The sequence below is a fragment of the Xylocopa sonorina genome, unplaced genomic scaffold, assembly GCF_050948175.1.
Source record: "Xylocopa sonorina isolate GNS202 unplaced genomic scaffold, iyXylSono1_principal scaffold0080, whole genome shotgun sequence".
NCBI lineage: Eukaryota > Metazoa > Arthropoda > Insecta > Hymenoptera > Apidae > Xylocopa > Xylocopa sonorina.
Genome location: NW_027490151.1, coordinates 235,860 through 307,948, shown reverse-complemented (window position 1 = coordinate 307,948; position 72,089 = coordinate 235,860). Strand labels below are relative to the sequence as shown.

General features: G+C 37.6%; 2 protein-coding genes and 1 pseudogene across 2 annotated transcripts; 2 read left to right on the top strand and 1 right to left on the bottom strand.

The window, feature by feature from the left end:
- Positions 1 to 11,245: 11,245 nt before the first annotated feature.
- Positions 11,246 to 12,015, bottom strand: LOC143432368 (histone-lysine N-methyltransferase SETMAR-like). Its single transcript, XM_076909058.1, has 5 exons — positions 11,983 to 12,015; positions 11,914 to 11,935; positions 11,813 to 11,856; positions 11,508 to 11,757; positions 11,246 to 11,448 (listed from the first exon to the last, which is right to left on the bottom strand). Exons 1-5 carry the CDS (start codon positions 12,013 to 12,015, stop codon positions 11,246 to 11,248), a joined length of 552 nt encoding a protein of 183 aa, XP_076765173.1.
- A 24,850-nt stretch (positions 12,016 to 36,865) lies between these two features.
- On the top strand, positions 36,866 to 36,984 carry LOC143432369 (5S ribosomal RNA; annotated as a pseudogene).
- A 6,002-nt stretch (positions 36,985 to 42,986) lies between these two features.
- LOC143432367 (uncharacterized) lies at positions 42,987 to 43,707 on the top strand. The gene is made up of 3 exons (XM_076909057.1): positions 42,987 to 42,993; positions 43,076 to 43,312; positions 43,418 to 43,707. The coding sequence occupies exons 1-3, from the start codon at positions 42,987 to 42,989 to the stop codon at positions 43,705 to 43,707; spliced, it is 534 nt and encodes a 177-aa protein (XP_076765172.1).
- The last annotated feature ends 28,382 nt before the right edge of the window (positions 43,708 to 72,089 follow it).

Below are 72,089 nucleotides of genomic sequence, written 5' to 3'. Positions count from 1 at the left end.
ACAACGATTAAAACTGTTTATAATTTAACGTAAGATGGAGTATTTTTCAGTCATAATGTATATTGTTACCTATCATTTTCTTAAAAAGAAGTATTAAAAGTGTATGACACCATGATAAATTGGTTGAGTGATTAGACAGAATAAAATTATATTTCTAAAGAATTCTAATGGAAATGGTTGATAAAAATGAACAGTTTTTCACACTTTACAATCTTAAAAATTTGAAAATGGATATGAATTTAATATAAAAAATGTAAAGGCTTACTAAATAATATAAAATATAATGTTGTATTGTCATAAAGCAGGGTTTTCTTCTTTCTTCTGGAAACTTTCAATTCAATTCAATTCGGGAAACTTTTTCACATAGTTTCTAATCTCTCTTCCAAATTATTTCCGGCTTGTCTATTTCTTTGCCTTCCTTGTTCTTCTCTAATCTATAATTCTATCTTTCTAGCTCTTTCTTTCCTATATTAATATTAATTAAATACATTTTCTAATCTGTTTGCAAAGATTTGGAATAGATTTACAATCCATTAATTGATTTCTTATCATTTTATCATTTGATCTCTTCATAATTTTACAATTACTTTTTAATCTTTATTATGATCCTCTCTCTCTGCAGTGTTTCATAGGTTTTTAAATGATTGGCAACGTAAAAAGTTAGTAGAGATAATTTTTTATTTTCTCAGCTTCATGTATAGTTTTTTAAAATTCAATATTGACAAATATTATTGATAGTGCCCAATGATTAAGTCGGCTCTAATAGCTAGGATTTTTACCTTATATGAGTAGGCATGTATGTTATAAATATTAATTTCACTGAAACAATTTGAAAGACTGAAGAATAATTAGTAACTTAACATGCTTCATATGTTTGTAATATATGGAGGTTACATGGTTCAAATCAACACAATTTATACAAAGGCAGAAATTATACTCAATAGTAGATACTGCACTATCCTCTGTTTTTCTAAATTCGTGTTAACAAAATTCGATTAAAGCATGTCATTAGTTTAACCTAATACTGTTTGTACCTTTTTAAAGAAAATATAAAGATGTATCAATTCATGAGAAAAAGCAGTTATGTTAGAAGAACTAAGATGATTTTAGTTTTGTATTAAATAGAGACTGTTTGTATTGTAATTCTTTTATATGTAATTTGTTAATATATGGTTATTAACTAACTCTATGTTTGGTAAAAACATTTTTATCAGTTTATCGAAAACGCATGCAAATGAAAAATTGAAACGACTGTTGAGTATGTGACATTTAGAGGTGAAGGATAAAAATATTTACATTTGTTTGAAATTTTTTAAAAATATATTTTGGAAATCAATTATATGTTACATGTACAATGCCTAAATTTAAATCATAGCATAAATTGATGTTGGCAAGGGATATTTCAGAATCTGACTCATCTACTATTAAATATTGTTTTATGTTTCATAAATTATGTTTCCTATTTTTTCAATATATGTGCATTTATTTATAATGGAATATTGTTATTATTGCCTTAAAATTTTTCAGCTATAGCATATCTTATGCATTTAATTTTCATGCTTTGCTTTCAAGGCGTCTTCTGATGACTTTCATACGAGTACTATTGCATTTGATATATGTAATATCTGTTGAATGATGTTTCGCGTTAGTCGATACGCGAAGCTCGTGATTCAACAGCGGCCAGAGAACTGGCCAGCAGAGGTTGTAAGGCTCTGCTCGGTGCCTCCGACTGTTGAGACCGATGTGTAAATAAGCGATTGGATGAAAATTCTAGCCGGTCCACTGCAAGCGGTGCTCTTTGGCGCGGCTGAGGGGCTCAGGTCGTTGGTGGTGAAGGCAGGGCTTCCGACCGTACTTGCCACACGTCTCGTGAGGAGTAACTCCTGCTCTCACGGCATGGCGATAATGTCAGACGGCCGTATTCGAGAGACTAACGCTGACCCAGAGATTGTCCGCTGTGGGGATCAATTCTGGTTTTGGGGTGGGTTTTCAGGGATTGTGTGCTGTAGCAAGACAATCAAGCTGAAAGAGCCCGACTCCTGGATAGTGCTTTCCTCCTCGACTAGGTTTTCTGCCGATCGCTAATGATAAGTTGGTGGATGGTTCGTTTGAAGGAAGGTTCGGTTCGAAGATGAACGTTCAGGCGCGATGCTGAAGTTCAACTGGTTTCATTTGGAAAATCTCGCAAACTTCCAATCTTGGAGAGGGAAGATCTTTCTTCTAATTGGACTATGTGAGTCCTGTTAGGGGGTGGCTATTGCGGACAGTAACCTATAAGGAATGTCCGTGGTCTTTTGGGAGGTGTGCTCCAAGACGGAGAAAGTGGCCATGAAATCTACGTCCTGTCAGGCATGTGTCGACAAAATGACATTGTCAAGGGGCGCAGTCTGGTTTCTTCGGAGTTTGGAGTTTCTGTTTACAGTCCGAATGCGGACTAAGTGGGCCTTCGTCTATTGCGGCCATAAATTCAAAGTCAGACAATGAATGTTAGCATAAACGAACTGCCTTTCGAAGGTAGTCATTGAGGTTCGTAGATGCCAGAACGCTAGCTGGATATTTCCAGATGGGGACTGAGGTCCCTGCCGAACTCTTGGGTAGAATTTATGCCCGTGGTTGACAATGGCAGATTGGAAACATGCATGACAGACGGAACTGATGGGCCAGAGAAGAGGGGTCTGGAAAATAGCCTAAGACCCGTGGGTGTGCCACGGAACATCCTCCCCCCGTTGAGAGGACTCCGATCAATTAAGTTATAGATATCAGACGTATGTGGTACGTCAAGCTTGATTATCTTGGTGTCCAGTATGAGTTAGGTAGTGATGATAGAAATGGTGCTGAGTACTCACCGAACGGCGTTCTTTGAGATACATTAAATGGTCAAGATTAACAGGCTTCCCTGGTGGAGACTGATGTCGCCAGGTCATCCTCCTCGCCTGGTTGATATAATAGAGGTGCGAGTCCCTTCACACTCCGATTGAGCACACTCGTGGCAGTTTTGACCGTCACAACGCGAACAACACCGTCGGAACCGGGATGAGCCTTGAGCACCCTGCCCAAGATCCACTGCATCGGAGGAACGTTATCTTCCCTGAGGAGCACGATAGTACCCTCCTTGATTGAGTGGGTCCCGTTCTTCCATTTGCTTCGTTTGGTTAGCTCGTTTAGGTACTCGAGGTGCCAGCGTTTCCAAAAATGTTGTTTCAATTTTTGTATATGTTGCCACGCTGACAAACGATTCGTGGGAACATCCACGAAATTTCGCTCTCGTAAGCTCGTAAGTGATTCGCCAATGAGGAAATGTCCAGGAGTTAAAACGATCAGATCATTAGGGTCTGATGAGATAGGTGTTAGTGGGCGGGAATTGAGAACCGCCTCAATTTCTATTATTAATGTGTTAAAGTTTTCGAATGTGAACGGCTCAGTACCCGCGACGCGTGTTAAATGGTGCTTGAACGATTTCACTGCAGCTTCCCATAAGCCTCCGAAATGCGGAGTGCGTGGAGGAATAAAGTTCCATTTGATTGCTCTATTTTCTAGAAAATTTCCCAGCTGCTGGTTGTAATCGTTGGATTTGATAAGTTCTTGCAACTCGTTATCTGCCCCGACGAAATTCCTTCCGTTGTTGTAGTGCCCCCTCTAGAGTTGGAGCTCCGGTTAATGCGTCGTCTACATAGAAATCTCGGAGTAGGGCTGTGGCCGCGAGAGGAAAGCGATGCCCTTCGTCTTGCGCGAGTTGAGTGAGGCAGCGGATTGCTAGGTATGGTGCGGCGGATAGCCTAAACGTCACTGTTTGTAATTCATATGTTTGGACTCGACCGGTATCATCACGCCACAAAATGCGTTGGTATTTTCTATCTTCCTTGCGGATGAGGAACTGTCGATACATCTTTTCGATGTCGCCGGTTATTACGTACTGATGGATGCGGAATCGGAGTAAAATGTATAATAGATCGTCTTGAATCTTCGGTCCGGTGTGAAGAGCGTCATTTAATGAAACGCCGGTGCTTGTTTCTGCGGAGCCATCGAATACCACTCGAAGCTTCGTAGTCTCGCTCGTGACTTTGGTCACCCCATGATGCGGCAGGTAATACCCATTGTGTTCTTCTTCATTCTGTGAGATTTGGGTCATGTGTCCAAGTTGGAGATACTCCTGTATGACTGCGTGGTATTCTTGTTTTAACGTGGGATTGCGTTGCAATTTTCGTTCAAGCGATTCTAGTCGTCGTAGAGCCCTTACCTTTGATTCTCCTAAACGTGCTTGTTTGTCATTAAAAGGGAGTGCGACGATGTATCGGCCTTCAGCGTTGCGTGTGACGTGTTCTTTGAAGTGCGTTTCGCATAAATGGTCGGAATTCGAAAGGTGTCGAACTTGAGGACCTTCTTCGACTTCCCAAAATCGTGTCAGGTCGAACTGGAGCGCGTTAGTTGTGTGGCATGAAATGTCGTGTATCGGTGATGTGGTTGGCGCGCTCCCCCCGATGACCCATCCGAACATCGTTTTTTGCAAGTATAGGTTGGGTTCGGTGGGAGTGGACAGATTGATTTGTCCGACGGTGATGAGTGACAAGGTGGTTCCAGATCCTAGTAATATGTCGATCGGTGCTGGTCGATGGAATTCTGGGTCTGCTAATTTGATGTTCCTTGGAATATTTATTAATGATCGGTCGATGGGTTGGTCCGGAATTAATGATGATATTTTAGGTATTGTCAAAAATGTTAACGTCCGTTCGTAGCTATTGAATTTGGATCGGATGGTCGCTGTAGCGGTGTGTCTGGCCACCGTAGACAATTGGTTGAGAGCCCCCACTGGCACGTGGCAACCCTTCGTTGGGATGCCTAGCCGTTTTACTAGGTCCTCTGTTATGAAGTTGGTGGTGGCACCTGTGTTGACTAAGGTCCGGCAATTGACGGGTTGAAGATCCTTGTCGAGAATGTGGACCTGTGCTGTTACAAGGAGTTCATTTTTAATTGAGTCGACCACAAATGCGTTGACCCGACTCTGGTAATTGGGGGCTCCAGGTATTGATTGTCATTTGTCATTTTCCACTTGCGGGGCTGGTGAAATTCTGGGTCGTTTCGCTGCAGAAGTGGTTGCCCGATCATGAACCTGTTTTTCTTGATGTAATAGTGTGTGATGGTGCCGATTGCATCTGCGGCATGTTCCTCTATTGCACGTATCTGACTGGTGACCGGGCCCCAGACAATTCGTGCACAATGCGGCCCCTTTTATTGCCTTCACGCGACCTTCCACTGACAGGGTACGAAACCTTTGACATTGCCATATTCCGTGTAGATTACGGCAGAATGGACACCTTGAAGTCGTGGGTGTTCCGCTTCCCCTGATTTGTTCGCGGGAAGTATGTGTTTCCTCGGGATGGGTCGAGGTTACGAATGCATGGCCTTGTAGACCGCGCTTGTTGTTGTTAACCCTTCCTGATGTGCCGCGGCTGGAGTGTCCTATTGGCTGAACAGGTGGTTTATGGCTCGCAGGTCCGCAGTTTGCCCTTTTTTCTAAAAAGTCGAGCAAATGGGAGTACGCCGGCATTTGCTTGTCCTTTAAAGAAAGCTCCCAATGCCACGCTGTGTCGGTACTGATCTTTGCCAATATGAGAGAGATGATCATGCTGTCCCATGACGAAATGTCGACCCCCAGATTCTTCAGTGAACGTAGGTGTTGACGCACGGTGTCGACGAGGTTGCCTAAGGCTTCTGGCGTATCCCGTGCCAGAGGAGCTATGTTATGGATCGCATGACAATGTTTTAGCAGAATTTTGCGTCTGCAATAGAACTTTTCCTTGAGCAGTTCTATTGCATCCGCGTAGCCTGACTCGGTAATGCTTAATGATTCGATACAGGCGGCTGCCCGGCCGGTGAGTGTGGACCGTAGATATTGAAATTTCTGTACTGGTGATAAGTCATCGTTTTCGTCAATCATCGATGAGAAGGCTTCGAAGTATGATGTCCAGTTTTCGATTGTTCCGTCGAAAGTCGGTAAACGCATCTCGGGGAGTTTGATAGCCATCGGCGCAGCGGTGGTGGCCGTGGAGGAGTTCGAAGGATGGTGCCGTAGCGGAGCTCTTGGACGGTCTCCCTCGATGAATGCGTTCGCTCGTGCGACCACCGTCATGTAATCTCCGTGAATCTCGAAGCGACGCGGTTCCTCGCCACTATCGGCTTCTTCGATTTCAAGTTGGATCGCGTCGAAGCGATCCCAGATTTGGTGTAGGCTATCTAAGTGTGCCCGAATTAGACCTAGATCGCGGCGATCGGACTGTTTCGCGTTGTCTAATAATTTCGAGAACGCGGTGATGTGCCCTACTATGTTGCCGCGTTTACGTCGCAAGGTACTGAGGCTGGTGCCGTGTGGAGCGGAATGGCTGGAGGAGCCTTCGGATGATTTTGCCATTGTGATATTGGCTGATCGAGAAGTGGACTTGGCGAACACAAAACGAGCTTACCTTGGTGGACGTATTCTCGTGGTGGTGAATTATCGTATGCTGCTCTCTATCCTTGGCGTGCTGCTTTAGTCTTGATGTGATGCTGAATCACGGATGCGGCTGTCACACACAAGTTTAATCCAGATTGCACTGTAAATCCGAATGCACATGCACCTTCACTCGATATTTCGCACTGTACTTAACCCGTAGGTCGCTGAGAATCCGGCTCGAAGGACCAAAAATGTTTCGCGTTAGTCGATACGCGAAGCTCGTGATTCAACAGCGGCCAGAGAACTGGCCAGCAGAGGTTGTAAGGCTCTGCTCGGTGCCTCCGACTGTTTTGTCACGGGCGCTCCTACGTCTTTTTACGGAGATAGGAGTGTTATGAGGGTTTCAGGCCTGAACCTGATGATGGATAGATGGTAGTAACTGGTGTTTTATTGAGGTTCAACAGCGACCAGGTAAACTGGCCAACAGAGGTTGTAAGGCTCTGCTCGGTGCCTCCGACTGTTGAGACCGATGTGTAAATAAGCGATTGGATGAAAATTCTAGCCGGTCCACTGCAAGCGGTGCTCTTTGGCGCGGCTGAGGGGCTCAGGTCGTTGGTGGTGAAGGCAGGGCTTCCGACCGTACTTGCCACACGTCTCGTGAGGAGTAACTCCTGCTCTCACGGCATGGCGATAATGTCAGACGGCCGTATTCGAGAGACTAACGCTGACCCAGAGATTGTCCGCTGTGGGGATCAATTCTGGTTTTGGGGTGGGTTTTCAGGGATTGTGTGCTGTAGCAAGACAATCAAGCTGAAAGAGCCCGACTCCTGGATAGTGCTTTCCTCCTCGACTAGGTTTTCTGCCGATCGCTAATGATAAGTTGGTGGATGGTTCGTTTGAAGGAAGGTTCGGTTCGAAGATGAACGTTCAGGCGCGATGCTGAAGTTCAACTGGTTTCATTTGGAAAATCTCGCAAGCTTCCAATCTTGGAGAGGGAAGATCTTTCTTCTAATTGGACTATGTGAGTCCTGTTAGGGGGTGGCTATTGCGGACAGTAACCTATAAGGAATGTCCGTGGTCTTTTGGGAGGTGTGCTCCAAGACGGAGAAAGTGGCCATGAAATCTACGTCCTGTCAGGCATGTGTCGACAAAATGACATTGTCAAGGGGCGCAGTCTGGTTTCTTCGGAGTTTGGAGTTTCTGTTTACAGTCCGAATGCGGACTAAGTGGGCCTTCGTCTATTGCGGCCATAAATTCAAAGTCAGACAATGAATGTTAGCATAAATGAACTGCCTTTCGAAGGTAGTCATTGAGGTTCGTAGATGCCAGAACGCTAGCTGGATATTTCCAGATGGGGACTGAGGTCCCTGCCGAACTCTTGGGTAGAATTTATGCCCGTGGTTGACAATGGCAGATTGGAAACATGCATGACAGACGGAACTGATGGGCCAGAGAAGAGGGGTCTGGAAAATAGCCTAAGACCCGTGGGTGTGCCACGGAACAAATGAAATAATAATTTCTGCAAGATTGCCGATCTGTTGTATGTCAACTATATAACAATGAATATAACAATCTTATTTTATTAATTTTTGTAAACTCTATTATATTAATTTTGTGTTCATGTTAAATAACTTCTAAAACGGTAGCCAAACTAAAGATCAGTTTATCCTACTTTAAGCAAATCCTACTTTAAGTATATTAATTAATAGTCACATTTTTTTAATTGCTTTTAAATTCGTTTTGTTAAAGATTTATTTATTATGATTATCTTCCCTTACTTGTCATGTTTTAAAGAGCAAACCACTTGTGATATATTGTCAATTGTTAAAGCATTGAATCAGAGGTGGATAGACGACAATTGAAATTTATATTGTTGGATAGACGATACTTTGAATCTTATACTGTTGGATTCCGCGTGAATGGAATTACAATTACTGAATCTCGGTTTATATATGGTTATTTAGAATAAAGAATACCTTGCGGAGGGCTGTTCTATTAACATGTTCCCATGTAGACCGTTTTTTTAAGGACTTTCCATTTAGGCAGCGTGGGGTGTATGCACTCCATGCTTTACAGTTGTATTGTTTTGTTTCTGGCATATGCCTTACAAGGATTAAAATAATGCAAAAATCATAACTATCAAGGAAAGAGTGTATAGTTTAAGATGCATAACATAACAAATCAATAAATTTATTTTTCTAGGAATTATTTGAACAAATACCTGGCTGAACGTTACTCTACTAAGCGAGTTGCATCCTGACACATAATTTTTTTGTATCATGTCTATATTAGTTTAAAATAAAACATTTTAATTGAAATCAAATTCGTATAGAATTACAAAGGATGTTACGGTGAACTTTGTTAAAACATATAACCGTATTATCAGCTAACCAATTTAATATCCCAAGCAGATCGATGAATGTTCAATTTTTAGTTATTCAAAAGTTTTATTTCCAACATTATTTTAATATTATTAAATTAAGAATAATATTTAGAAGCATTAGAAATTCAATTACATAATTTTTCTGCATGAAAAAAAACAACACTCTTCTACCTTTTTAAGATTGCTTTTTGAAATATTAATTTTTGTAATTTGCTATTCCAACAAGAATGATACAACAAATTTCTCTAATACGCGTTTATACATATATTAAATTAAATACATACTTTTAGAATGGAGAAGGGCTTATGATGTCGTAAAGCATATGAAAATATAATTGTATGAAAAAAAGAAAACAGTTGCAAAATTTGAACATAATAGTTCGAAGTTTATCTTTTACGTTAACTGAAATAAATAACCAGCAATATTTTTTCTGAGAACAATCATTTTCTAAATTCTTAACTTGTGACGTTAACGCGTTGCAACGTACTATAAAAAAAAGAGAATAACGGTTGAAAGGAAAATTTATAAATGTAAAATAGTTAATAATTTCCCATCGTTTCTGTTACTATTTTTCTACGCTTTGTTATATCCCGTTAATGCTTAATATATGCGCATGCGGAGATATAATTTTATTAAAAAAATCATTGCGACGTTTGGGCATAATTGTTCAAAGTTTATCTGTTGCACTAAATGAAATAAATAACCAAGCAATATTTTTATGAGAACACTTGCTCTCAATATTTTTAACGAATATTTCCTCTAATTTTTTAATGTAATCACAAAACTAACTGCTTGCCATATTTAAAATTCCAAATATTATTGCCTTCTTGATTTTCATCAGTTAGGAAGGAACAATTACAATTTAAAGTAATCTTGTTTTTATTTATAAATTGTATACACAATTTGTATACTAAATTTTTTTTTTTTAAATAACCGTGTACATATTCGAATGCATTTGATTCTGGCAGATCCATTGCACGATAATCATGCTTCCAAATGTTTAAAATTGGACGATGCTACGGATTCTGTGAACTCTGTAGAATTTAACGCGTCGACAACATTTAATATCTCGTCAAGATCAGTTGTACAATTCTGCGCTTCCGAATGTTCCATAAATTTCATACTAAAAAATTGATTAAAACGCGCATAAATTGTATAGGTATTGGATTAGCGCAATTATTGTTTTATTGTTGGATAGATCCAAAGAAATTCTTGGCGCAATCTTGATTTAAAAAATATTTTTAAAATGTTTATACTACTTTATCGTAACCTAAACAAATCCTCGGCCGAAATCCGATTTTAGCGGAATGTTATCTCGCGGATCAGACGGAAAGACAGACAAAACAGGCTTGGCGCTTAACGTTTTATAATCATATCTATTTCTTTACAATGCATTAAGTAAATAATATGTTTCAATATTATTAATAACAATAAATTAAAATAGATAACAATACCAAGAGTGGAACGTAATAAATAACAAAACTAAGAGTGGAATAATATATAATAAATGACACATTGTACTGTTCACAGTGATACTTAGATTCGCGTCTCACCACCAACCGTACATACAACGCACCTTCGCTTTCGATTTTTCTTCCCCGACCGGTATATCGAAGGAAAATGTCTCCCTGTGAGCCTAGTGACATAATTATTTCCTGACCTGCTGCACCGATGATATTCTTAATTTTTGTGGTATTCTTGTAATATTTCCCTAATCAATTGAAGGTGAAATTTCGCCATTGTGATTTGTTTTTTTGTGGTATCTTTATATAGGCAGAATGCGTTCCAGACGCAAACATCTATCAAGTGGAAAAAGTATTTGTGATACCACTTCAAACTTGTGCGAGTTGTATTGATAATATTGGATTGCCTGGAAAGTTCGTGCCGATTTTTTAGGAAAATTAAAACGCAGCTAATTTAAATATAGGTATACATTTATTAAATTATACAGGCACCATTCTGTTCCACAACTTTTCTCCATCTTTCATGCAATTTGAGGATTCCGTCCTTCCAGAATCTCTCAGGTTTTTCGGCAAAAAATTTGTCTAAATGAGTTTTTATCTCAACCAAAGAGTTGAAATTTTTTCCATTAAGGGAATTTTGTAATGATCGGAAAAGGTGGAAATCCGAAGGCGCAAGGTCTGGCAAATACGGTGAATGGGGTAAAACATCCCAATCAAACTCCAACAATTTTTGCCGAGTTGTCAAAGACACACGAGGTCGGGCATTGTCCTGATGGAATACGACGCCTTTTCGATTCGCAATTTCTGGACGTTTTTGTTCGATTGATGTCTTCAGTTTATCTAATTGAGAGCAATACTTTGCAGAATCTATTGTTTCATTATTTGGTAAAAGCTCATAATAAAGGATTCCTTTCCAATCCCACCAGATACAGAGCATTACCTTCTTCGAATGAAGACTGGCTTTTGGGATGACTAAAGATGGTTCATCGCGTTTTTCAACGACCTTTTAGGCTGAGCGTTTTTATAAATTATCCATTTTTCATTCCCCGTCACTAATTGCTTCAGAAATGGTGTCTGCTCTTGTAAAGCAAGTCGCAAATGGAGATGCGGGCCGACAGATTTTTCTCCGTTAATTAGTGTGGAACCCATACATCGAGACGGTTTACATAGCCAAGCTTCACAGTATGATCGTAGATGGTTGATTTTGGATTATTTAGCATTCTTGCTAATTGACGTAATGTTGAGCACGGGTTATTCTCGATTTCTGTTTTAATCATATCTTCGTCTGTGGTGGACGGCCTACCTGGGCGTTCTTGATCTTCAAGGTCGAAATTTCCAGCTTTAAACCGAGGAAACCACTTCCGCATAGTTCTTTCAGCTACAGCATCTTCGCCATAAACAGCGCATATCTTGTTTGCCGCCTGTGTAGCATTTTTACCCTTTCGGAAAAAGAAAAGCATTATGCCAATAATGCATTCTATTTGCTACCATAATCTATGACGTATAAAACTGATAAAAATTAACGAATCGCAACTAAACCTTTTTCCAAGTATGGCGGAGGTTATCATCTTTTGGAATATGTACTATTAATATGTACTATTATACATTTGAATTTTAGATTAAATTCATTTTTTCTCGACTTTTTCGGTACTTTTGCAAATTCTGCGGTATAGATAGTGGAAAGCATATAAAATTCATTTCAATCAGACCATTTCATTGACAATAATATTCGGTTTCTTCATCAGAATCACTTTTTGAACCAATGATTTCCTTTATCCATTGCTCTCCTTTCAAACGTTTTACACTCATCCTGAAGGGAACTAAATTGAAATTGTACATTATACATTTCAAAAATTAAGCAAACATACGATATGAGCAAACATACCAATTTGTTTTTCGTAGCTTATATAGTAAAGTAATGCGCACTATTGAGAGTAATCATACCCACATAACTTTCCGTGGGTGCCGTTAAGGGTCAGCAGTAGTACCCACGTAACTTTTTAAGAATGCCGCCAATAAGCGGCGGTAGGATCCAGAGAACGTTTTGTGGATAACGTCAATGAGCGGCGGTAGGACCCAGAGAACGGTTCGTGAATGCCGCCATTGAGCGGCGGTAGGACCCAGAAAATGTTTCGTGGATGCCACTATTAGGCGGCGGTAGTACTGAAAGGGTTAATTTTGAGCCTCCAAGTAAGGAGGTATTCTTGGATTTTGGCGAAGGTATCTTAGAGTTGCGATTGTTTTTTCGGATTCGCCTGGGTTATGTTTTTGGTCGCATTTAACGTATCTATATTCCAAGTTAGTGATGTATGATATTTTATACTACGATTGCCAAAATGCATGCCTGGTTTTTTAGAATAATTATCACAATACTATCTTGTTTAATGACTTTTGCCAGGTTTATTTCTTTGAGAGCAGATGTTGCAATCCTTCTATTCTTATCTGCCAGCAGTTAAAGCATTTCACTCGAACGTGTTTATTATTACTACTAATTACTTTTATACTGTTTAAACGTAGCAATGATTTATGCAAAAAATCTGTCTGGTTTTTACTTCCAACAAAGACTTTACACCATGTTCTTTAGAACTAGTTCTGGTTGGCGAACTTAAAATATGAAATAATTTATCAAAATGATCAATGAATTCTACCGTTCCGTCGACCTCATTTGGAAGTAAACGGGTAAGCAGTAGTGTGTAGATACCCGCAGCTGCATGGTTACCAAATGCTTGTACAGCGTATTTGACTTCAATTTTGAGAAAGTTATTCATTGTTTACTATCTTGGTTATAAAATTCAACAATATGCGAGCACGAAGCGCTTTTATCATTAATTTAAAAATTATGTTTGAATCAATTGTTTCGTGTAGCTTTTATTAAGTGTAGCGTGTCAAACATATAAGCCACATTTTATTGATTAACCGAAAACGTGGAATTTTTAATGGATATTCCTAAATTACGGAACAACTGTACAAAATTAGAGACGCCATGCACTGTAATTAGTGCATGCACCATATAATGAACTGAGAAGCGCCATCGCGTTGCATAAAGTACTAGAACTCAATTACTTCGACACGTTGACACTTAGAAGCGCCATCCTGTTGCATCGATCTCTAGAAATTACATATTTTTTAGTATAGAAGCTGCTAAGCAGTATTCCGCTGTATAGAAATTTACAATGTATTTGCTTTGAAACATTGAACTGAGAAGCGTCAACGTATTGTATACAACTTTAGAACACAATTACTTTGACACGTAGACACTTAGAAGCGTCATTCTGCATCATAAGCACCGTAACCGTTCAATTTAATTATTATATCAAATATAAGATTCTTTAATATGTTACTAGGGTATGCAGACTCCACGAAACAAAAGTAAATTGGTATTTTTCAATTACCTGCAATACTACGTGTCATTATAATTAAAGTACTCTTTGCAGTTTTGGATGTCTGGTAACCTCTATAATTTTCGAAGCCAATTATTTCATCGTGTGATATATTATAGAATAAGAGAGCCTTGAAACTCATTTCATGTGCTCATAATAAGTAGTGATGCTCTGTAAGTGGCAACGTTTATATTTTTAATTCAAAAGCGCGAAACAATTTGTTATTAATTATGATCTCCACATGGAAGTTACTCAACGATTTCATGGGACAGACGACTATAACAGCAATAAAATTGTATCTCTTTGAACAAGAATTGCGCACGTTGCGCAAAATCTTAACATACAATTTACAATATTGAAGCTCTAAAGATGGAACAATACAAATTGTTGACGCTTTAGGGATTAAGCATTCACGTTAGTTCTTTTTGGACCGTTGGCTCGGTTCAATATTCTTATTGCTCGCACTCGTGCTGTGGAAGTGTTTGGATGTCGGGTCCTCTTCTTCCAAGATCTTCTGGGTGTTCTTAATGGGCTGAACTGTGCGTTTCGATATTGGTCAGTAGCTAGTTCTCTCATGAGGCGATTGACGACACTTAAATCTTCCTGAAACATGCGGTTGTCGCATTGTCACTGGCCACCTAAAGAATCTCCTCGTTATGTCAGTCTTCGTCAAGGACTGTCCTTCTGCATTCTGTGGCCTAGTCTTGACGTTGCTAAAGTCATTGGGATTGTGTTGATTGGTCTCTGTAGGTCGTCAATCATCCGAGCTTCTGGTGTTTCTCTTTCAAAGTTTCCTTGTCGTTGTGCAGTGCTTACCTCCTGGAGGTCTTCCTGTAGAAAGGATGGTGCGTCCTCCTTGCTTCCTCTCTTTTCAATGATTTTTCTTTGATCATCTCCAGGTCGTTGCAGACCTCTTTAAGAGTATCTTCTCAAGCCGTTCTCATTTGTACTTTGTTTTGGATCTTGTTTCTTGTCGCGTTTTGATATAGAATTAGGGCTAGGAAAGATGTTAGCATTAAGAGGTGAATCCCCTCCAGTGTTCAGTTGTCTGAATCTAAGTTAAATACTGTCATGTGGAATGGTGTAGATAAGATGCCATTAGATCTGAGTATTTTTCCAGCTCTTAGTGTTTCTCTATGAGGACCTGGATCTGCATTGTCAGGCAGAGCTCTGATATCAAAGTTAGGTCAAGGTGTATCTTGTTGAAGTGTTCAGTTTTATCTTCTTCAGTTGGGCTGTCCCATAGTTGCGTGCGTCCTTAATTTAGATCAAGGCTACTACATCCAACACTACCGTTACTACATTATCTCCTTCCTTTACAACCAAAGAATTTCTTCTTAGGCCTCGATAGCACCCCCAACACCATAGCTCATCTGAATCCGTTTAGGCAAGGTCCCAGAGAGATTGCAAGGAAATATACGTGGCCCTTTGCAACAGCTCATGTTACAGTGTTACACAATATTTTTTACAAATATCTTAGCAGAATATTATTGTTTACAATAAAGAAGATACATAACAATAAGAGGTAAGTTTTTTTTTGGTGCCTGGTGTTTCTCGTATAACTGACCTCTGTGTCTCTTCTTCATGGGCAAGGTTTAAGAAAAAAATACTTTTGTCTCATCCAGGAGTTCTTCAACTTTAACTTAATTTTTGATTTCAAGACATATGAGAATGTGAAAGCTTTCAATAAATAACAGTCTTAAAAAATAGAATACAGTAATAATAATAATTTTTGGCCACACCCTGGTGTGGATCCCGTGACCCATAGTTTAAGAAACTCAGGTCTAATCCATGGACAATCTTTGAGTGTGGTTTTTTGTCCGCCATCGTTAAATTCCAACAGGTTTTCAAGTGTTTTGTTAGGTGGTATATTGCCTGAGCCTAATTAATTGAGTTTTGAGCTATATTGAGGTTCAACCGACTCTTGTTCTCCTAATTTATATAAACATAAACATGAGCGATATGAATTAAATCTTGGAAATTATATTTGAAAGTTTTCTGTAATTTTTTAATTTGTTTCTCGATGTAGTAGTACATTTTCTGTTTGAACTGGATGTTCTTCTAAAAACTGAAATTGATTTTAAGATATACAGTATGCGCCATGATATGTGTATCATTTGGATGCAATCATTGAAGTAATGCTTTGCACTCGGCTCCCTTTCGGACATTCACAATAGAAACTATATGTAATATTTTGATAGGAAATTAGAAAATAGAAGATATTCCTAAAATTAGAAAATTGAAACTAGAATTCGAAGACAGAAACTATTGCAATATTTTTTAAATTAGCAATATTTTAACAATAGCTTCTATTTATTCTAAAATAGCAATATTTTAGGAATAGCTTCCATTTTTTAATTTTCTATTACTGGGAGATGTGGGTCATAAAAACTAATGCTAAAATAGTAATATTTTAATAACAGGAAATTAGAAAATACAAAATTAGGAAATAGAAGCTGTTGCTAAAAGTAGAAAATAGAGACTATTGCTGAATTATTGTTATTATATATAAGATAGCAATATTTGAATTAAAAAAAAATAGGTTTATCTAATGTTTCTTCTTTTAAACAAATTCTTATATTTTTTAACTGATTTGCTTTATTGAAAAAAGTGAAAGACTAACTCAGATCGCTAGAATTTAATATTGTAGTAATACGTCTACGTTTTTGTGGACCTAATTACATCTTTATTACCATTACAATCGAAACTCTTCATTTTTATCGAAACTTTTTGCCTTTACCTAGAGAAATACCTCAAAAAATTTCGCACAAATATGAACTTACGATGCAAACGAATTAACAAAATTTCAGGAACGGAAATTGGTATTTTACATTTACATAGTGGTTCCTAAGTACCGCGATTGTCTAACACCAGGGTTTCTTAAAATTTTTAGTATGAGTAGACCATAATATTTAGGAAAATTTGTTCTAGGACCCCATAGACATTGCTGGCAAATATTTTTTCCACTTTTGACCGTAAGACAATGTGAAAATTTGCAATAACAATCATTTTTAGCTACCCCAATTGGGCTCGCGACCCATAGTTTAAGAAACTCTGATCTAACGATTATAAAATGAACGCTTGATCGGAAAAATAATTATTTGCAAATAACGAAAATCGTTTTACATAAAAATAACCTAGAATTTTAATAACTGCTGTTATTAAAAGACTCAAAATAACCAACAATAATTTACTAAAAATAATATAGGAATAAATGCAAATAATAAGTAAATAACTTCGAAATCCAAAATTTATTCAAATTTGATCAATATAACGATCCCAAGTAACAGACAAGAGTTCTATAGGAATATTTGTTCTATGATGGTTTGATAGTTTTACATCCATTTCCATAATCTTTGGTTTCAAATCCCATAGAAAACTTGTAGGATAAATTAGATAAATTCAAATAAATTTCAAAATTGAATTACAAACAAAACGAAAAGAATACTACTGCTTCATTTTCACAACTTCAAATCAAATGAAGACTATGACTTCAGCAATATTTCTTCAAAACACTAAAACAAACTATTCTTAATACGCCTGAACAATATAAGATCATTAAATATATATAAATATACAAATAGGCAATAATGCATACGTGTATACAAATGTATGTAGTTTCCTTCCTAGCTGATAAATAGCTTTTAATGTATCCTATAGCAATGTAGAAATGTAAGGTCTTCTCAAAATCATCTTTTCTTTGTCTGTTACATAGTTTTCTTCGTGGAAAAATAATTTCATTCCTTCATACTGTAAGGAGCTAACGGAGCAGCTATGAGCAAAGTTTAGTTTTGCCATGCATTACAATTGTATTAGGGACCGTCAGTGATAAAGACTTCATATTTCTATTCTTACATATGCAAAATTTCAGATAAAAATATTTATTGGTTATTTTTATATGATTTTTGCAATATTGTTATGCTACTATCCTTATTGCTAAAAAATTTATGTCAGATTTCATAAGAAATTAGAAGACATTTAAATACAATCTCATTGGGTTAAAGGATGCACGAAATAGATTCACGATAAAATATTAAGATCACAATTTTTCATAAACTTTATGTACAAAATATTTACTTTTCATAAAATGTTTGTGTATTAACCTATTAATGCCAATTTGTTGTAAATTTCAAACTACAATAAATAATGTATTTTTTTGTAAAACAAGTAACATAGTATTTAGATTGTTCTTATTTATATACAGCAATAAATATAGGAAATATATAATGTCCGAAATTAGTAGGAGTAATTGTATGTACATATGTATGTACAGAGTCGTAAGTTCGAATTCATATCTCTATTTTGTACATCACTTTTCGAGCAAAATACTAATATTCTGCATAAACTGTTTCACTAATCTTAAAACAATTGGCACGTCCTCATATGCATCCCCAACAATAATATAATACAGCAAACAAGTTACAGTAATGGGCTTCTCGAACCTACTGCAATAGTTTCCACGTGCTTCCAAGTAATAATCATAAACGTAGCAGGCTTAAAAAGAATTTACTGTACTGGTATTTGTGATCGTTAATGATGATATTAATTTTAAATTTTGTACTGGATAGGATTCACTGTAAAAGATATCTCAATATGGAACAATACAGAGGGGAGAAGTACTACGGAAAGAAAGTTCCCACTAATTTTCGTTTTAACAAGTCGACGAACGCGGGAGATGAGAGGGAATTCCTTTATCCTTTTGGTTTAATTAGCACCACCTTGAACTGGAGCAATTTAATCTAGAACCTAGAACGTAACCTGCTTTACAGAACTAGAATTTAATTATTGCCAACTGAACTTTTTGCTATTTTCTTTTTATCTTAGCGATTTTGATACTGCATTTTGATACTATTTGTATGGAGAAGAACGCCGCTCTATTATTATGGTGGTCCGGTTTGAGCTTTTTTGGAGGGGGACTGTCATCTGTGTTGAATGATAAATGAATCACAAGTTTCTTTCGATATATTTATTGGTAAAGCGGATTCTAACTTCCACTAAGAAATCTTTGCGACAATTTTGTTTGACAAATTTATGTATCCGTTTATAAATGTTCTCTTTCACCCGTTCGTTTCGGTGATTGGTCACCTTACATTTTTGGGTAAGCCAGTCACCTTATTTGTTCGCATTGGTGCCGCCCTTCTCATCGTTTGGGAAAAAAATCTATCAAATCTAAATAAATATGCGATCGAAATAATATAAATGCGCGATCAGTTCGACGATTGCTTAAAGAAAATTGTTATAGTGAGAGATTGGTAATAATGAAACCATATACCGTGGTGGAGCGACTTTATTTTCATCGACTAATCGAAATTGAACGTATCTGGTTCAGATGGACGACATATGGCGTGGCGTAAGCGAAACGAAACTTCAGAACCGTAAAATTTGTTACGAAAGATAACAGCCTAGCTTTATTTCAGTGCTATATTTATTATATAATGTTGACTGTTACATAGTGATGGATTATGTTATTATACAGACATTTATACGTACCACGTGTATGTGTATTAGCGTATGCTTGTTGGATTATTTCAACGTGTGAATGTAGAACCAAAAATGAATTTTGCGTTAAGAAATAGAATCCTGTATATAAACAGGATTGTATATAAACATTTTTTTATCAGTCTGGTACACAATGTCCGTAAATGTAATGTTTTTCAGATCATAGTAAACAGTCGAGGGTAATTTAATTTCATGTTGCACGATCAAGCGTAAAGTTTGTATGTCAACTTTATCGGCACGACTGCTCTTGTTGTGAAACGATTTCAAATCTTTGGTATATTCCAATAGTATACCACCAGGTGGCAATGGGGTATTATTTCTGTCACGTTTTTCATTCCTTCCAATCGTGTATGGGTCTATTAAATCGTTAAGTGTGATAAACCCGAAATATGTAGCAAGAAAGCACTTTAACGCTTCTTTTGAAAATTCAACAGCGATGTTTGCAGTTTCGATTTCGTTCATGCGTTCCAGAATTAGTTTCAGCTTTGTTCTTGTCCCTTAGTTCGTTCTTCTTAAAGATTCGTTGTCTTTTGCTTCGGTTCAGCAGTTCTTTGCCGCCCGGTATCTATTTCAAATGGTCAAAAAATTTACATTGTGGACTTTGAACTATCGTCTTTTCAAACTCCCCCCATATTATGTGAATAAATTGCAACAAATTTATAGACGCGGTTCCTAATTTTCGTTTGTTGATACGAATAGCATCGGTTTCCGAGCCGGTTGCGCGATACTGCTCGGTGCATGTTCTCGCGTTGTGTAATTCCATTAACGATCTCTATGTCGTTATTATCTCTTGCATGCGTTCATCATCACCACTGGCTCTTCGACGGGTGTAAAGAGTCGTTTGGTCAACTCCATCGAGTATAGGTTCTCTGCAAGAGGAAAATAAATATGTGGTGTAACTGGGCCCAGCGCATTCTCGGCAAAAAGCGATCCGTTTGGAGTAACTATATCACTGCTTGTTCGTAAAGGCATAGACGATAAAATACTACACACGGAATTGGAACTTCGATTGGGAATTTTGATATTACTATCCATATGACAAATTCTTTAACAAATAGAGAGATTAATCTGGCCAAATGTAACGAGGACCAAACGTACAAAACTCGGATAACAATCATGTAGCTCGGAATATTTTTCTTTATACAGATAATATCGATTGTTTCATGTATAACAATGCAATTTCTTCCATTTTATTCAAAATTCCATTTTAATTTATCCGTAATGATCCTATCTATGACCGTCTTCTGTTTCTTTACATTGGTCATAGCTACACTTACTCGTTTATCCATTAGTGATTGGTAAGTAACAGCTGCGTTGTTGTTAGCGGAACTGGTCGACGGTTGTTGGCCCATGACTTGCTATAAAGTTCTCAATTTTATCCCCTATATACTTCGTCTGAAGCATGCGTTGGTTCTGTTCGGACTGCTCCATCTATAAAATAGACGAAATTGCGATAAGTATAAAGCGCAGGGTTATATGTACCATGTCTTATACTATACGCGGATTTGCTTCCCACAGCTTGTAGGTATGCAATTTATTTTTTAATTTTTTTTTTACTATATTACGTCTACAACTAGTTTCCCTGAGCTAACCAGAAAATTTGATGGATTAAATGACTTGCATGTGGTAAGCACTCATAGCGATTACCGCGATCATTATATGTATATGATGTTTCTATTCTTTACTTCTGCAGGTTGGCTTGTTCCTTTTTAGTCTTCCGTGTTGCGAAATGTAATTAAGACCCTTGACGGTTTCGTGATACCTTTTCGTTAATAATAATAGTAGTTCCTCCGTGAGCAGTTCCGTGTGGATAGGATAATTGATGCTATATATTTTGTAATTGTAAATATTAAAGTAGATTTTGCCAGTAAAATGAGTTAGGATTAATTCTACTTCTCGTTTGTGTTGATGCAAACCGTTAACATTCCACAAGGCTATTCTAGTGTTACTAGATATTGTTATGCTTTGTTGATGATAATGATAAGCAGTTTTATAATCATATTTGTCTGATCTAATGTATGTAATTAATGTAGAAAAAATTTCACAATCTCGGATGAGCACCAAAAATTGGTAGGAAAATCTCTCATTGGTGTTAGAAGGACAAATAAATCTTCACTGTTGTTAATAAATAACTGTGTATATTGTCAACTAATAGTCTTAATCACTAAACGCTCTGTACTTCCTAACCCTAACTCGCTCTATTCTCAATCGCTGTTCGCTATAATGCTCGATGTTCACTCCGTCGCTGCTCACTAAACATTGACTAATCTTACACTATTGCGGCTCGCTAAATACTGAACCTCTTACACCCACAACTCACCCTGTTCCGCTCGCATTCCACCGGTTTCCATTCTTCAAACGCTCGTGGTCACGTACAAACCATCGTTGACATTCTCAGTCGCACGATCCTGCCACCAGGCCCTGCGGAATATCATAATTAAAAAAAAATATTATTTAACAAAAAATTATTACTACTCAAAAAAAATATATTATTGCTTAAAAAAGAATACCATTACTTAAAAGAAGTATTATTAGTAAAAAAGTAATATTATTACTTTAAAAAAATTACTGCTTTAAAAGAAGATATTACTAAAAATATTACAAAAATATTACTTAAAAATCTACCCATTAGGTTACCTATGTGTTAGTATATGATAATACAGGTATATTAAAAGTCTATCGTCATTTTGTGAATCAGATAGAATTTTTTATGGATTAAATTCATTCTTTTGCACTTCAAATTTAGTATCTGCAAATTCATACATCTAGTGAAACAGATTCATCTTTTCGCTAATTGAATTCATATCTCTTCGACTCAGATATAGTTCCTTGTAAATTAAATACAGTTTTTTACAAATTTAATTTACGTTCGAAGGCGGCCCTGTTACAAATCACATTCATCCTTTCGTAAATAAAATTTATTCTTTTGCTAATTAAATTCATTCTTTACAAATCACATTCATCCTTTTGCAACTTAAATTTATCCTTTTACAAATCGCGTTCATCTTTCTGGAAATCAAATTCATCCGTTTGCAAAATAAATTTATGCTTTTACAAATTCAATCCATCTTTTGGCAAGTCAAATACGGTTTTTTGTAAATTAAATACATTTTTTTATTACATTTATATTACATTACATTACATTACATTACAGTAAATATATATAAACAAATATATTTTTCTACAAATTAAAATCCTTTGGAAATCAAATTCATCGTTTAGCAATTTAATAATTATTTAATAATAATTTTCTTGCAATTCAAGTCTCCCCACTTGTAAATCATATATACCCACCCCCCGATTTGTTTCTCGAATGAAATTTATTCTCCTTCAAATTGCACTCATCCTTTCGAAAATTGCATTTATCCTTTCGCAAATAACACTTACATTTTCAGTCCTTCTGTATAAATTAAATATCGCCCAAAGGGATTGAAACACTGACCAGTAAAAATATTTGGTCGACGCAAAAGAACAAAGGAAATAATAAAGGGATACAATAAATGCGTAGGATATGCAATCAATTATGGGCATCTTAACATTGGTCTGGTCAGAAAGTCCTTTCGATTTTTTTTGGTGGAATTGAAACACGGTTTTTATAGAGTGTATAAACATTTTATTAAATTATATACCCTCCATTTTGAACCAATACTTTTTAAAAAATTCATTATGCAGTCAATTATGAATATCTTAATATTGGTCTGTTCGAAAAGTCATAGAGAGAGACAGAGAGAGGAATACTTCTTCATTCAACTTGCCACTTTGAATCACTCGAATTAATATTTGTGCCAGTTTTAAATAAAAAAAAAAATATGTAAATTGTATGGAGCAACGCGAATTACAAGTTTCAGTATAACGCGTTTCAATTACAGTTACAGTACAAGTATTCAGTACAACAAGGGCTTGTACACTTATATTTAAAGTTTTAAGTGTTTATATTCAAAGTTCCACTAAATATTTAAAGTTCTTTATTAAGTGCTAATAATACAAGAACGTTGTTTGCGAGTGCAAAGTTACGCTTGCTAATTAAATTAAATGTTAATAACGTTAGCTGGGTAACAAAAGTTTTTCGTTGTACCTCAAGTTCAAGCTTCATCTCCCTGGACCAACGATCTATGAGTCCACATTTCTACTTACAGTATTAAGTACTCGTTTCTCGTTACGATAGCACACCTTTTCTATTTGTTACGTGGAGAGGAGCTTGAAAGAAGTAATAGATAGAATAGTATAAAATATTAAGAATAGTATATGATATTTATTTTCTGAAATAAGTTAATGATACACATGTATATGTTACTATGAAAGACAGTAAGTTGCAACAGTAGAAAAATGGTTTTTCACTTTAACTGCTGGTACTGTTAAACCTTTACACTTGGATGTCCTCTCCAATATTTGCCAGAATTATTTTATATACAACTGTTTTTTATAAATTTAGTATACAGTCAACCTATATTATAGGAGGGTTTACGGTTTTAGAAATGTTTTATTTTTTATTGAAAAGGTTTCCAATATTAAATGTGTTAGACGTTTCCAATTTACAAGGAAACTTGGCAATTTGAAAATATAAAGAATCTAAAACTTTGCACTTACGCTACTAAAAGAAGTACTAAAACTTTTCATATTATCGGTTTCTATCATCTACATAGCGAATATAAAAAATTTGGAAATAGAAAACATCCCAGACAACCAGCGATTTGGCACACGAGTGACACCCGGTGGAACGAAGCACTGTGCTAGGACAGTGCTGCCACAGTATACAGCAGCGAAGCTTTCTGTCGGCAACTTTGATGTCGGTGTCCCAAAAAATTGAGTGCGCATGCGCCTCAGAAAAATTCAGATCGCAGTGGCATCTCAATTTCAATTTCACTTGCATTTTTTTACTCTCTATCTGCTCAACTTACTTTTACGTTTAGTTAATCAAAATTTAATAAAAATAATAAATGTATTATTTCTAATACACTGAAAAATAAGAAAAGAAAGCAAAAATCGAAAAAATATAAAATACGCATGTCACTATGACTATAAAAATATAAGAACATAAATATTATACAAGATAAACAAGAGAAAATATAATGAAAAATACAAAAAATATTATACATTGTATATTTTATTTTAAAATTTATTTTCAAGTTATATTATATATACTTAATACCTATATATACAAATATATCGGTAACAAACATATATCTTAAAAGTAAAGATTTCATTAATGAAAAAACGAAAATATCATATAAAAAATATATCAGAGTTGGAAGAAATAAAAAAAAAATATATATATATATATATTTTTTTTTTTTTTTTTTTTTTTATTTCTTCCAACTCCTTTCATATTTCATATTTCAGCTACCCGACGTAAATAACTGCAAAGTACGGATTGAAGTAATTCCATTGATTTTTGTTATTCCTTGTAAGTTCGTGGGCTTGAAAAAAATAGTGACAAGGCAAATTTTTTAGATTGTGAATCATATTTTCTGCCACGTTTACTTTTACATTGTGCGCCTATTTGTCTAGCTATTAAAATCTTCTGGTAATAACTTATAACCTAGTTCCCTCAAATTGTTATATTCATCTTGTCTACTCGTGGTGACTGGTTTTTCGTTCTTTTCCTTCACATACAATCGCCGAAATTGTTCATGCAATGTTCTATTTTGCGCTGATAATTTTTTACCTTGTTCGCATAATATTTTATTCTGAAACTATTATTTAACAATTTCTTTGTATGAGTCGTCACCAGGCTCCTCAGCCTCTGTAATATTCAAGTCTATCAGATTCATAAAAAGGACTTTTAAATATATGATATACAATTATATAATTATAAATTAGCTGACACAAAATGAACAACAAAATAATATGAAATAAAATAAAATAAAATACAGTAAAATTATAAACTTACGATTTCATTACTTCTATCTTAAAATTACTGGTAGCAGAATGGCAGGTTAGCAGAATTATTTTAGAGGTTTCTGCATTGCTGAAAACAATTTAGATATAATTTATACATTTAATAATTGAAAATACAAAAATTCATTATTCCATTAATATATATTACCTACTCCCTTCTGAAACTTTTACAGCCTTTTCCACACATATATTACTACAACAAAAAATATATATATTATAGAAAATTACAAAAAAATATAAAATATAATTTTAATTATTCTATTAATATATATTACTTAGTCTCGCCTTCAATTTTTACAGCATCTTCTGCACATGTTATTTTGTCTGCTAAGAAAGAGAGAGAAAGAAAAACTAAAGAGCAAGTGAGGCAGAAGTTCAGATGGCACTGCGATTCGGAATTTATTGACGCGCATGCGCATTAAATTTTGTGACACAAAATCGTGCTACCTGCGCTACTGTATACTGTGGTGCTGCCACTCAACCCCCGTAACGCCAGAAGCTTAGCACTGGGACGACACGCGTGTCACGGCACTATCAAAGCACCACGATATAGCACAAGAGCTACGCGGTAGTGGCAATGACACTATCAGCTCATCATAGTGACACGCGTGGCAGTGGCATAGGCTGATATTTACTAATGGGGGAGTTGTTTTCATAAAAATTATAAAAATTAAAAATGACTAAACTAACCAGTTTATTTATTTTGATTTTAAAATAGATACACTGACACGAAACAAAGGTATAAAAACTTCTTTTTATAATTTTCTATAATCTATAACTCGATACCGCGATTTTTTTGCAAAGTCGTTAATTACTTTATCGTAAAAATATATACACTTATTTTAAAAATATTGGTTTCAACTCATCGTTAGAAATTCATGCAATAGAGGGTATATTAAATACGATGACAGCATGTTATTCAAGCAAATTTAATGAACGATATTAGTGGTCCTGTATATAGAAGAAATTGCCAGATTTCGGTAGCTTTAAATTTAGAAAAAATTTCGATTTCCCTGGGACGCCTTGTAAAATCGGAGGGGTAGTACTTTCTTAATCTCATTAACCTACTGGATATTATTGGAATATCTTTACTTGATAATTTGGAAGAATAGGAATATTTGCCGTCTAACCAGGAAGATAATAATTTTTTCATTACACCTAGACATACGAGATGCATGTATTCGAAAGGTACACTCCAAACGGTATCAAAGATAGTGGACTTAGACCTTCTTTGTGATGGTCCTCATCAAGACGTCTAACATACGTCTCATCATTTCTGAGAGAATGGTGTACACCAGTGAAAATATATCTACTTTTCTGACGTACATTGCTTACTTTGCACTTAGAACAAGGTTGGTAAGACGTATGTCCCCGATGATTTAAGATAAAAGCTCGAGCTTTTATAGTTGGTGCATCAGCTATAAAACATCTTACTGATAATGGAAATGTTTTGCTTACAAACTGCAGCAATTCAAAGTTCGATATGCTTTTTACATATATCTCAGAAACTGCGAAAACTTAGAAAACGTAGATACATCGTTGAACAGGTCAAATTACCGCTCATGGTAGGTAAGACAGACTACACATTTCTTCCAGAAAAGTAAGAATAAAGAAGAAGCGAATCCTGAAAAATGTATTGTACGTATATCGCATATAGAGGAAAGATCGTTCAGTTTAAAGGTGATCCAATTACATTTTATGTAGGAAATTGTAATCGAAATTTAGAAAATGATCATTTAACTGGTCGTAGTAGGTTTAATGTCAAAAGTACAATATTTTCCTTTGATTTTGTGATAATCCCGAGCACGGAATTGCATTTAAATTATAAATAGTCTGTAAATTTAATTTCTGTGAATTTAAATCGTAAGGAAAAGGAATAGTTTAATGTGCGAGAGAGAGAGAGAGAGAGAGAGAGAGAGAGAGAGAGAGAGAGAGAGAGAGAGAGAGAGATTCTCATACATTTATATCTTCGTTATTGTAGGAGAAAGCTGGAATTGAAGCGGCCCAGGGTGCCGCCTGGTTTTCGTCACCTTCGAGCCAAGCTGAAGAAAAGGGAAAACGATAAATTAGGCCCTTCTCTGCTGCGCTCCATTATGGAAAGAGGACCGCGCGATTGCCATGCAAGGACAGCTATTCTTTCTAAGAATCACTGAGACAACCTACAAGTCTATTGTAAATTTAATTCTATAACATTTCTTTAGTAATGAACTAACGTGTTTTCTTACATTTTCAAAAACACATTAACTCGCTTTTAAATGCCTGCTCTTGAGGACCTCCTTGGATTTCTCTTTTAAGGCCCGCATATTTGTATGTGTCCTTTGCATAAACATCCCTCGCTAGAAGCGTAGGACTCTTCAAAAAACGCAATCTGGCGCGCAAATAGAGTGACATTGAGATATTCCTTAGCCATCTTTTCCGGCATCAAGGATAGGTTGCCCTAAAATGTAGAGTGAGGTGAATAAACAAAAAATGCGTTACGCCATCGAGAGGAACGCGATCATCCGTCAGTTAAAATTTGGAGATCACAGAAGTAACATGGAACGAAAAAAACGTATGATAGCAAAACTGACGCGCTATGTGACACCGGATTCGGAGGACGAAGCGCCATGGAAGAAAAGGACCAGGAACATAACATTGGATATAGAGAGAGACATTAACATATTTCAAAAAATGCAATTTTCCAAAAACACAAGTACACAATTAACTCATACACTATCAACCGCACAAAATTACATATCGCCATACGCACTTCACACACTTCCTACCATACAAATTTATACATCAACATACGCAGCTCACACACTTCGTACCACGCATACATCGACATACGCACCTCACACACTTCCATCAACTTCTAGAAATTACCAACACACACACGCACATCACACACCCACTCTAATGGAAAAATTGGATTCCATCCTCGACAGTATGGAGGAGATAAAAATGCAAACTAGGTAAGTATACAATATATATATTATAAAATAAATTTCCAAATTTGTTGTGCCATTTTATAGCATTTTTCTATAAATGTTTCTAGAAGTCTCCAGGAAGCTATTTATTCCTTAAATACAAGGGATGTACGAGCATTAAATATGGAAAAGCCGTCCTAGATTCCGCTTTAAAGAATCGAAGCGTTAATACGCTTTCAGAGCTTGTAAGTATAAACATAGGAAGAATAGAACTATTTATTGTTATAAATTTCTATTAAATACATTTAATATGCATATTTATGTTTGCACAGGTTGCGTACCTCCAACAATTAGGCGGCTTCAGTGCAAAAGAAGCAATAGCCATAGCAATGAGGGAGACCTTGCACGACACAATTTCGCCGCACCTCTTCTGGTACGACAAGGAAAGAAACAAAGCAACATTAGCTGTCAGGCGGTTGAAATTTGCAATATATAGTACGTATTAATTTTCCTTCGTATTCATACCTTGTTTCTATGTTGTATTGCAAGTAATGCATGTTCACTACTTTTTCCTTTCAGAAGCTGCATGTTCAAACAGTTATTTTCTAAAGCCTACCAGGAGGCAGTTTCAGGAATATGCGCAGCAGGTTCTGCGAGCTTGTAAAGAAAGGTACAGAAAGGCAGCGGAACGATAGGGACCAGCTACTGTCCATTTTTGGAACAGAGACGAAGCTGACGGCGAAGAATTTTAAGAGGTACATTTTATTTCTAAACGAAAATACTCTCAATAACGTAAAATTATTTTAAATAACATTATATTTCACTATTTTATAGGAAAGCAATATATATATACGACGGTTTCGTCTATTGTTTATTAATTATAATTAGTTATATCTTTATTATGTATTAATTATATCTTTATTATTGTCTATTAGTTATATCTTTACTATTGCTTATTAGTTATATCTTTTAATTTTATAGTTTAAAATACATATATGATAATAAGAAGTAGAACATTTTTTTTGCACCCGTCTCACAGTCTATTGTAAAACATTTGCATGATTACTTTACATAAAAGCACTGTACAAGTACGCTAGAAAAAAGAATCGCGAAGCAGGATGGAAATGAAAGAATGGAGAATTGAAGTGAATTGTCTTCATTCCATTGTATTTTATATATCTCTTATAATTCCTACAAAAAAAATAAAAAATTGTTGTCGACTTCCTAATTACAGAATCAATTTTATGGTACGGACACAATTAACTAGCTATTTTTGAGGACTTCCAAATATTACTTATCTTTTTCCTTATTACTTTAATTTTTCTAAATGCAGAGATTAGAAAGGTTGTTTTGGAATTTGTAAAGATTCGCATTTTTAGTGTCTTAACTCAATACCTATGACGTGCCATAAACTCAATACGCCTAATTAGTATTCCGTTCGACCGCGTAATCCCAAGCGTTACCCTAACGGATCTTTCCGGGATCCTACCTCTAACGACCGGGCAACGATCATCTCTTCACCGAAGAAGAAGCAGCAAAAGAATCGGCTCGTGGCTGCTTCGGTTTTTAATATATAAGATTGTACAAATGTAAAATAGTCAGTATTAAATTAAGTATTAAACTAAACATTAACCCAACTACTAAACTATTCAATCAACACAAAAAAAGTCATCTTCAGCATTCCAACCGAACAATTACACAAGGCGAAGTTAGGGAAGTAACAGCATGAATATTTATTTCATAAGTAATTATTATTTTATAATTGTATCTTAGAAATAATATTTTCATTTCATGACAAGTTGAAAGAAATATATATGGCTCTCTTAATAACGATAAATATTGGAAAACAACTATCAAAATGTCTATCAATACTCATATGTTGAACACCTACTGACATCTAACGGTTTTAATTTGTATGAAAACACAGGTTTCCTGTTAGCAAATGTGACCCAACGCCACTGCTGAGAAGATTCATGAATGGAACGACGACACACGTGTCACGATGGTGCTGGTGCTGTGCGATTCACACGGCGTGTTACGTTGATGTCTAGAACGTGCTGACAACGCATGCCAGCATTTTAACTAACAAATACGGTCACAGATGGCTACAGATCTGCTGACACTCCTCGAAAGTGCATCTAAAGTGCCAGGACGGTTTCGCCACCATCTTACCATGTGTTGTTTGAGTAAAAGTATGCAGAGTCAAAGTAAAGAAGTAGCGCGAAAAGGGAAGAAGAATGTGAAATAACAAAGTAATACAAGGAAAGAAGACTGAAATCAAATAAAAAGAAAAATTTGACTCTGATCAAATTAAAAGCAACATAGTGATAACCGATAAACAAATGTTACAAAGAGTGACATCGAGGCTAAGTTAGTTTAAGTAAAATAGAATAAAATAGCTTAAGGCTAGTTTTAAGATAGCATAATATTAGAATAAGAAAAAATCTAGTCCTTAGCTAGTGAGGGCGATGTACCGGGAGTAAGGAATAATACTCGACCTTTTTGCTCTCAATTTTAATATAACAAACAACAATAATGGTGTAACAAATTCTTAATAGTGGGGGCGATGCTATGGCCACGATTCCTTCACGTCGCTACGCGACTCTACTAAAACTCTGATCGAATTCACAATTCTAAACGAATATGGAGGTTGTTCTAAACGAACAGTTCTAGACGAACCGGGTGTTCTAGCCGAACTATTCTAACCGAACTATTCTGACCGAATCGTTCAAACCGAACTATCGCGAGGACGAAAATGTCGTCCCTTAAAAATGCGTATAGAAGAGGATGGGAAAGCCAAGAATGCAAAGGATGGATGCACAGACGGGGAGAGTGAACGCTTCCACGAAACGCAACGGACGGAAATTGGTCATAAATAAACCAAGTTTAAGGATCTTCTGTACGCGACTGGGCAATGCTCAGTCGCGACAAAATCTCAAAGGAAACAATTGCTTGGCCCGGATGATGGACACGAACCAGACGGGTATCGGGTTTAGGAAGCGCGCGGGCCTGGTCGCCAAGTGCTAACCCGCGGTGACCAGACCTGCGCTGTGTCGTGGGAACGCATTGTTATCTCGCTAGAAAATTTACGACGAGAAAATACTCGTAATCGTAGCCGCCACACTAGTAACTTTAATATAAGATAGTTGGTAACACTTAGCGTAAGGATAATGTTAGAAAAAATATAAAAAAAAAGTCCTATTCCTTTTGAAGCCTTGGAGTTGTACGGACGTCGCAATAACAAATAAAAAAGTAGTTCACACGAAATACACTTGTTGATCATTTTTGAATAAGATCTCCCAATTCTACGAACCACCACAACATGATTTCTCAAACGTCATCTACCGATGGGAAATAATCTAAAACTAGTAGAAAATAGCAAACACAAATATAAAAATAAAGCTCAAACCACAGTAATAGAACGGCGTTCTTCTCCATACAATAGTACCAAAGTACAGTATCAGAATGCTTAGGGCAAGAAGAAAATAGCAAAAAGTTCAGTTGGTAGTAATTAAATTCTAGTTCTGTAAAGCTGGTTACGTTCTAGGTTAAATGTAGTTCAAGGTGGTGCTAATAAAACCAAAAGGATAGAGGGATTCCCTCTCATTTCCCGCGTCCTTCAATTTGGCCTTAAAACGAAAGTTAGTGAGAACTTTCTTTTCATGGTACCTCTCCCCTCTGTATCGTTCCATATTGAAATATCTGTTACGGTGAGTGCTATCTACTACAAAATTCAAAATTAATATCGTCATTAACGATCACAAATACCAGTACAGTATATTCTTTTTTCGCCTGCCACATTTATGATTATTACTTAGAAGCGCATGGAGTGGAAACTGTCACAGTAGTTTCGAGAAGCTGATTAATATAAGTTGTTTGCTGTATTATATTATTGTTGGGTATGCATATGAGGACATGCCGATTGTTTTAAGGTTAGTGAAACATTTTATGTAGAATATTAATATTTTGCTTGAAAAGTGATTTACAAAATGGCAATGTGGATTTGAGCTTTCGATTTTCTACATATACATATGTATATACAATCACTCCTGCTAATTTCCGTCACTATACATTTCTCGTATTTATTGCTGTATATAAGTAAGAATAATCTAAATACTATGTTAGTGCCATTTCATTTTTATATATAGGCGAAGCGATAACAAGAATTCATGAACAATTTAAAAAAACTATTCCATGTTTATTATTCCAACTATTCTAAAATATGGATGACTGGGATTAATGGGTTAATATTAAGACATTTTATGAAAAGTAAATACTTTGTATATAATGCTTATGAAAATTTATGATTTTAATATTTTATCGTGCATCTATTGTGTTTAACTCAATGACATTATATTTAAATTTCTTCTAGTTTTTTTTATGAAATCTGATTTAAATTTTTTAGCAACAGGGATAGTAACATAGTAGTATTAAAAAAGGACATAAAAACAAACAATAAATATTTTTATCTGAAATTTTGCATGTGTAATAATGAAAGCGTGAAATCTTTATCAATGATGGTATCTAATACAATTGTAATGCATGGCAAAGCTAAACTTCGTTCATAGCTGCTCTGTTAGCGCTTTATAGTATGAAGGAATGAAATTATTTTTCCATGAAGAAAACCATGTAACAGACAAAAAAAAATGATTTTGAGAAGACTTTACATTTCTACATAGCTATAAGATACATTTAAAAGCGATTTATCAGTTAGGAAGGAAACTATATGCATTTGTATATATTGCATATGATTTACATGTTGTAGGAACAGTTGCGAGTATAGCTAATCATTTGATGAGTGGATTAATAATCTTATATTGTTTAGGCGTATTAAAAATAGTTTGTGACGGTTTTCCCGTTACAATTCGCAAGAAAGGGGGTAATTATACCAGTAATACGGGGGTATATAACAATTTTAATCCGGAGTTAGGTAGGTGTACAAAATATCCGCGTGATTAGACTTTCCGCGGATTCGCCAACGCCAAGTAACAGAACAAATTAATTGCCTAGCCAGTGGGTATTTCGAAGCTGCGAGGTTGGGACTTTTTGGACACCAGCTACTCAAGAAGTAGCAAAAACTAATGGCCTACGCAACCCGGGGAAACTTCGGGGCAGAATAACTCTCGAAACTTCGAAATGCTCCTTCGTTCGACTACGCCTAGCCGAATACGCAAATTCGGGTCGCGGGATACTGAACTCACGGCTTCTTTCTATATTGCCTCGACGCGGAATTACTAACAAGAACTACTGAATGTTACACGGTACGCCGCGAATGACCGGAGATCACCACCCGTTATACGATATAAAATACAATACACGTTATCAGAAATGCGGCAGGGAAAATGGGACGCTTTAGCGTATAAGGACTCACGCTCTCTTTTCCAGATTTCTGGATACTGATTCTCGTTCCTTTTCTTCTCTCTCTCTCTCCACAAAATCGCTCGTTATATCTTTCGTCTGGTCGCTTGCTAGCTCGCTCGCTTAATGCATCCACTGGGGGTCTTCGGATCACCTAGATCTTCCTTAGGGTTCCTTGGTGGGGTAGACTGTACACTTCGGTATCGGTGTTCGGGGCATCGATCGGTGGATTTCGGAGACCTTCTCTTCTCGCCCCCTCGGGTGTCTCCAGGGGGGGTCCTCCTGATCATTTGAACTGCGGCGCGTATCGCGCGCCGCGCTTTCCACGGCTCACCTGCAGATCCGCTGTATATCTTGAATTTCTCTCTTAATGTGTTTAGGGGAGGGGTGGAGGTTCTTCTCACACACAAAAACCATCCTATGCGTCTCCATGGACGATGGTAGCGGTCATATCTTCGCAGGGCCTTGGATCATATCCCTTGGATTTAAGAGTCTCCTCCTTTTACTCACTTTCCGACTCCTCCACCGTCGATCCCGTCACGCTACCTTGGCGCACAGCTCTTCCGCGAACCAGCGGTCTGCCTATCCGATGATGGGACGTTTTCTGGGACGCTTCTGCCATCAGCTCGCCAGTTTAATCCGTAAGATAGAGAGAGAAGAGAAGGGAGGGGGGGGGGGGGGCTGAAGGTTCTACCATCGCGTACTTCACGCTTCTCGCAAATACAGCTATTGCGATGGTCCGCGTCGCGCTTCTCGCATGGGTGGTGATCAGGGAGCTAAGCTAACCGAAGCAGGGCGAGAGGGGGGGGGGGGGGTGGTGGTGATGGTGGTGGTGGTGAAGCGACCTTTGTGACGTCACCACGTCACAAGTTTGTTTTAGTGTTTTGAAGAAATATTGCTGAAGTTATAGTCTTCATTTGATTTGAAGTTGTGAAAATGAGGCAGTAGTATTCTTTTCGTTTTGTTTGTAATTCAATTTTGGAATTTATTTGCATTTGTCTAATTTATCCTACAAGTTTTCTATGGGATTTGAAACCAGAGATTATGGAAATGGATGTAAAACTTTCAAGCCGTCATAGAACGAATATTCCTATACAATTCTTGTCTTTTGCTTAGGATCGTTATGCTGATCAAATTTGAATACATGAACTATTATACTTTTTCTTTATAAACCAAAAATCTACTCTTGTTAGCAAAAGTAATATTTTTCCATCAATCTTGAGATTTTTCAATGAAGTCATTGGCAAAAGTTAATCTTTTTCTTCTATTTATTTCATTTATATATGGCTTTCTTCTTGCCATTTGACTTTGGGTTACTAAATCTATTAAATTTATTTTACTCGTTACTTTATGCATTGTTTCACACTAGTTTTTCCACATTTTTATGATGGATTTCTAAAGCCAATTGTGTGAAGTATTTACACGCAGATTTTTTTAATTGTCTGCGTCATTATAGTATTTCCCTTTCAATCAAAAAACTTTGGGATGGTTTTGTTTTCAAAATTCAATCTGGTCTTATCTTTCATATGTTTTAACAATATTTGTTAAGTCCCAGTGGATTTTACTGTTTGAAATATAGCCACATTTGACAAACAGATATCCGTAGCAGGAATAATCTCCAAAAAGCCACTACTTTCGAAGTCGAGGTAATTACTGTTTATTCCACATACCTACTAAAGGTAGTCGTCGTTTCTTTAAATCTTTGTGCAGTTTTCCTATAAATCAAGTCGAAGCGCTTTTTGGGTGTATTGCTTGCTACGGTCAAGATTAGGACATGCGGAACTCACGTGTGCGTCACCCGAGGGTAAGACTGGGTACCTGCGGGTGACCGACGGTTTGGGGCGGTTACTTTATCAGAATTTGCAGTAACCAATAATAGTCTACAGTCGCTTCCCTCACCAAACTTCGAGAAATGTGTAAGGACGAATCCGCATGTCCTAGCTAAAAAAACACACCCACCGGCGAGTCTTTATATACGCCGGAATAGTTAGAGAGTCCATGAGAATAACAAGTATTTGTCGAGAATCAATTTGTCGTGAGAATCAATGTGTCGTGAGAATCACAAGATTTTGTCGAGACTCAAAAGGAATTTGTCGAGAGTCTTAAGGGAGTAACAACCGTACGATATACATACACAAACCTTGTCGACTACACTCCCCATCAGTCACCGAAATACAAACTATAAAAAACATAAGTGGTTAAGGATCATTTTTCAACAAAGTCTAATCCCTTAATCACACCCACGTTAAATCAAACGTCGTGAATTAACAATATTCATGACTATAACTTCATTTATTACAAACAATTGTACTATTCTATAACAACGTTTACCTTTTCCCCTATAATAAATTACAAGTTGTCCCTTTTTCAAAATAAATCTTTTTTTTATGTATTAAATTTCAGATGTTAACAATCTGAGATACAACTTTCTATTAAGGTAAATTTATATTTCAGCAGCTTGTATACAAAACAAAGCTATTTTACTCTTTTAATAATTTTTTTAGTTTACTACGTAGTAGAATCTACTGAAGTGTTAGAATCTTAGTGTTACATCAAAATGATACAACCTTTTGTTTTTAGTATTATATCATAAAATGTTACTTTTGGAAATAAATTTGTTTTGTATTTTCAATCTACAATAAATACATAGTTTATCTTTTTACGAAATATTTAATATAATATTTAAATTATTCCTACTTATACATAACAGTAAATGCAGGGAATAAATATATGCATATATGTTCAGGATGATGTATTAAATGCTTATTTCTTTCAAATGCGCCTATGTGACTTCTTCTTCCAAGACTAAAGGTTGACTGCCCAAGAGGACACGGTAAGAGACGAACATGTCCTCTTGGGAAAGTTTCCCCCGTTTTCGTATGGGCCGTTTCTCAAGTTCACTTGGATCTGGTCTATATCACCCATTCAAGACGGACAGGCAACGCCATATATCAATGCATTTCCAGGCATCTCCAGATGCCTATGAAAGATTCTCTCGACTAAGAGTTTATTTTGCATATTCAGGATGTTCGAGATAGGGTGCAAGGATACGAAGTCGTTTTTAGAGCTTTTTTATTTAATGCTTTACCGAGGGATCTCTTTACCTCGTTGGTGCGATATATTTCCCGTGCCTTTCAATTGGTTATTCCCGTTTTTACTAAGTGCTAGTCGCTAACATTTTCTACCCTTAGGCCACCGCCTTCTCAGAGAAGGGTGGTGGTGTCTCTAGTGGGAGCTCACTTTGTCATTACCATATTTGGTCATGTAGCCAGATTTCCGCTGGGCCTGATACCTGTACCGGGTAACCAAAGGTAGCTTGACCATTGCAGTGGTCCCTTTGGAAATCCCCGGTTTATGGCTTCCGCATGTGGCATCGAGACCACTTGAAAAAGTTTATTATCGCATACACGGAAAATGTTAAAAACTCAAAACGGTTCCTCAAAAATGGCTTGATTGCTGCGCATACCATAAAATGTACTAGTTGTTTTTAGCGGAAGACCTTCTATTGTGCTCTACTGCTAGCCGCTACAGTCTGTTGTTTCGTTTTCGTCAATGATCATATCACGTATGACTCACCGGTTCTCGTCCGATCACCGATATTAAGATGCGTTGGGCGTGGATAGAACTTAGATGGCTGACCGCTTGGGAACTCCATGTTTTGTTCGCTTACATCCTTTTTTTTGCCGTTTCTATCTTCTTTATCACTTCTGCGTTTCATTTTCCGTCCATTTCTCTCGAATTTCGCGATCGAAGGGTGAAAGGGGGTTAGAAACGCTCGCTGCGTCGACTATAAAACGAGACACCAGCGAGGGCTCGGCAATTTTATATCTTGCATCGTCAGGTACCAAACTGAACAAGGGAGCAATCCTGCCATGACTCACTCGAATTCACGAGGACCTTACAAGAGCGCGCGACAAAGAGGAAACGTACGACAAAGAACTCGTTGGCAGCATAGAGCAGCGAAAGTGACATCTGTTGCTTGACATTCATCAACGATCATACCACGAATAACTCACCGGTTCTCGTTTGGAGTTTCATGGCGTTGTGCGAAGAGTGCGGTTCGTCTTAGTAGTAAATATGGAGAACTGAATATACAGTTATAACGCAGCCTTAAATAAATAAGGAAAGAATGCGAAATTACTATACAGTTTTTGTTTTACGTAATAAAACAAACAAAACGGTCGAATTCTCTTTAGCTGATTTACTAAACCAGACATAACCTTTTCACATAGCAACAAGTGCAGACCACGCGGTCGACTAACCTTTTCAGTATAATCGATAGCGATGCAGTACAAACAAACAGTAATCCCGCAGAGAATCAGTTGCTAAGTGGAATAAGAAACGTTTATAAACAAGGGTTAGAAAACTCTCTAAAGAGGAAGTGGTCCAGAGAACCTGAAATGATGCAGCAGGAACGCAAAAGGCTATTATCATATAGAATAGAGACTGTGAATAGGTTCACAGTGCTTACAGAAAGCAAGAATATGGAAACAGATGTTACAACAAACAGCAAACAAAACGAAACAAAAGGTAATTATAAAAACATTGCAAGGAAACTACCACCCTCTATGATGCACGGCATAGTAAAGGACCATAAAAAGTTCATAGAACTAATAAAGAATGTGGTGAGTAACAAATTTTTTATAAAATATCAGAAGGATGCAATTTGCGTGCATCTACAGGATCATACGGATTATGAAAAACTAAAACTAGCTTCGAGAGAAAGGAATTTAAGCTTCTATACATACACGGAGAAGGACGAGAAAAAGAAAGTCTATGTCATAAATGGACTATACGAGAACATAGATGAAATCAAAATGGAACTACAAGAAAAGGGTATCGGCGTGGACAATATTAAACAAGATGAAGGGTACTACAGGAGCATTATACATGATCGCAGTGCCAGTCAGTATACACATCAAACAACTGCATGCAAGTATAACTCATATTTACAACACAAAAATCACATGGAATAACTATATTGCGAAAAGAAAAATAACACAGTATCACACATGTCAAGAATGGGGATATTCAGCCGTTAACTATTACGCGAAACCGGCATGCATGAAGTGTGCTGCAAAACACCATATAAAGGAGTTTGAAAATCCACCAACAACACTAGCAAAATGTGTAAACTGCGGTAAGGATCATCCGACCAATGCTACAGTTTGTATTGCATATCAAAATAGAATAACATGGCTGGACAAATCCAAAACGCCAAAGCAAGATAGTAAAAGTAAACACATGGAAGAAGATGTTTACAAACCCGAGCTAAAATTCATGCATATTTTCCAGAACTGGAAAGAACACAACGAACTAAAACCACATCAACGACACCAATAATACAAATACCAACAACACATAATTATTGGACTCAAAATGGATATGTGGCGGCTACGATTCCGAGTATTTTCTCGTCGTAAATTTTCTAGCGAGATAACAATGCGTTCCCACGACACAGCGCAGGTCTGGTTACCATGGGTTAGCACTTGACGACCAGGCCGCGCGCTTCCTAAACCCGATACCCGTCTGGTTCGTGTCCATCATCTGGGCCAAGCAATTCTTTCCTTTAAGATTTCGTCGCGACCGAGCGTTGCCCAGTCGCGTACGGTAGATCCTTAACCTTGATTTATTTATGACCAATTTCCGTCCGTTGCGTTTCGTGGAAGCGTTCGCTCTCTCCGTACGCGCATCCATCCTTTTCATTCTTGGCTTTCCCATCCTTTTCTGTACGCATTTTTAAAGGACGACGTTTTCGCCCTCGCGACAGTTCGGTTACAACAGTTCGGTTAGAACAGTTCGGATAGAACAGTTCGTCTAGAACACTTAGTTCGTCTAGAGCAGTTCGTTTAGAACAACCTTCACATTCGTTGGGAATTGTGAATTCGATTAGAGTTTTAATAGAGTCGCGTAGCGACGTGAAGGAATCATGGCCATAGCACCGCCCCCACTATAAAGAACTTGTTATACTACTATTGTTATTGTTGTTGTTATATTAAAATTGAGAGCAAAAAGTTGAGTGTCATCCTTACTCCCGGTACATCGCCCTCAGATAAAACAAAATAATAGAATGTTATCACACAGATAAGGTGGAGAGTGTTTGTTGCTTCGCTGCCGTCAACGATCATACCACGCAAGTCCAGTCCCAACTCTCGTAGGGTACAGTCATCCCTAGCGACCGACCGGAAAATTACCTCCGACCGCACGGAAAATCTCGCCATAAATGCTCGCGAAATCTGCGAACCCACAATACTCACGTCAAACAAATTATACGACAAGCGTTCCCAGTGACAGTACCGCATAAACCTGACAAAACAGGGAACGCAAACACAAAATGTGGGACCTCAGTTCCGCGAGCCGCTAACCATGAGAAAATCGACTGTCGCAGCCAAAAACAAGAACATCATCCCACCGAACTAAGCATAAGAAATCATGAAACAAGTAATACAAGCCTCCCTAACTCCGAAAGCACGCCGTAAAAAACGACCAAGAGCAGAAACCGAATCTGAAATGGGCATTGACATCGAACTCCTTTGCGCTGTTATTGAATGCCCTGAAATCGTCGCCGAAACTCGCGTCCAAGGAAAAACCTCCGCCAATAATTCTCAATGGAACCCCAGCTGGCATCAACCTATTCATCAGCAAATTGAAAAAAATAACGAAAAAGTTCCAGCTAAAGAACATCGGCAGAGCCACCCAGATCCATACCACAAACCCCAAGAACCATCAGCACGTCAGAGCAATGCTCAAACTCAAAAACATAGAATTCCACACATACGGACTCAAATCAGACTTCAGAGGAAATACGTATTCAGAGGTCTCACATCCACCTTTCAGCCATGCGACATACAAAAAGACATCGAGCACCAAACTAACAAGCAGATCACAATCCATCAAATAACCAAAATACTCGATGATGACACAAAAAAGTAGCTCATATTATTTATGGGCGTTAATCACCCAGTACTACAGACCCAGCGCGCATTGCAACTTGAAACAAAGGTGCGTCAGATGCGGAAAAGACCACGCCGCAAAGCATTGCGAGCGCACAAATACGCAAGTTAGATGCGCAAACTGCAATCAGCAACACGTTGCTAGCTACAGGCAATGACCAACGAGGAAAAACTACGGATGGAGAAAAGACCATAAGAGTCACTGACGCATATAACCTCACAATCGTCAACAATACTGGCGTACCAGTTCCATCCCAACAATACCGGAGTAGGACGGACGACCTCTCCTACGCGGAAGCAATCAGGACCTGGATTGTGCACCACTCATCAGCCAATCAACCTTCTGCCGGTCATAAACCCTCCGAAGGCAACCAGGTAGAACCCCCGACGACCATCTCTTGGACACCCATCGGAACTCCTAGAACTTTATGAGGAACTGAACAGCCTAAATATCGCCCAGATCATCTCTGAAATTAAAGCGTTCATGAGGGAGTAGAAGTGTGGCGGCACTCGCCACTAGAGGGACAGCACCGTTTACACTTTCCTGAAAGTACTCGATGACCCATCCTTTCCAATATATAGAAGTTCTGACCTGTCCCTAATATCCCAGCGTCTTAAGGCAGGGCCTGCTAGGTAGCCTTACTGATGAGTCCACTAGCAGGCCCAGGACGAAACGTTCTTCCCCTCTCTTTTCCTTCCTTCTTTCTTCCTCCATTTTTACAGCAAACCGAAGCAACGCCGCTTCAGAAGTAAGCCAACTCAGATACCGAAAAAGCAAAGGCAATCCTAAAATACAGGCGTATATTTGAACAAAATGATTCCTAACCGAACCCAACCACCTACCCTCATGATTTACAATGTACAATACCCCCGATTGTCCCCCCGATTGGCATTGCCTCCGACGATGAGAGGGATATGGTCGTTGAAGAATTCGTTAGGACGGCGAGCCTTGTCGATATAAGCAAATATACTGTAGCGAAACCTTCTGTCAGCAACTTCGATGTTGGCATGCAAAAGAATTGAGTGCGCATGCGCGCCATAGCATATAAAATTCCAGTTCGCAGAGCCATCTGGATTTCAGTTTCACTTGCATTTTTTTACCCTCTATCTACCCAACTTATTTTTACATACACATATATATCTCATAGCATATTTATTTCTTTCTTTATTTATTTATATTGTGACGTGGTGATGTCAGAAGACTGGACCCCCCCTTTTGTTAGCTTTAGCTCGCTGATCACCACCCGTGGGAGGAGCGCGACACGGACCATCACGATAGCAGTATTTACGAAAGGCGTAAAATATGCGTTGTGAGGGCCTTTTCCCTTCCCCCCTCTTTTCTCTTTCTCTATTTTATGGTTTCGTCTGACAAGATGGAAGAAGGAACGACCATGGAAAAGATGTCCTTCTGGCGGACTATCAGACCGCGGGTTTATGAAAGGCCTGACTGACTGTGAAGTCATGAGGGGCTCGACGGTGGAAGAGTCAAAAACTTGATCAATTAAGGAGACCCCTCAACCCGAGGAACACTAAAATAGGCTCTGCAATGATGTGTCCTAGACCGAATGGCCCAGATGTGGCACGCATCGAAGAGACGCTGGGAAAGATGAAGTTAACACTCAATTGCCACGAGTCGGTGTCCTAGACCAAATAGCTCTTATGTGGCAAGTGTCCGATGAACGTCATAAACATCCCACTCCCGCTAACGGCATATGAGGAACATAGTTCGAAGTAGGGACATACAAATCGTCGAAGACTGAAAATTAGCGATGATCTAAATACACAAAAGGCCTCGCTCTGTAATACCAGAAAAACGAGACCCTATATATTTCGAGAGACGTATATTTCTGCTCACTGTAGAAACAGTGCATAGCTGCATAGCTTCACTGCCAACTGCTTGCGTCGAGCGATTCTCCTCCCTTGTATTAGGATTCACAGTCTTCTGAACGAGAAATACATCGTTCAAAAAATCCAGTCGAAATTTGCTTCGACAGACAATTCCTCAGTCGGTCAAAGTCCTTCTTTCATGAAATAAAAAGACCAGGGTCAGAGTGAGCGTGCACGCGTGCATGTAGTGAGTTCGCCTCCCCGAGTTTCCCCGTGGATGCTCCGTCGGTTAGGATACGTCCCTGGAGACGGAGTAACTGAGGGACTCACCCGCGGAAAAGGCACCGTAGCACATCTGGATTTTTCCATCGCCCGTTTCAGTGCCACGGTGTAAACTGGGAGGTTGAGGACAAACCAATTGGCATATACCCGTATCGGTGAGGTGGCAAGTCGGACACCGTCCGGGTGCTAGACTAATGATAAATCCCGATACATTATATTAAAGATATGTTTCCCGTTCTCCGCGCTTAATTTGTAACCTCTTTGTCGAGCTCCGTTTGCGGATTGTAACGGATTTCCGTCACAAAAATTTGGCGCCCAATTTGGGCCCTGAGAATTTTCGACAAGAAAGTGCTCGCCTCGACGGGACACAACCGGTATTAGAGATTTGAACTGTAACGTTCGAGAGTTCTGTTTACGGGTCGTAGTGACCTATTGGGAACGTTACCATTTTTCTTTGTTCGAGCGAGGATCACCACATGCGTTATCGCTCCGGCGTATAATATTTCAAGGCCGCTACTGTTGACTGCCGGTTGCTAGGTCGGATTCACAGGAATTGAAGATTCAAAATTTGTCTTCCTGTTAACACTTTGACTGCTACGCCAAAATCATGTTTTGTTCGGGACGCCACGGGAGTCCATTTATTATTTACAGCATATATGGCAAAATAAAAATTAATTGATTGCAATATTCATTTAGTAGGAACTCTAAGAAGAGATAGAAAGGGAATACCTGTCGACGTCAAATTTAAAAAATTGAAACAAGGTGAACTTATCGTTATGCAAAATAAGAAGGGGATTATGGTCCTCAAGTGGAAAAACAAAAGAGACATTTTTATGCCTTCAATGAAACATTTAGCCGAAATGGTAGAGGTCCGCAAAAAATATTATGTTTGTGATAAACCAGTAGTAGGTGTAGACTACAACAAAGGAAAATGTACTGTAGATTTATCAGATCAAATGATAGCGTATTCTACACCACATAGAGGAACCCTCAAGTAGTACAAAAAATTAGCTTTAGAGTTATTATTGAATACATCAGTCTCGAACGCGCCGATACTCTATAATCTCGCAACGAAAACAAAAATCAAGGTACCAGAATTTAGAATGGCACTCGCAATGTACCTTACACAGTGCCATTCGCCAACACTGTTAAATACACCTGTTCGACGAAGATTGCTGCACGAAATGCAGAAGAAAGAAGGGCAAGCGTACCTGGAACGAAAATTTTGCAAAGAGTGTTATAAAGAAAAAGTCAAACTGTTAGGATCAAAAATTGCTAAAAATCCGACCAGAAAGGTGACCACCTACTGTCCAGATTGCGTTGATTGACGCCACATTTGTGATTAAAGTATTTTAACAAAGTGCACCGTTAGATGCAAGACTAGTTCTAATGTTTTCTTTTATTGATGTTCTAATAAAAATTTTCAATTGTTCAATAAGGCACTTTTTATTTCAAAGTATCTTCTATATATCGGCCATATTCAAAATGCACTAACTGTCAATTCTCATTCATTTTTTACAATTGTAAACAGTTGAAGCGCTCCGGCCACCAATGACAACCGTGGCGTCACAAGAAATATCGTGGCCGGTCATATATGACCAACATGGCAGTCAAAGTGTTAACCTTCTTGGGCCATTTCAGTGAGAGTAGTTCTGGCTTCCTTTTCATTTTAAGACATGACACCGACATCCGTGGAGTCTCTGAAACTCCTTTAGGCACTAAGAAAATACAAAGACACCGCCGAATATATTAAACTAAAGTTAAACGGACTCACAGCCCAAGTGTGAGTAATTGGTTGTAGGGGAGCAGCAGTGCCAAAATATACGGTGATGGGTATGAAATCCTGTATGAAATGATGTTTATCCTGGACATATGGACCATGGCAACTTTTCAAAGATATTAAAAGCGATGAAGCTAACTTACTCGTCGTATGGTCAGTCACTACACGGTAATGGTAGGCTATTGACTAAGGAAGTTCTCATTGCCATTAACTATCAAGGGACTACTGACATCCTGGATACTGACCACACCTTAAGACAGTATATTGAACTTAATGACCAATGGTATGATGAGTGCCTATATCAGATAGATTTATGGAGATTGGGACAGTCAGGGGGGATTTACTTCACGTGTAGACCAAAGAACGAACCGAAGAAGAAGAAGAAGACAGAGCTAAATGAAGAGGGTCATCCAGTGTCATTCCAGTGTTACCATAGAGGAACGGATGGCTGAGGCCTATTGGTTGGCAGGCTTTTACCCAGAAGATATTCAACCCGCCATAATACAGAGTTTCAAGGAGATGACATACCCAATTGTGATAGACGATGTCGGTAATGTTTGGTTACGTAGAAGTTAGCGTGGCTCAAGAGAGTTAGTAACATCAGTAGACAACACTAAGCTAGTAGTTTGCAACACTTTGGTGGCGATAGTTTATGCAACTGGTTTGACAATAGAAGAATTGGTTGAGACAATGGGTGAATTGACCTATGAATTATCTGGGAGAATGCCAGGCCAAACCAAGGTCATTGAGCTGACTATGTTGAGTCAGTTGTCTGACGGAGACGATACAATCATCATCGGGCCTGCTAGACTTATAGACCTCATAGAAGCTGGTATAGAAAAGCCCTTGAGAAGGTAGAGAAAAAGCGTTAGATCTGGCGAAAAAAGTGGTATGAACATGACAACAAAGTTCTCAGGATTAGAATTTTGTAGCCACAATTACTCACTGGTTCTTACAGGACTGAACAATATGCCTGTTAGGGCTGGTCAGTTGAACCAGAGATTGCGATCAGACGAACATACACGTGCATGGTTTCTTCCAAGTCGGCCTGTATCTAATATCTTTAGAAAAATGAAACTAACATTAAAAACCAATACAGAAATCTAGAAACCAGAAGATGAAGAATGTGTACTCATCACCTGGTCGAAGATAGTGAGGGCAATGTAACGGGAGTAAGGAATCACCCTCAACCTTTTTGCTCTCAATTTAATATAAAACGGTCAACAATAGCGAAACAAGTCTTTAAATATTGGGGGTGGTGCTATGGCCACGATTCCTTTCACGTCGCTACGCGACTCTAATGAAACTCTAATCGACCTCACAATTCTAAACGAATATGGAGGTTGTTCTAAACGAACAGTTCTAGACGAACCGGGTGTTCTAGCCGAACTGTTCTAACCGAACTATTCTGACCGAATCGTTCAAACCGAACTATCGCGAGGACGAAAATGTCGTCCCTTAAAAATGCGTATAGAAGAGGATGGGAAAGCCAAGAATGCAAAGGATGGATGCACGGACGGGGAGAGTGAACGCTTCCACGAAACGCCCTAAGGAGCCCTTCGAAGCTACGAGATTCATCCATTCTCGTAATTTTCAGATTCGCGTAGTCCCTTTTGAGTGCTACACTTCGTGTAGCTAGCGTCCTCGCGTTTCGAGTTACTTCGTAGCTTCGAAGTCCTCCCAATAAGCCGACTATTTTGTGTCCGCGAACACACCCAAACTTGTGCGTAGACGAGTATCTCATAGCGAGAGATCGAGTTATATTGAAATCTGTTTTAACCGATACTGTGTTCGTGTAGTTAATCCCTCCCCGAGCTCCCCGGGCGAGGATACGCCGGAACTTCTTCATAACATTCATATGATTTTTAATAAATAATGAAATATGATTAGCATTACTTTATCCTTTCTTTATTTCGTCATCTGATTTTTGTAAATACCATTTGAAATTTTGGTTTTTATGAGCTTTTTCTCAAACCTTAGAAAATTCGTCAAATTGACCCGGTAATCTTCGCATAAGTATGAAACTTTTTTGCAATATTGTACCAAATATATCATTAGCTCTTAATATATTATAGAATATTAATTGTAGGACTAACTTGGCGCTCGGCGGACGCGCGTGCCTGCCACTGAACGTCCCATCCTTTCCATGAGATCCCGCACTACTCAGCTTATAAAATTTCTTTCAAAATTGAATATTCATAGATAAGAAATTTCAAAAAAAATTCAAAGAGTAGGAAAGTAATTCAAAAACATTAAATACTATTGACCTATACTCTTATGCATTGACATCAATATTACAGGAAAAAGAAGAAATAATTTGTACTAATAAAGTTACTACCAAAACTTGTTGATTCATCGGCTTTTGGTTTTCATTAACTTGACCATTCTTGATTTCCGCCAAGATCATTGAGGATTCAAAAGTAAATATGTACGTACTGTGAATAGAAACTAATATAAATTGTAGTAAAAAATATGTAATGCAATAATTGTAAAATACAATGAACTCACAAGTTTAATTAATATTTCCTGTGGGATATGATATAACAGATCACGATACATATTTTTAAAATGATAGTATTTTTTAGGTGCATATGTGTATGGTGTCTGTAAAACTCGATCAATATTGATCGTAAATAAGCAAAAGATCGACCATCTAAAATCCATCGATGATACTAAATATGATTAGAATTAAACCAATATTTTTCAATTTAAAATCAATAACTCTGTTTATGCTTCACGATTTCGCGATTCGTAATTACAGAGTGCATTATGAACATATGTGCACTCTCCTGAAATAATACCAATTTATAGACAATCTTTAAAAATAAATCGTAACGCTCTGGAATCACAAAATCGCTTTTTTCATCAGAACGAAACACATTTGTTAAGGTAGAACGCTGTTACTGCAAGAAGATATACTACACAATTATTTAGAAACAGGACATGCTCTTCGCAAAAACATACATTTGCTGCCACACCGATAAGTTTTCGTTATCTAATAAATGTGAAAGCAATAATTTATTTGGCTCATATTCAAATGCTACGACCAATATACTGCATCCAGATAATTCCGGGATCGAAGAAAAATGCCTGCCTACGATATTTTCTTCCTTAGAATTTATTCTTCAAAATTTTTTCGTTACAATCTTCATTTACTGTAAATAACCTTTTACTGTAAATAATCGATCTTCTGATATCCTATCTTGCGTCTCACATTTCCAAATGGGACAACGAAAAATCACCTAAGCATCTTCCAATTAGTCCGAAAATTGTTCTCTGGACTAACATAGTACGTGTAGATAGCACTGTACGTGACAACTACTGGCTTGTGGCTATGTAAATGTAACTGCTAGCCAGCTTCAGAATTCTTTGTTGCGCATTAAGCGTCGCTTGTTTAATTTTCACAGCAGAAATAAGCTTTGATGCGATTTTCTTTTCCTTCCATTTTTTGTCATTAGCACTGAAGTATTACAATACTTTCCAAACGTGTATTGTTTGTTATGATCGTTGGTGATGTTAATCTTTTCAAAGGGATACCATTTTATCACTATGCTCAAGACTCCACTGACAATTCGTGTAGGATTGCAGGTATCTTGTTAAACTTCCTATCCGGATTCGCAATAAGGAGAACAGAACTTCGCCTTGGACACCATCAGATGTCATTAGTTAGACCGAGCAGTCAAGAAAGAGTGGTTAATGTGGCCCAATATGGAATTTATGATTGCCATCATATCCCCTATGACAGTATTAGCTTTTCACCAGAAAAGAGAGACTCAGTGACCCACTTTTTTGGTCCGTTAACTACTTTCTTATGTTACCTGATATCAGATAGACAGAGTTTCATACGGTAAGTGCGCTTAGTAAGCGCTTCGTACTTCAGTTCCATGCAACAGGAAGGGGCTTCATAGTGTCTACGAGTCGAAGTAACGGAGTTCTAACGCTTCATGCAATGCCATGGTGCATCTTTTTCCATCGTTTCAGAGTAAGTAAGCTGTAATCTTCTATGCATAGCATTATGCTTATCTTTATCTTCATTTCTAAAGAATATGAATTCTATAGTTCCATGCAACAGGATGGCGCTTCATAGTGTCTGCACGTCAAAACAGTAGAGTTCTAATGCTCCATGCTATGTGTTGGCTCATCTAATTTCAACGTTTCAAAGTAAGTAAGCTGTAATCTTTTGTGCATAGTATTATGCTTATCTGCTCTTACATTTCAAAATAGTGTGGATTCTTCAGTTCCATACAACAGGATGGCGCTTCATAGCGTCAGCGTGTTAAAGCAATAGAGTTCTAATGCTTCAAGGAACGCGATGGCGTACCTCATTTGAATGTATCAAAGTAAGGAAGCTGTAATCTTTGATTCATAGCATTATGCTTATCTGCTTCTACACATAAAAGGAATGTGAATTCTAGAGTTCTATGCATCAGGAGGTGACTTCATTTTGTCTGCGTGTTAAATGCAATGGAGATCTAATGCTCCATGCAAAGCGATGGCGCATCACATTTCAACGTTTCACATTAAGTAAGCAGTATTCCTCTGTACATAGCACTATGTTTATCTGCTTCTGCGCTTAGAAAGAATACGAAATATATAGTTCCATGCAACGGGATGGCGCAGCAAAGTGTCTACGTGTCAGAGCATTAAAGTTCCAATGCTTCACGCATGGCGATGACGCATCTCATTTCAACATCACAAAGTAAGTAAGCTACATCTTCTGCAGAATGTATTTTAAGAAGACTTTCGGTTTTAAAGTCCTCATTGCTCATTTATGTTATATCTTCTTCACTTCCAACTGTATACTACCCAAGAGGACACGGTTAAGGGTGAACGTGTCCTCTTGGAGATGTTTTTCCCACTTCCGTGTGGGCCGTTTCCCACACGCACTTGTGTCTGGTCTATGTCACTCACTCAAGACGAGCAGGCAATGCCATAAACTAGAGCCCAAAAGCCTACAATTCGGCCAATCCTGACCATAGTGGCCGTCCTCAGTCTCTTAGATACAACTTCTTTTCGAATATATACAAAGTACCTATCCCTATTAATATATACAAAGTACCTATCCTTAATATTATATACAAAAATACCTATCCACAATTATTAACAAACATACAAAATGAAATTATAGCTACATCTATAACCAGGCTATTTACATTGAAGATCCAAAAGGAAAGACAATGAATAAATAAATTAACTTGCGAGAAAATCAAGCTCATAAGGAACATGAAAAAAAATAAAAACAATAAACTAATGTATATCCTAACCTAATATCTAATTATTAAAATTAGCGTCGTTTTCTAATATTAAATAGCACACGTATCTGTGCCCACGCAACTATTATTCTAATATACTGATATACAAACTAATAACACATTAACATACCAATATACATATGTTTACCTACAACACATACAAATATGGTTACTATCTTAAAATATATAATCTTACTTAACCGCTTTCTAAAATATGTATTAAAACAACTATGATTTAGGTGTTAACCTCCTAGTTCGCCTGAATCCATGACTTCATCTGGTCTTGTCCTACGATTTCTGTAAATGGTACGCGGGTCAGCTAGAATCCTTCTACGTCTGTTACGATATATCTATCCCTATCTAATATTTTCTTTATACTATAGGGGCCCTTAAATTTCGGTATTAGCTTTTTGTTTACTCCCAGTGTCGAATCTACATTACGAATTACTACGTAATCTCCAACTCTATATTCGGTTGCTTTTTTATGCTTATGTTATATGTGCGTTCATTTGCTAGCTGTGAGTTTGCAATGCTCATCGCCGCCTCTCTTCGTACGGATTGAGGATCCCTATGTGCTTCCCCTTCGACTTCTAGGTTCGCTCGTAGGTTGTCTGGCACGTTGCCGTTCTGAATTATAACGAATAGTAATTCCGAGAGGCATTTGCCCGTCAATCGGCAGATCGTGTTGTTTAAAGCATATTCTACTTTCCCTACGACCCGGTCCCATTTCCCAGGTGTTTCCGATGATTTTGCTAGGATTGGAGTAATAATTCTGTTATCTCGCTCAACCTGTCCTTTTGCCCGCGGAGTTCCTACTGCAAGTAGCACGTGCTCTACTCGGTTGTTTTCTATGAACTCTTTGAATGCACTCGACGTAAATGTTATTCCTCTATCACTAATCAGTCGTCTGGGTGTAATGTATGTTCTGAAGTATTTTATTAAAAATTCTATCGCTTCCTCTGATTTTGTAGTTTTGCAAAGATATAATCTAACAAATTTCGTAAATCCGTCTATGATAACTAATATAAATTTATAGTTTCTGCCGCTCTTTTCCAAGGGACCATAGTGGTCGACATGGATCGTTTGTATCGGCAAGTCACCCTTTTGCAGGCTATGTAAGTTACCTTCCTGTTTGTCACTAAGTGGAGAAAAATTCGATATATTTTAAGCAATTTCCAATGTACTGTCGGACTTTCTGCCGCATTTTCGGAAACTAATACACTCTGGTTATATATTCTACTACTTTATCGACTCCTAAGTGTCTTAAATTGTCATGACATGTTCTAATTATATTATTTTCTAAGCAAGCCGGTACATAAGATAATAACTTGTTGTTTCCTATTCTCTTGTAGACTAACCCACCCTTAATTCGTAATATTTATCTTCGCTTATTTCTAATCGGTTTCGCAGTTCACGAATAGTCTGATCTTGGTATTGTTTATTTGAGAGCGTTTGTTCCAGTGTGTCTGATTTTAGTATCAGCATCGCGTTATAGCGACTTAATGTGTCTACGTGCAATATCTTAGTTCCGCTTCTATGTTCGATTTTATAATCATAATCTTGCAAAGACATTGCCCAACGTGATATTCGCGGATTAACATTTTGTTTGCTGAGTGTTAATCTAAATCTATCGCAGTCAGTTATTATTTTAAGTGGGATACCGGATAACTAAATATGGAATCCTTTAATTGCGTAAACTACTGCTAAACATTCAAGTTCGAAGCTGTGGTATTTTCCTTCTTGCGTCGCCGTTCTTTTACTAAAATAAAATACTAGTTTAAAAACCTTATTTGGCTGTTTCTACAGCAAAATTGCACCGAATCCACTACTACTCGCATCATAATGCAGTTCTATTTCCAACTTCGGCGAATAAATTGCTAACACCGGATCCTTTGTCAAACATTGTTTTAACGCGACGAGTGCTTGATTCTCCTCTGGCCCAACACGAAAAACGGTAATTTTTCTTAAAAGATTACTGTACTAAGGTAAATCACATATTGGTCTTGCAGTAATTGATTAATCCTTAATAAATTTCCGGAAATAGCTTCCTAAACCTATAAAGCGTTGCGCTTCATTAGCGTTTTTGGATACCAGGTAATCTACAATGGAATCGATGTTTTCCTTTGCTGGTGATATGCTGTTATTACTAATTGAGTATCCTAAATAAACAATCTGTTGGAATAAAAACGAACATTTATCTAATCTAAATTACAAATTATGCTGGTTTGCTAGTCTAAATACCTCTTTCAAAATATCCAGATGTTCGTTAACAGTTTCTGTTGCTATTAAAATATCGTCAAGGTACAATAAAATTTTATTCTGTGTTATTAAGTCATTGAAAATTTCGTTCAGATATCTTTAGAAAATACGGAGTCCGTTGGTTAAGCTAAATGGCATCTTCAGGTATTCATAAAGGTGTCGTAAATTACGTGTATTTAATAAATGATTCCAAGACTTTCACGTGGTGGAATCCGTTTGTTTTTTCTAATTTTGAAAAATATAATTTATCTCTAAGCTGATCTATATAGTCATCGATTAGTGATACCGGAAAATTGTTTCTAATTGTATTTTTATTTATCTCGCCATAATCTACGCAAAGTCGAATTTCTACGGTTTTCTTCCTTACTAATACTATTGGGCTGGCACATGGCGTGTTACTCGGTCAGACGATGCCCTCCTTCAACAAATCATCTAAAAGTGTCCGCAATTTTTCTTTGTCCGGAAAAGCTAATTTCCGTGGTCTAAAAATAATTGGCTTATACATTTTTAATGCAATTACGGCCTCGATTGAACATGGACTGTGCCCTTCCCTGTTTATTTCATTGCAGCTATTTTGATTTATTTGTTTTATTGTATTAGCACTATCGCTGTCTACTTAAGGATCAGTCTGCAGTTCGTATTTCGCTGAAGTTGGGTTTCCCAGATATTCTACTTGTAGTATTTGTCTAATAACAGTCTCCATCCCTGAGTCGCAGCGCTCATTTTCTTTTACTCTAACCTCTACCGACTGTTCCCCGAATACTACCGAGATTGTTGGTGAATGAATAAAATCTCGGCCTAATAATGCGGCGTAGATCATTGTTGAGTCCGGTACAACGTGAAATTTTATCGCTACCCTTGTCTTATCTATGCAAACAACGGTTGTCATTGCGCCTACTATATTTACTACGGAATTGTTGATACCGTAATATTTCTTTAGTTTGACCGGTTCTAATTGAAAGGAGGAGCAGCAGGAGGGCAGCAGGCTTTCCTTAATTAAACTAATGGACGATCCCGAGTCGAGAATTGCTGTCACGGCTAAATTGGTTACCATCTCGCAATTGTCCTGGACTGTGCAGGTCATCGTCGTCAAATAGAGTGTCTCTGCATCCGGTTGAACAAGGTATGCCGTCGTGGTGCCTTGCGTCGGAGTCGGGGCTAGTGCGGATGTCGGTGCTCGTCGTGGTCGTTGTACCTGCGATGTCGAGGGTCGCTGCGGACAGTCCTTTGCTCGATGCGTTTTTTCTTCAATCGTGAAGAAGGAACCCCAACCCAGCTTCGGTCTCCGGCAGTCCTTCTTCCAATGCCCCGTCTCGTTGCAATTAAAGGAACGAATCCTTTCTTCTTACCCACCATTCTTGGCTGCTTGTTTCGCCACGTTCGACTTTTTAGGCTCCCTGACTTCCCGTTCGTTTCTAAGTGACAGTTTTCTAAACGCCTGGAGTAATTCATCGGCCGCTTCCAACCGCTGCATACGGACCTGGTCCCTTAACCGAGGGTCTGGAGCTGAAATTCTGTTAGCTAAACAAATTTCGTCGTGGTAGTAATCCGCAAATGATTCCTTCTTCTGCCATTCTCGCCTTTCGAACTCTCTCATGGCAGCTAATCTGTCCACGCGATGGTCAAACATTTTTCTAATTTCATCCAATAAAGCTGATGCCGATAATTCCATCAGACTTGGTTTTGAGTGGAACCATTTTAGGGCTCTGCCATGGAGTTGTAAGGTGATAATAGTCGAGGTCACGCAATTATCCAAGTGGTACATGATTTTCAAACGTTTCACTTATTGTTTCCAAATTTTAAACGTGTTTTCCGCTCCCGAAAATTCGTTCAACAAGTCTGCAACCATACGAATGCTGGCGGTAGACCTGACGCTGGCATTACTTTCGACCAACTGCGGTGTCGTTGATAACGCTCTTTCCCTTCTTAACAGTTCTAATACGCACGGCAACAGATCACGTTCATATTGGAGGATTTTCACCTCCCTGTCCATGAGCGAGGTGCCTGATCTGGGTGTAGGTGATTTGTCTCGCTCTAAACGTTCGGCGCTCGTTAGATTCGGACTCGGCATGTCCTCGGCATGTTCTTCTTCGAGCTGCTTTTGGATGGCAATCATGATACCTGGATCGGACATCAATAAACGATTAGTCAGCTTATTCTTACTGTCAAACACAGACAAGTCTCTGGCTCTTAAAAAATCTTTTAGCTTAACCATCGTCAAATCGCACAATTCTTTCCTGCTACCCACCATGATGAATTAGAGAAGCTACTTCACGAATGCGATTAAACACAGTCCACTAAATGGAACGTCATTTCCACGTTATCTCCTTAGCCAAACGACACTAAAAGTCGCACGAAACAAAACGTAACAATTCGCATGTTCAAAAGTTGATAGTGACGAAAAAATCTCAAAATTTCACGCACTATCCAAAATTTTGTCCGAATCCCACTTCCGATATTTGTGGATGGTGATTTAGGAAGACGTTCAGTTTCAAAGTCTTTATTGCTCTTTTCCTTTCCAATGTAATCGCCTTCACTGCCAACTGTATACTACCCAAGAGGACACGGTTAAGGAAAAACGTGTCCTTTTGGAGAAATTTTCCCCACTTCCGTGTTGGCTCTTTCTCACGCGCACTTGGGTCTGGTTTATGTCACCCGCTCAAGACGAGTAGGCAATGACTTAAACCAGACCCCAGATGCCAGCACTTCTATGCACATTATTATGCTTTTATGCGTCTACACTTCAAAAGAATGTGAATTCTGCAGATCCATGCAACGGGATGGCGCTTCGTCGTCTCTACGTGTCAAAGCAATAGAGATACAATACTCCATGCAATGCGGTGACGCACTTCACTTCAACATTTAAAGTAAGTAGGCTGTAGTCTTCTATGCATAGCATTATACTTATCAGCTACTTCACTTCAGAAGAATGTGAATTCTGCAGTTTCATGCAAATCATAGGGTCTACGTGTCAGCGTAATAGAGCTCCAATGCACTATGCTACGCGATGGCGCATCTTTCTCGATGTCTCAAAGCAACTGAGTTGAAAACTTCTAAGCATAGCATTATGCTTATCGGTTTCTACACTTCAAAAGAAGTGAATTCTACAGTTCCTAGCACCGGGATGGCACTCCATACAGATTACCTGTCAGAGCAATAGAGTTCCATTACTCCACGCAATGCGGTGACGCATCTCATTTCACCATTTAAAGTAAGCTGTAGTCTTCAATGCATAGCATTAAATTTATTTGCGTCTACATATTAAATGTATGTGAATTCTACACAATTATCTTACTTCAAAACATTGCAATGGGATACACCATCGCATAGCATGGAGCATTGGAACTCCGTTGCTTTGACGCGCAGATATTATGAAGCGCCCTACCGTATCAAGGAACTGTAGAATTAACATACCTTTGTAGAAGCAGATAAGCATATTGCAATGCATAGAAAATTGCAGCTTATTTACTTTGAGACGCTGAAATGTAATACACCATCGCATTGTATGGAGCATTAGAACTCAGATGCTTTGATTCGCCGACAGTATCACGCTCCATGCCGTCGCATGGAACTATAGAATTCACATTCTGTTGAAGTATGAAAGCAGATATGCATAATACTATGCTCAGAAGATTACAGCTTATTTACTTTGAAACGCTGAAATGAGATGTGCCATAGCATTGTATGGAGCATTAGAACTCTGTTGCTTTGATTTGTAGACACTATGAAGACCCCTCCCGTTGCAGGGAACGGAAACTTCAGGAGAGGTGTGTCAGCTCGTAGCTCAGAATCGTTTAGACGTCCTGCTATTGCAGAAACCATACGTTAGAACGCTGGGCTCCAGTCACACCGTGAGCGGTTCAGGAATCGGAACGAGGGTGGCGACCGTCGGCTCACAATACCCGTGGGCGGCGGTTGCCGTTTGCAACCTTCGATCGAAATGGTCTTTGTCCCGCACTGTGTTTGCGCGGAGGTGCTGGCGCCTGACTTCTCTGTACATGTCGTGTCGTGCTACTTCCAGTTTAGCGACGATATCGAGGGGCACCTCAGGCACGAAGTGGTGTTTCGTTCCCTGAGGGGGAAGAGGCTCTTAGTCTCGTTAGATGCCAATTCTCGGTCGTTACTTTGGGGGCCACAGAGCACAGACGATAGAGGAGCTCAATTCGAGGAGCTCATTCGAGCGTTCGGCATGGAAGTTGTGAACGACGTTGAACAGCCGCCTACCTACTGGTCGACCAGGGGTTCGTCTTTTATCGATGTTACTCTCGTGTTGCCATCCATGCTCCCCTTTGTCCGGGGCTGGAGGGTCAGGAGCGGCTGTGTAAACAGCGATCATAACGCCATAAATAGCGGGCTGAGAGTGCCGAGAGCCGATGCGGCGGGACGGGGCGAAGCAAGCACTCGGTTCGACACTCGTCGGACCGATTGGGAGCTCTTTTCCGAACGCCTGACCGATCAGTCTAGATCGAGGCTCGAAACCTTAAGGTTCGAGTCTATGACAGAAGTCGAAAGGATGGCAGCAACGCTCGCAGGAGTCATTTCCGATGCCTGTGCCGCGTCAATGCCACGAAAAAGAATTTTTAGGAAGTCCAATCCGTGGTGGACCCGCGAATTAAGGAAACTAAAGAAGTTCGTGTACCGTCTACGTTGTGCTCTCCAGGGGGAAAGAGACGAGACCGGTCGTTATGAAAAACTACGAAAATATCGTACTTCTTTGCGAGAATACATTAGGAAGGTGAAGCGGACGAAACTCGAAAGCTGACAGCAATTTGTAACGTCGAACGGGAAATCGGGGCCCTGGAGTCTCGTATATTAACTCCAAACGAAAAAACTCCGAGTCGGGAGAGTACTCAGTACCCTCTGGCGCGATAGCGAGACAACGTGTAATAGTCGCAAAACCGCTAGCTTGCTCGTGAAGGCCCACATTCCAGACGACTGGAAAGTAGAAGACATGCCGGCGCAGCGTGCAATTAGGGAGGGTGCACGCACCGCACCCGACACTCCCGACGCTGCTCCCTTCACGAAGCAGAAGTCGCGAGTGCAGTTAGAACTTTCAATAATGAAAAGGCACCAGGATCGGACCACATCGAGGTCGTCGTGCTGAAGGTCGCAGTTAGAGTTATCCCCGGCGAAATTACACGGCTTCTCAGCGGATGCCTTCGATGGGGCGTCTTTCCCTTCTCGTGGAAAGAGGGCTGCCTCCAAGTTCTCCTGAAGGGTGAGGGGAAGGACAAGAAGGATCTAAAATCCTACCGTCCGATTTGCCTCCCCTCGGTTATAGGAAAAATGTCGAAAACCTTCTCAAGAAGCGTTTATACCAGACGTCGCTGGCTCCCGGGGATCTCCGATCGGCAGTACGGGTTTACGTCCGGGAAGTCGACGGAGGACGCGGTCGTGGAGCTGCGCCGCATGGTCGATACTTCCGAGCATCGACATGTGTGGCGTTGCTCTTCAACATTTCTGGGGCTTTCGACAGCGTCTGGTGGCCATTAGTTTTAGAGTCATTAAAGAAGCTCGACTGCCCTCGGAAAGTTTTCGGGGTAATGTCAAATTACTTCGACGGCCGACGGGCTAGCATCGCCCACTGCTTGCTGAAACCTCATGTTCGACGATCTCCTGCGGTCACTCGAGACCACAGTTGAGAATAGGTTTGTCGCCTATGCGGATGATTTCATCGTTCTCGTGGGCGGTAATAGCAGACGCGAAATTGAAAATCAAGGTCAACAAGTCATTGACCAGATTCTCTAATGGTGTAGCTCGGCGTATGGCCTTATGGCGTGGTAACAGACTCGCGCCCTCTCCCGGAGGCGCAACACTATCAACACTAATCCATTCAAATCGTAAAACAAAATTGACACAGAGTCAAGACAGAAAAGATCTTCTTCTCACTGCTAAAGTGTTGATGGAGAACACACTCAGTGCATGGGCGGATGTTATAAGAGATGGCTTATAGCAAATGACGAAAATGTGGTGCGTGTCCTGGCCCCTACTGGAAGCTTTGGCTAGCCGAGAGGTAGGTCCAGGTTGAAAGATTTTGCATATGCCCTAGTAGGCGAGGTAGCATATTCGAGCCCTCTTCCGGGGCCGGATTTATAATAGTCCTGCCCCTATCTACTTTCTAGCGAAACCACTGCCAAGGGAACGGGCTTGGAAAAATTGGCGGGGAAAGAAGACCCTGTTGAGTTTGACTCTTGTCTGGCATTGTAAGGAGACATGAGAGGTGTAGTATAAGTAGGAGATGGTAATATCGCCGGTGAAATACCACTATTTTCATCGTTTCTTTATTTACTCAGTTGGGCGGAGCGCGTGTGCTGGTGTTTCAACCCGGTTGTCACGGAATTCTTGAGTCAAATGTATATGAGTGACGTGTGGTCTACGACCGATCGCCAATTATACTCCCGCGTGATCCGATTCGAGGACACTGCCAGGCGGGGAGTTCTACTGGGGCGATACATCTGTCAAAGAGTAACGTAGGTGTCCTAAGGCCAGCTCAGCGAGGACAGAAACCTCGCGTAGAGCAAAAGGGCAAAAACTGGCTTGATCTCAATGTTCAATACGCATAGAGACTGTGAAAGCACGGCCTATCGATCCTTTTGAAGAATTTTCCGGCTTGAAAAATTTTCAGCAAGAGGTGTCAGAAAAGTTACCACAGGGATAACTGTGGTGTGGCGATCAAGCGTTCGTAGCGACGTCGCTTTTTGATCCTTCGATGTCGGCTCCTCCTATTATTGCGAAGCAGAATTCGCCAAGCGTCGGATTGTTCACCCGCTAACAGGGAACGTGAGTTGGGTTTAGACAGTCGCGAGACAGGTTAGTTTTACCCTACTGATGACTAATCGTTGCGATAGTAATCCTGCTCCGTATGAGAGGAACCGCAGGTACGGACATTTGGTTCACGCACTCGGTCGAGCGGTCGGTGTTGCGAAGCTACCATCCGTAGGATTATGCCTGAACGCCTCTAAGGCCGTATCCTTTCTAGTCAAAGGAGGCAACGATATCTCTAGGAGTCTCGAGTGTGTCGAAAGGCTCAAAACAATGTGAATCTACTAGGTGGTCGGTCGTGCCCGCGCGGTCAATCATCGTACGAGCCCAAATTTGTCGTACGGGCGTCTTTGGATCCGTCGTCGGGATTTCGCCGAACGATGGCCGCGGCGCTCTAACGATTGATCATGGGTACACCAATTTCGACGTTGAGACATGGAATCGCCTGTAGACGACTTAGATCCCTGGCGGGGTATTGTACTCGGTAGAGCAGTTACCATGATGCGATCAATTGAGACTCAGCCCTATGCTTGGGGAATCGTTTTGGAAGCTAAACGAGACTCCACTCACCTCTCCCCCGAAGAAAGAGAGAGTTAAACGGAAAAAAAGTAAAAGGAAGGAGGAAGCGCATAGCGTGAGAGAAAGAAAGAAAAGGAAAGAAGTACAAGCCGCTGGCAGTTGGTGTTTAATAATTTTAATATTAAACGCCAAGTGACAGCGGCTTCTTTTACAACTCGTCGCAAAGCAATACGCCGCTGGAACTTGGAAAATAGACGACCGTCACGTCGTAACAGACGCCCATGGAGAAAGCAACACACCGCCGGCATTTTGCAAATAGACGGCCGACGGCGTGAACAGAATAAACACGCTTAAAAAAGAGAACTGAAGAACATGCTCAAACATAGGTGGCCGCTCAACGGCGACTGCGTACTTCGATAACCAAACCTAGACCGGATAATACAACGTGCCCGTTGTACAAGTCGCATTACTCACAGTCAAGTACCCGACGATACGGGTTTGAGTTCGGCTAGTAAAGAATAGCGCTCGAGATTGACAGCAAAATGCAAATGTCGAACCTGGAGTCAAAATTGGTATATTGACGGTAGATTGACAGAAAAATACCCACCGACAGTCATAATTCGTATATTGACAATAGCTTGACCAAAAAACTCTCACCGATAGTTAAAATTAGTATATCGACGATAGTTTGACAAAAAACTCCCACCGAGAGCTAAAATTCGTATATGGACGATAGTTTGAAGATAAAAATTCCAACCTAGTATTAAAATTCGTGTATTGACGATTGTTTGACAAAAAGATTTCAACAAATAATTAAAATTTGAATATTGACAGTAGTTTGAAGAAAAAAGTGCCCACCGAGAGTTAGAATCCGTACATTGGCGATAGTTTGACCAAAAAATTCCAACCGAGAGATAAATTTCGTTTATAGACGATAGCTTGAAGAAAAGATCTCCAACGTAGAGTTAAACTTCGTATATTGACGACTGTTGGACAAAAAGATTTCAACATATAGTTAAAATTTGAATATTCACAGTAGTTTCAAGAAAAAAGTGCCCACCCAGAGTTAAAATTCCTACATTGACGGTAGTTTGATCAAAAAATTCCCATCGAGAGTTAAAATTCGTATATAGACGATGGTTTGGAGAGATAAATTCCAACCTAGTGTTAAAATTCGTGTATTGACGATTGTTTGACAAAAAGATTTCAACATATAGTTAAAATTTGAATATTCACAGTAGTTTCAAGAAAAAAGTGCCCACCGAGAGTTAAAATACCTACATTGACGGTACTTTGATCAAAAAATTCCCATCGAGAGTTAAAATTCGTATATAGACGATGGTTTGGAGAGAAAAATACCAACCTAGTGTTAAAATTCGTGTATTGACGATTGTTCGACAAAAAGATTTCAACAAATAGTTAAAATTTGAATAAGGACAGTAGTTTGAAGAAAAAAGTGCCCACCGAGAGTTAAAATTCGTACATTGACGGTAGTTTCACCAAAAAATTCCCATCGAGAGTTAAAATTCGTATACACACGAAGGTTTGGAGAAAAAAATTCCAACCTAGTATTAAAATTCGTGTGTTGACGATTGTTTGACAAAAAGATTTCAACAAATAGTTAAAATTTGAATATTGACAGTAGTTTGAAGAAAAATGTGCCCACCGAGAGTTAAAATTCCTACATTAACGGTAGTTTGACCAAAAAATTCCTATCGAGAGTTAAAATTCGTATACAGACGAAGGTTTGGAGAAAAAAACTCCATCCTAGTATTAAAATTCGTGTATTGACGATTGTTTGACAAAAAGATTTCAACAGATAGTTAAAATTTGAATATTGACAGTAGTTTGAAGAAAAAAGTGCCCACCGAGAGTTAAAATCCGTACATTGGCGATAGTTTGACCAAAAAATTCCAACCGAGAGATAAATTTCGTTTATAGACGATAGCTTGAAGAAAAGATCTCCAACGTAGAGTTAAACTTCGTATATTGCCGACTGTTGGACAAAAAGATTTCAACATATAGTTAAAATTTGAATATTCACAGTAGTTTCAAGAAAAAAGTGCCAACCGAGAGTTAAAATTCCTACATTGACGGTAGTTTGATCAAAAAATTCCCATCGAGAGTTAAAATTCGTATATAGACGATGGTTTGGAGAGATAAATTCCAACCTAGTGTTAAAATTCGTGTATTGACGATTGTTTGACAAAAAGATTTCAACAAATAGTTAAAATTTGAATATTGACAGTAGTTTGAAGAAAAAAGTGCCCACCGAGAGTTAAAATTCGTACATTGACGGTAGTTTCACCAAAAAATTCCCATCGAGAGTTAAAATTCGTATACAGACGAAGGTTTGGAGAAAAAAATTCCAACCTAGTATTAAAATTCGTGTGTTGACGATTGTTTGACAAAAAGATTTCAACAAATAGTTAAAATTTGAATATTGACAGTAGTTTGAAGAAAAATGTGCCCACCGAGAGTTAAAATTCCTACATTAACGGTAGTTTGACCAAAAAATTCCTATCGAGAGTTAAAATTCGTATACAGACGAAGGTTTGGAGAAAAAAACTCCATCCTAGTATTAAAATTCGTGTATTGACGATTGTTTGACAAAAAGATTTCAACAGATAGTTAAAATTTGAATATTGACAGTAGTTTGAAGAAAAAAGTTCCCACCGAGAGTTAGAATCCGTACATTGGCGATAGTTTGTCCAAAAAATTCCAACCGAGAGATAAATTTCGTTTATAGACGATTGCTTGAAGAAAAGATCTCCAACGTAGAGTTAAACTTCGTATATTGACGACTGTTGGACAAAAAGATTTCAACATATAGTTAAAATTTGAATATTCACAGTAGTTTGAAGAAAAAAGTGCACACCGAGAGTTAAAATACCTACATTGACGGTAGTTTGATCAAAAAATTCCCATCGAGAGTTAAAATTCGTATACAGACGATGGTTTGGAGAGAAAAATTCCAACCTAGTGTTAAAATTTGTGTATTGACGATTGTTTGACAAAAAGATTTCAACAAATAGTTAAAATTTGAATATTGACAGTAGTTTGAAGAAAAAAGTGCCCACCGAGAGTTAAAATTCCTACAATGACGGTAGCTTGATCAAAAAATTCCCATCGAGAGTTAAAATTCGTATACAGACGATAGCTTGGAGAGAAAAAGTCCAACCTAGGGTTAAAATTCGTATATTGACGACTGTTCGACAAAAAGATTTCAACAAGTAATTAAAATTTGAATATTGACAGTAGTTTGAAGAAAAAAGTGCCCAGCGAGAGTTAAAATTCGTACATTGACGGTAGTTTGACCAAAAAATTCCCATCGAGAGTTAAAATTCATATACAGACGAAGGTTTGGAGAAAAAAACTCCAACCTAGTATTAAAATTTGTGTATTGACGATTGTTTGACAAAAAGAATTCAACAAATAGTTAAAATTCGAATATTGACAGTAGTTTGAAGAAAAAAGTGCCCACCGAGAGTTAAAATCCGTACATTGGCGATAGTTTGACCAAAAAATTCCAACCGAGAGATAAATTTCGTTTATAGACGATAGCTTGAAGAAAAGATCTCCAACGTAGAGTTAAACTTCGTATATTGACGACTGTTGGACAAAAAGATTTCAACATATAGTTAAAATTTGAATATTCACAGTAGTTTCAAGAAAAAAGTGCCCACCCAGAGTTAAAATTCCTACATTGACGGTAGTTTGATCAAAAAATTCCCATCGAGAGTTAAAATTCGTATATAGACGATGGTTTGGAGAGATAAATACCAACCTAGTGTTAAAATTAGTGTATTGACGATTGTTTGACAAAAAGATTTCAACATATAGTTAAAATTTGAATATTCACAGTAGTTTCAAGAAAAAAGTGCACACCGAGAGTTAAAATACCTACATTGACGGTAGTTTGATCAAAAAATTCCCATCGAGAGTTAAAATTCGTATATAGACGATGGTTTGGAGAGAAAAATACCAACCTAGTGTTAAAATTCGTGTATTGACGATTGTTCGACAAAAACATTTCAACAAATAGTTAAAATTTGAATATTGACAGTAGTTTGAAGAAAAAAGTGCCCACCGAGAGTTAAAATTCGTACATTGACGGTAGTTTCACCAAAAAATTCCCATCGAGAGTTAAAATTCGTATACAGACGAAGGTTTGGAGAAAAAAATTCCAACCTAGTATTAAAATTCGTGTGTTGACGATTGTTTGACAAAAAGATTTCAACAAATAGTTAAAATTTGAATATTGACAGTAGTTTGAAGAAAAATGTGCCCACCGAGAGTTAAAATTCCTACATTAACGGTAGTTTGACCAAAAAATTCCTATCGAGAGTTAAAATTCGTATACAGACGAAGGTTTGGAGAAAAAAACTCCATCCTAGTATTAAAATTCGTGTATTGACGATTGTTTGACAAAAAGATTTCAACAGATAGTTAAAATTTGAATATTGACAGTAGTTTGAAGAAAAAAGTTCCCACCGAGAGTTAGAATCCGTACATTGGCGATAGTTTGACCAAAAAATTCCAACCGAGAGATAAATTTCGTTTATAGACGATTGCTTGAAGAAAAGATCTCCAACGTAGAGTTAAACTTCGTATATTGACGACTGTTGGACAAAAAGATTTCAACATATAGTTAAAATTTGAATATTCACAGTAGTTTGAAGAAAAAAGTGCACACCGAGAGTTAAAATTCCTACATTGACGGTAGTTTGATCAAAAAATTCCCATCGAGAGGTAAAATTCGTATATAGACGATGGTTTGGAGAGAAAAATTCCAACCTAGTGTTAAAATTTGTGTATTGACGATTGTTTGACAAAAAGATTTCAACATATAGTTAAAATTTGAATATTCACAGTAGTTTCAAGAAAAAAGTGCCCACCGAGAGTTAAAATACCTACATTGACGGTAGTTTGATCAAAAAATTCCCATCGAGAGTTAAAATTCGTATATAGACGATGGTTTGGAGAGAAAAATACCAACCTAGTGTTAAAATTCGTGTATTGACGATTGTTCGACAAAAACATTTCAACAAATAGTTAAAATTTGAATATTGACAGTAGTTTGAAGAAAAAAGTGCCCACCGAGAGTTAAAATTCGTACATTGACGGTAGTTTCACCAAAAAATTCCCATCGAGAGTTAAATTCGTATACAGACGAAGGTTTGGAGAAAAAAATTCCAACCTAGTATTAAAATTCGTGTGTTGACGATTGTTTGACAAAAAGATTTCAACAAATAGTTAAAATTTGAATATTGACAGTAGTTTGAAGAAAAAAGTGCCCACCGAGAGTTAGAATCCGTACATTGGCGATAGTTTGACCAAAAAATTCCAACCGAGAGATAAATTTCGTTTATAGACGATAGCTTGAAGAAAAGATCTCCAAGGTAGAGTTAAACTTCGTATATTGACGACTGTTGGACAAAAAGATTTCAACATATAGTTAAAATTTGAATATTCACAGTAGTCTGAAGAAAAAAGTGCCCACCGAGAGTTAAAATTCCTACATTGACGGTAGTTTGATCAAAAAATTCCCATCGAGAGTTAAAATTCGTATATAGACGATGGTTTGGAGAGAAAAATTCCAACCTAGTGTTAAAATTCGTGTATTGACGATTGTTTGACAAAAAGATTTCAACAAATAGTTAAAATTTGAATATTGACAGTAGTTTGAAGAAAAAAGTGCCCACCGAAAGTTAAAATTCGTACATTGACGGTAGTTTGACCAAAAAATTCAAACCGAGAGTTAAAATTCGTATACAGACGAAGGTTTGGAGATAAAAATTCCAACCTAGTTTTAAAATTCGTGTGTTGACGATTGTTTGACAAGAAGATTTCAACAAATAGTTAAAATTTGAATATTGACAGTAGTTTGAAGAAAAAAGTGCCCACCGAGAGTTAAAATTCCTACAATGACGGTAGCTTGATCAAAAAATTCCCATCGAGAGTTAAAATTCGTATACAGACGATAGCTTGGAGAGAAAAAGTCCAACCTAGGGTTAAAATTCGTATATTGACGACTGTTCGACAAAAAGATTTCAACAAGTAATTAAAATTTGAATATTGACAGTAGTTTGAAGAAAAAAGTGCCCAGCGAGAGTTAAAATTCGTACATTGACGGTAGTTTGACCAAAAAATTCCCATCGAGAGTTAAAATTCATATACAGACGAAGGTTTGGAGAAAAAAACTCCAACCTAGTATTAAAATTTGTGTATTGACGATTGTTTGACAAAAAGAATTCAACAAATAGTTAAAATTCGAATATTGACAGTAGTTTGAAGAAAAAAGTGCCCACCGAGAGTTAAAATCCGTACATTGGCGATAGTTTGACCAAAAAATTCCAACCGAGAGATAAATTTCGTTTATAGACGATAGCTTGAAGAAAAGATCTCCAACGTAGAGTTAAACTTCGTATATTGACGACTGTTGGACAAAAAGATTTCAACATATAGTTAAAATTTGAATATTCACAGTAGTTTCAAGAAAAAAGTGCCCACCGAGAGTTAAAATTCCTACATTAACGGTAGTTTGACCAAAAAATTCCTATCGAGAGTTAAAATTCGTATACAGACGAAGGTTTGGAGAAAAAAACTCCATCCTAGTATTAAAATTCGTGTATTGACGATTGTTTGACAAAAAGATTTCAACAGATAGTTAAAATTTGAATATTGACAGTAGTTTGAAGAAAAAAGTTCCCACCGAGAGTTAGAATCCGTACATTGGCGATAGTTTGACCAAAAAATTCCAACCGAGAGATAAATTTCGTTTATAGACGATAGCTTGAAGAAAAGATCTCCAACGTAGAGTTAAACTTTGTATATTGACGACTGTTGGACAAAAAGATTTCAACATATAGTTAAAATTTGAATATTCACAGTAGTTTCAAGAAAAAAGTGCCCACCGAGAGTTACGAATTCCTACATTGACGGTAGTTTGATCAAAAAATTCCCATCGAGAGTTAACATTCGTATATAGACGATGGTTTGGAGAGTAAAATTCCAACCTAGTGTTAAAATTCGTGTATTGACGATTGTTTGACAAAAAGATTTCAACAAATAGTTAAAATTTGAATATTGACAGTAGTTTGAAGAAAAAAGTGCCCACCGAAAGTTAAAATTCGTACATTGACGGTAGTTTGACCAAAAAATTCAAACCGAGAGTTAAAATTCGTATACAGACGAAGGTTTGGAGATAAAAATTCCAACCTAGTTTTAAAATTCGTGTGTTGACGATTGTTTGACAAAAAGATTTCAACAAATAGTTAAAATTTGAATATTGACAGTAGTTTGAAGAAAAAAGTGCCCACCGAGAGTTAAAATTCCTACATTGACGGTAGCTTGATCAAAAAATTCCCATCGAGAGTTAAAATTCGTATATAAACGACGGTTTGGAGAAAAAAATTCCAACCTAGAGTTAAAATTCGTATATTGACGACTGTTCGACAAAAAGATTTCAACAAGTAATTAAAATTTGAATATTGACAGTAGTTTGAAGAAAAAAGTGCCCAGCGAGAGTTAAAATTCGTACATTGACGGTAGTTTGACCAAAAAATTCCCATCGAGAGTTAAAATTCATATACAGACGAAGGTTTGGAGAAAAAAACTCCAACCCAGTATTAAAATTTGTGTATTGACGATTGTTTGACAAAAAGAATTCAACAAATAGTTAAAATTCGAATATTGACAGTAGTTTGAAGAAAAAAGTGCCCACCGAGAGTTGGAATCCGTACATTGGCGATAGTTTGACCAAAAAATTCCAACCGAGAGATAAATTTCGTTTATAGACGATAGCTTGAAGAAAAGATCTCCAACGTAGAGTTAAACTTCGTATATTGACGACTGTTGGACAAAAAGATTTCAACATATAGTTAAAATTTGAATATTCACAGTAGTTTCAAGAAAAAAGTGCCCACCGAGACTTAAAATACCTACATTGACGGTAGTTTGATCAAAAAATTCCCATCGAGAGTTAAAATTCGTATATAGACGATGGTTTGGAGAGAAAAATACCAACCTAGTGTTAAAATTCGTGTATTGACGATTGTTCGACAAAAACATTTCAACAAATAGTTAAAATTTGAATATTGACAGTAGTTTGAAGAAAAAAGTGCCCACCGAGAGTTAGAATCCGTACATTGGCGATAGTTTGACCAAAAAATTCCAACCGAGAGATAAATTTCGTTTATAGACGATAGCTTGAAGAAAAGATCTCCAACGTAGAGTTAAACTTCGTATATTGACGACTGTTGGACAAAAAGATTTCAACACATAGTTAAAATTTGAATATTCACAGTAGTCTGAAGAAAAAAGTGCCCACCGAGAGTTAAAATTCCTACATTGACGGTAGTTTGATCAAAAAATTCCCATCGAGAGTTAAAATTCGTATATAGACGATGGTTTGGAGAGTAAAATTCCAACCTAGTGTTAAAATTCGTGTATTGACGATTGTTTGACAAAAAGATTTCAACAAATAGTTAAAATTTGAATATTGACAGTAGTTTGAAGAAAAAAGTGCCCACCGAAAGCTAAAATTCGTACATTGACGGTAGTTTGACCAAAAAATTCAAACCGAGAGTTAAAATTCGTATACAGACGAAGGTTTGGAGATAAAAATTCCAACCTAGTTTTAAAATTCGTGTGTTGACGATTGTTTGACAAAAAGATTTCAACAAATAGTTAAAATTTGAATATTGACAGTAGTTTGAAGAAAAAAGTGCCCACCGAGAGTTAAAATTCCTACATTGACGGTAGCTTGATCAAAAAATTCCCATCGAGAGTTAAAATTCGTATACAGACGATAGCTTGGAGAGAAAAAGTCCAACCTAGGGTTAAAATTCGTATATTGACGACTGTTCGACAAAAAGATTTCAACAAGTAATTAAAATTTGAATATTGACAGTAGTTTGAAGAAAAAAGTGCCCAGCGAGAGTTAAAATTCGTACATTGACGGTAGTTTGACCAAAAAATTCCTATCGAGAGTTAAAATTCGTATACAGACGAAGGTTTGGAGAAAAAATCTCCAGCCTAGTATTAAAATTCGTGTATTGACGATTGTTTGACAAAAAGATTTCAACAGATAGTTAAAATTTGAATATTGACAGTGGTTTGAAGAAAAAAGTGCCCACCGAGAGTTAAAATCCGTACATTAGCGATAGTTTGACCAAAAAATTCCAACCGAGAGATAAATTTCGTTTATAGACGATAGCTTGAAGAAAAGATCTCCAGCGTAGAGTTAAACTTCGTATATTGACGACTGTTGGACAAAAAGATTTCAACATATAGTTAAAATTTGAATATTCACAGTAGTATCAGGAAAAAAGTGCCCACCGAGAGTTAAAATTCGTACATTGACGGTAGTTTCACCAAAAAATTCCCATCGAGAGTTAAAATTCGTATACAGACGAAGGTTTGGAGAAAAAAATTCCAACCTAGTATAAAAATTCGTGTGTTGACGATTGTTTGACAAAAAGATTTCAACAAATAGTTAAAATTTGAATATTGACAGTAGTTTGAAGAAAAATGTGCCCACCGAGAGTTAAAATTCCTACATTAACGGTAGTTTGACCAAAAAATTCCTATCGAGAGTTAAAATTCGTATACAGACGAAGGTTTGGAGAAAAAAACTCCATCCTAGTATTAAAATTCGTGTATTGACGATTGTTTGACAAAAAGATTTCAACAGATAGTTAAAATTTGAATATTGACAGTAGTTTGAAGAAAAAAGTTCCCACCGAGAGTTAGAATCCGTACATTGGCGATAGTTTGTCCAAAAAATTCCAACCGAGAGATAAATTTCGTTTATAGACGATTGCTTGAAGAAAAGATCTCCAACGTAGAGTTAAACTTCGTATATTGACGACTGTTGGACAAAAAGATTTCAACATATAGTTAAAATTTGAATATTCACAGTAGTTTGAAGAAAAAAGTGCACACCGAGAGTTAAAATACCTACATTGACGGTAGTTTGATCAAAAAATTCCCATCGAGAGTTAAAATTCGTATACAGACGATGGTTTGGAGAGAAAAATTCCAACCTAGTGTTAAAATTTGTGTATTGACGATTGTTTGACAAAAAGATTTCAACAAATAGTTAAAATTTGAATATTGACAGTAGTTTGAAGAAAAAAGTGCCCACCGAGAGTTAAAATTCCTACAATGACGGTAGCTTGATCAAAAAATTCCCATCGAGAGTTAAAATTCGTATACAGACGATAGCTTGGAGAGAAAAAGTCCAACCTAGGGTTAAAATTCGTATATTGACGACTGTTCGACAAAAAGATTTCAACAAGTAATTAAAATTTGAATATTGACAGTAGTTTGAAGAAAAAAGTGCCCAGCGAGAGTTAAAATTCGTACATTGACGGTAGTTTGACCAAAAAATTCCCATCGAGAGTTAAAATTCATATACAGACGAAGGTTTGGAGAAAAAAACTCCAACCTAGTATTAAAATTTGTGTATTGACGATTGTTTGACAAAAAGAATTCAACAAATAGTTAAAATTCGAATATTGACAGTAGTTTGAAGAAAAAAGTGCCCACCGAGAGTTAAAATCCGTACATTGGCGATAGTTTGACCAAAAAATTCCAACCGAGAGATAAATTTCGTTTATAGACGATAGCTTGAAGAAAAGATCTCCAACGTAGAGTTAAACTTCGTATATTGACGACTGTTGGACAAAAAGATTTCAACATATAGTTAAAATTTGAATATTCACAGTAGTTTCAAGAAAAAAGTGCCCACCCAGAGTTAAAATTCCTACATTGACGGTAGTTTGATCAAAAAATTCCCATCGAGAGTTAAAATTCGTATATAGACGATGGTTTGGAGAGATAAATACCAACCTAGTGTTAAAATTAGTGTATTGACGATTGTTTGACAAAAAGATTTCAACATATAGTTAAAATTTGAATATTCACAGTAGTTTCAAGAAAAAAGTGCACACCGAGAGTTAAAATACCTACATTGACGGTAGTTTGATCAAAAAATTCCCATCGAGAGTTAAAATTCGTATATAGACGATGGTTTGGAGAGAAAAATACCAACCTAGTGTTAAAATTCGTGTATTGACGATTGTTCGACAAAAACATTTCAACAAATAGTTAAAATTTGAATATTGACAGTAGTTTGAAGAAAAAAGTGCCCACCGAGAGTTAAAATTCGTACATTGACGGTAGTTTGATCAAAAAATTCCCATCGAGAGTTAAAATTCGTATATAGACGATGGTTTGGAGAGAAAAATACCAACCTAGTGTTAAAATTCGTGTATTGACGATTGTTCGACAAAAACATTTCAACAAATAGTTAAAATTTGAATATTGACAGTAGTTTGAAGAAAAAAGTGCCCACCGAGAGTTAAAATTCGTACATTGACGGTAGTTTCACCAAAAAATTCCCATCGAGAGTTAAAATTCGTATACAGACGAAGGTTTGGAGAAAAAAATTCCAACCTAGTATTAAAATTCGTGTGTTGACGATTGTTTGACAAAAAGATTTCAACAAATAGTTAAAATTTGAATATTGACAGTAGTTTGAAGAAAAATGTGCCCACCGAGAGTTAAAATTCCTACATTAACGGTAGTTTGACCAAAAAATTCCTATCGAGAGTTAAAATTCGTATACAGACGAAGGTTTGGAGAAAAAAACTCCATCCTAGTATTAAAATTCGTGTATTGACGATTGTTTGACAAAAAGATTTCAACAGATAGTTAAAATTTGAATATTGACAGTAGTTTGAAGAAAAAAGTTCCCACCGAGAGTTAGAATCCGTACATTGGCGATAGTTTGACCAAAAAATTCCAACCGAGAGATAAATTTCGTTTATAGACGATTGCTTGAAGAAAAGATCTCCAACGTAGAGTTAAACTTCGTATATTGACGACTGTTGGACAAAAAGATTTCAACATATAGTTAAAATTTGAATATTCACAGTAGTTTGAAGAAAAAAGTGCACACCGAGAGTTAAAATTCCTACATTGACGGTAGTTTGATCAAAAAATTCCCATCGAGAGGTAAAATTCGTATATAGACGATGGTTTGGAGAGAAAAATTCCAACCTAGTGTTAAAATTTGTGTATTGACGATTGTTTGACAAAAAGATTTCAACATATAGTTAAAATTTGAATATTCACAGTAGTTTCAAGAAAAAAGTGCCCACCGAGAGTTAAAATACCTACATTGACGGTAGTTTGATCAAAAAATTCCCATCGAGAGTTAAAATTCGTATATAGACGATGGTTTGGAGAGAAAAATACCAACCTAGTGTTAAAATTCGTGTATTGACGATTGTTCGACAAAAACATTTCAACAAATAGTTAAAATTTGAATATTGACAGTAGTTTGAAGAAAAAAGTGCCCACCGAGAGTTAAAATTCGTACATTGACGGTAGTTTCACCAAAAAATTCCCATCGAGAGTTAAATTCGTATACAGACGAAGGTTTGGAGAAAAAAATTCCAACCTAGTATTAAAATTCGTGTGTTGACGATTGTTTGACAAAAAGATTTCAACAAATAGTTAAAATTTGAATATTGACAGTAGTTTGAAGAAAAAAGTGCCCACCGAGAGTTAGAATCCGTACATTGGCGATAGTTTGACCAAAAAATTCCAACCGAGAGATAAATTTCGTTTATAGACGATAGCTTGAAGAAAAGATCTCCAAGGTAGAGTTAAACTTCGTATATTGACGACTGTTGGACAAAAAGATTTCAACATATAGTTAAAATTTGAATATTCACAGTAGTCTGAAGAAAAAAGTGCCCACCGAGAGTTAAAATTCCTACATTGACGGTAGTTTGATCAAAAAATTCCCATCGAGAGTTAAAATTCGTATATAGACGATGGTTTGGAGAGAAAAATTCCAACCTAGTGTTAAAATTCGTGTATTGACGATTGTTTGACAAAAAGATTTCAACAAATAGTTAAAATTTGAATATTGACAGTAGTTTGAAGAAAAAAGTGCCCACCGAAAGTTAAAATTCGTACATTGACGGTAGTTTGACCAAAAAATTCAAACCGAGAGTTAAAATTCGTATACAGACGAAGGTTTGGAGATAAAAATTCCAACCTAGTTTTAAAATTCGTGTGTTGACGATTGTTTGACAAGAAGATTTCAACAAATAGTTAA

Excerpts from the sequence above, each read along its gene's own strand:
- LOC143432368 (XM_076909058.1), bottom strand. The coding sequence starts at position 12,015 with ATGAAGAAACCGAATATTATTGTCAATGAAATG. Across the intron at positions 11,857-11,913 it reads TTTGCAAAAGTACCGAAAAA|TACATATTCCAAAAGATGAT; the intron begins GTCGAGAAAAAA and ends ACATATTAATAG. Across the intron at positions 11,449-11,507 it reads TAACCCGTGCTCAACATTAC|CTTGGCTATGTAAACCGTCT; the intron begins GTCAATTAGCAA and ends CATACTGTGAAG.
- LOC143432367 (XM_076909057.1), top strand. Across the intron at positions 43,313-43,417 it reads AGACTACAACAAAGGAAAAT|TCTCGAACGCGCCGATACTC; the intron begins GTACTGTAGATT and ends TGAATACATCAG.